Source organism: Dysidea avara, chromosome 4 (genome assembly GCF_963678975.1).
Source record: "Dysidea avara chromosome 4, odDysAvar1.4, whole genome shotgun sequence".
Taxonomy (NCBI): Eukaryota; Metazoa; Porifera; class Demospongiae; order Dictyoceratida; family Dysideidae; genus Dysidea; species Dysidea avara.
In genome coordinates this window covers 9,934,733-9,990,932 of record NC_089275.1, presented here as the reverse complement: position 1 = coordinate 9,990,932, position 56,200 = coordinate 9,934,733, and the positions used below count along the sequence as shown (strand labels likewise).

The 56,200-nt window shown below is 37.1% G+C and overlaps 4 protein-coding genes across 4 annotated transcripts; 2 read left to right on the top strand and 2 right to left on the bottom strand.

Moving 5' to 3' along the window:
• Positions 1 to 1,735: 1,735 nt before the first annotated feature.
• On the bottom strand, positions 1,736 to 23,489 carry LOC136253001 (steroidogenic acute regulatory protein, mitochondrial-like). Its single transcript, XM_066045589.1, has 4 exons — positions 23,261 to 23,489; positions 5,004 to 5,040; positions 3,166 to 3,268; positions 1,736 to 2,180 (listed from the first exon to the last, which is right to left on the bottom strand). Exons 1-4 carry the CDS (start codon positions 23,426 to 23,428, stop codon positions 1,832 to 1,834), a joined length of 657 nt encoding a protein of 218 aa, XP_065901661.1. The 5' UTR covers positions 23,429 to 23,489; the 3' UTR covers positions 1,736 to 1,831.
• LOC136253000 (uncharacterized) lies at positions 6,096 to 10,896 on the top strand. The gene is made up of 2 exons (XM_066045588.1): positions 6,096 to 6,159; positions 7,200 to 10,896. Exons 1-2 carry the CDS (start codon positions 6,119 to 6,121, stop codon positions 10,711 to 10,713), a joined length of 3,555 nt encoding a protein of 1,184 aa, XP_065901660.1. The 5' UTR covers positions 6,096 to 6,118; the 3' UTR covers positions 10,714 to 10,896.
• A 2,169-nt stretch (positions 23,490 to 25,658) lies between the features above and the next one.
• Positions 25,659 to 31,169, bottom strand: LOC136253442 (START domain-containing protein 10-like). The gene is made up of 4 exons (XM_066046116.1): positions 30,957 to 31,169; positions 26,816 to 26,852; positions 26,625 to 26,727; positions 25,659 to 26,128 (listed from the first exon to the last, which is right to left on the bottom strand). Exons 1-4 carry the CDS (start codon positions 31,161 to 31,163, stop codon positions 25,780 to 25,782), a joined length of 696 nt encoding a protein of 231 aa, XP_065902188.1. The 5' UTR covers positions 31,164 to 31,169; the 3' UTR covers positions 25,659 to 25,779.
• A 15,675-nt stretch (positions 31,170 to 46,844) lies between these two features.
• On the top strand, positions 46,845 to 53,843 carry LOC136254406 (uncharacterized). Its single transcript, XM_066047095.1, has 6 exons — positions 46,845 to 47,238; positions 49,449 to 49,722; positions 50,519 to 50,726; positions 51,388 to 51,500; positions 53,236 to 53,433; positions 53,485 to 53,843. The coding sequence occupies exons 1-6, from the start codon at positions 47,101 to 47,103 to the stop codon at positions 53,727 to 53,729; spliced, it is 1,176 nt and encodes a 391-aa protein (XP_065903167.1). The 5' UTR covers positions 46,845 to 47,100; the 3' UTR covers positions 53,730 to 53,843.
• The last annotated feature ends 2,357 nt before the right edge of the window (positions 53,844 to 56,200 follow it).

Here is a 56,200-nt window from a genome sequence, read left to right as displayed (position 1 = left end):
TAATATATTACCTTATACAGTATACGTAGTATCAACATTACTACACTTTGTAAACTGTTGAATGTAAGGATCATCCCTAAGCATTTTTTGAAGGCACATACTGTTGATGTGTAGCGTTTCAAATGTAATCCACATGGTAAAAATATTATCTTTAATTGTATGTTCTACATAATGGACATTAATTTGGGAGCAATTGATTGTGATGAAATTTTACTGTTAATTATTGCAAAGGAGTCCTATTTTACAGGTAAAATCGTATTGGAGACCTGCATGCAGTGATCTTCAAACTAGGAAAGTTAAATGTGAAGAGTCTGTTCCACTTTCTTATGCATTCTCACAGCATTACCAGTTAAATGCATGTTTCATTATTTTATTAATGATTGAAGCAATTATAATGCATGTATACTAACTACACTTTCAGTCTGCTAAGAATACATACTTTCTTGGTGGGGTATGTAATTCTATTCATGATACTTAAGCTATATACCTGACGACTTTTTGACTGGTTTTTGTAGTACATGAAATCAAGTATCAGATTCTGTTGTACTTTCTCACCCACACATATCACACATAGAAACACAAGTAATGTGCAGTTAGTCTGAGCTGATAAGACCTTCAGTGCTGGTCACTGTAAAGCACTAATAATAAATACTTTAGGTTTAAGGAAGAATATCCATCCCTCCTGGAGGAAGACTGAGTGTGGCCCCAACTAGACATTGGGTGACCTGCAGTTCGAATCCTAGGGTTGGAGGGATTTTTTCCTTACTTTGGCCCCTTTTCTGTTACACCGTATTCAGTCAGTAAGTGAAGTCACTAGGTTTTAAGTCCTTGTAGGTTAGGTAATCCAAAGGCTGCAGCACATGTTGCTGTCAGACCTTCAGTGCTGGTCACTGTAAAGCACTAATAATAAATAACAATAACAGTTTATAAACATTAAACATTATACATCAGCAAACAAAAAAAAATTAATGCATTTCTATATTGTTTAGAGTCAAACAACATATCCACACAATCACGCACACTGTAATAGCTTATCATTATGTCATGAAAATCACCTTTACAGAATAGCCTTAGTGCATCTAGCATCAAATCATGCAAAAGGCAACATATTTAATTTTTTTAAAATCACTAAAGCATGCACAATATTTGGTCTACCTTCCAGTCTACTTGCCTGACCACAGTCGCAAGGTGAGAGTCAAATAAAGTAGCACATGGCCACCATTTCATACCACTATAGCAAACGCATGGGTGGCATGGTTCCAATGAGTGTCTGCCTTCTGCACATGCACATTTTACATGATGTCTTCTTTATGCAAGGAAGGCATTCAATGTCTGTATTGACACTTTCCTTAGAGGATTGTATTTAGATGCCACAAAACTATTTGAAGTGCTTATGCTACTCTACGATGGAGTAGATACCTGTAGCTGCACCTATATCTTGGCAACCACACCCTTAAACGACCAGAACATGTCACCATGCTCTCAATGATCAGAGTGTAGCAACGATTTAACTGCAACCAGCCACTATACCGTTTTGCTGTAGAAAACAAGAAATGACAACCACTTCATTTTGTAGCTAAGCAGCAAGACACTCTAATAATGCAGTCACACCCATGTATGCAATATAACAAAAGAGTTAACAAGCTAACATAGCCATTAAGGGAACGTCCCTATTTTGGCATTAAAATGATGATGGCAACATGTCAATGTGGGAATTTTCTCACATGTAAGCAGCTATGTTGTATGTCATATCTCATTTCACTATTTTTAATTGCACTAGTATACATTAGAAGCCTAGAAGTACTAATTGTTCGTGGCTGCAAGGGAGACTCTATTGTTTCTCTTTCACATAGACATCATGGTAAAATGTCACCATTGCATTTCTCCAATCATCCCCACTTTTTATCAGTGCATAGTTAATCACAAATTCAGGAATTAGTCCTTTCATGTCTGTCTGTGCTATTGTAGTGAGAATACAAGAATTAGAATCATCCTCATCTGGTCGTAGGATGGACATGGACATCTTAGTCTCAGCCCGTACAACTTTGGGCCTTTCTGGAGCACTAGGGTGCGTGGCAGGTAGAGCTACAACAAAAGATGTCCTCGTTGTCTCATCATCGAGGACCTTAATGTGCTGGACTAGGTCTCTGTCTGAACATGGAGTTGGCAGAGGAACGTACCTATGATTGTGTGTAAGATAGATATATATTAACAGTGAAGCTTCTGTTAAACAGATGATAATTATAAGTGCAATTACATACTGTATAAATTCTATTATGCAGGTTTGGGAAGCAATTATTGAAATTGTGGGATTGCTTAATGACTAGATCTACAAGAATTCAACACAATTGAACAATTTTTCAAGCACCTTTAACTTTGTTTATTGAAAATTTTAAGATACTACAACAGTCAAATAAACAATAATTAATATACTGTGATAAACACTCTCATATTCAATCTCAGTAGGTCTCATTCAAAAGGTTCCTGGGTAGCATGCCCCCAAACTCCCCTAGATGGCTAAGGGTACCAAGAAATATCAGTTATAGCAAGAGTAAATAATGGAAGAGAGAGTATCCAACTGCCATATACTGCATCAAAAATGAGCATGTCAAGTAGAGCAGCTGTCCTGTAGTGCTGTCAAAGTGAGTGTTAAGTGAAGTAATAAACACCTGCTAGCTCATGATCAGACCATTTGAAGTGCCCAGACATGATTTACAGACTCCGATTTCAAACAGTCTGAGCTTGCAGGTGTTTATTACTTCATTTAATATGTACTTTGACAGGGCTCCAGGACAGTTTCTCTATTTGACATGCTCATTTTTGATGCAGTATATGGCAGCTGAATAACTCTCTCTTCCACTATTTACTCTTGATTATAGGGCCCCACATTCTTGGTTTTCCCCAGGCTCCCTCAAATTCTCTTGGTGGCTCTGGGTATAATAACAAGATAAAAACTGGTTTAAACACATACATGGAAGGGAATATATTTATTTCAATAAGTGATAATATGAATATAATATAATATATTACATGGAACTAGGACTTACTTTATCGTTTTTGCCACACATGCTTTAGGACAAGTAACTGGAATACATTAAAGTTTTTTGCTACATATTTCTAACAGTGATCTATAGCTAGAATGGAGAGAGTGTTGCTCACACTAACCAGTATACAGTCTTGTAGTCTTTGTGATCATCCAAGACTTTGATCTCTGTAAATGCTTTGTCATAGCGTGACCTCAATGGAATATCCGTCACCAACTTCACACCTAATAAAACACCATACTTGATACTTACACTATTTCATTATCAGTGAGCATACATACACAAAATGTAAAACTGTAATACTGAATTAATTACTTTACTTATTTATGTATGATGTGGTATTATTATTATGTGGGAAAACCTACTTTGGAATTGAATGAACTATGAAAGCTGTAGGTACCATCTTTCATTTTCACTGTTTTCCTACTCAAAACTTAAACCTAGTTACTGTTTGTATTATGCTCATAATTATACGTGTAAGGAAAAATGAGAAATTTTACATTTGAGTAGGATTGTGGAAATATAACAAGCAACAAAATAAGCGAGGTCATCTACAAACACATGATTGAAGTAGAGATTAAGTATTGACTACCTGCAGTTGTAGATGACCTCCCTTGTTTCATTGCTTTTGTATTTCTACGATCTCTACGCAAATGTAAATTTCAAATTTGGTTATGCCTAACCAATACTGCCAAACTGTTATGAAGAAGCAGTGAGTGAGGCTGGTTTTTGGGTAATATTTTTGAGCAAGAAAGCCCAACTCTACACGTTGCTCTTTATGCCTAGTTCTCCATGTTTTGCTATTTAACATGCACTTACTGAATAATTTTATAAATAATAGTTACTTTTACCATGTGAACAGCACATGCAAATGTTAGCATTAATGAATAGGTTATTTGTTTAATGGCAGCTTTCAATTCGTTTGCTCTAGCTACCTGACTTGCTATCATAATAATATAGTCAATGGCAGCTTTCAATTTGTTTGCTCTAGCTACCTGACTTGCTATCATAATAATCAATCATTTACATAGCATGAAAATTTTCACAGATAAGAGTATATGTACTCTGGCTATTATTTTCCACTAGACATTAGACACTAGACAGACAGCTACCTATTGTGTCTCATTGGTAGTTATGCTACTGTCTTCCTTCAACAAAATACTACTGTTTACTGGGTTTAAAGTTGCACTATAGCATTTCTTTCATAATGTTCAAAGGGGCATGCCTTTGGTTACTGATTCACTTTAGTATGCACCCCCAATTCTTCAGTGCTTCTTCCACCACTACATGGGATGCCTATTTATTTTATAGTTAAAGCTGTTGACACCAACTAATACAAATGTAGACAAAAAGTAGAAGGAAAAAAAACAAAAAACAAAAAAAATGGTGATTAAAGGGAGTCCTTGACTGATAGTCACTGTGTACCCAGTCCAGGATCCTTACCATTCAACTACTAGTTCCAGCTACCCATGGATTCCCCATTCTTTCTACCTTACAAATATGAGTAAAAAAGGATAAAAGGACCCAATGCTGAACTGACCCTAATTCTAACTGAGGTTTGGCTGTTAAGCATAATGACGTTTTTTTAATTGGGTGAATGAACTACTACGTACGTAACTTTTTGGTGAGTTTGAAGCAAGCTAGGTTTGGCTTGTGACCTCCAATCCTAGCATGCCTTGGACTCACCAAACAATTACTTCCATATATATAGCTGTGTGCTTGATATTTAAGCTGTCCTGGTTGCTTTTAGTGGCAAATTGACACCAAAGGTTGGTGTCAATAGCTATTACATTATTAATAATATTTTGCAACAGAATACTATATAATTATATACATATATAGTCTATTTTTGGATGGACATCATTTATAATAATGCAATAAAAAATTAATTTAGGACTCACAATTGATGTAGCATGCACGGATGCATTAATACTGTATTGCAGATATGCTACAACGTACCATCTTCCACGGGTACTCCAACTAGTTTGCTTACAAACTGTAAACATAAGAAGAACAATAATTATTACGTGTAACCAGCATATACACACATTATGCTATAATGAAAAAGGGTGTGTCACCAGGGGGGAATAAGATGTAAAATCAAAAGTGGTGGCAAAGAAATGGCTGCAATAAATACGCCAAAGTTGGAACTCTGGTCAGCTTTGAAGCTTCCTTTATACTTTTTCTTTACTACAGAAGAAGATAAAGAGTTTATGTGCATTTGATGATGTGTGTATTACTTTATAAATCTTTTTGTATGTATGTATGTGTGTACATATTGTTTTGCAACTCTCTGCAGGGTGGTGTAACTGAACTCTTTACAGGGCAACTCATTTTGTGGCTAAACTCTCTACACAGCGACTCAGGGTGTAGCTGAACTCACTACATGGTAGACTTGCTAGTTGATCTCTCTACGAGGTGACTTAATTGAATTGCATAGCTGAAATTATAGAATTCTGACTTGTGGCTACTAAACTGTCTACATGGTGACTTGCTGTTAGCTGAGTTCTTTAGATTGGTGTAGTACAGGGTGACCTTTTTGAGGCTCAATTCTCTACACGGATGCCTTGTTTTATAGCTAAACTTTTTATGGGTGACTTGTTTGTACTGTAACATGTAGACATGTAATGTAGATGCACCACATATTATGACCCAGTTCTGGTATTATACAGCAATAGATATGTGACGTACTATGTGTACTGTGACTACTGTCCCTTACAGCAAAACACCCAGCAACAATAATAAGATAATAATGACATACAATTTTCACTATCAATAAAAACATTGTCACCTAAGATAAACAGAACATGTAGAGAATATTGAGTCATTCAATGTTCAGTGTGGCAGTATATAAGAATATGTTGTTAAACAATTCAAACTGAAACTATGTAACTTGTTCTTGAAGTATGTTTTTTCGCTGTACTGCTGATGGTAAACATATTATGTCATAGCTACACTGTACTAAAATACCATGTGTTATTTAAATACTTTCCATTTACAAATGTTTTTTGATGTTTTCAAATTGATAAACTCTCCTCATACACAATTATACAAACATAATAGCTTGATTCAACATGCATATGATAACAGATGACATGATGATGGATGGTAAAAAGTAAGTGTCTATATGATGCATTGTGGTGTGTGTGACCAGAGTTGGGGTCGTTACACTAAAAATGTCACTAGTTACATATTACTCGTTAGTTCTACGCAATGTAGCTCGCTACAGTTACATACTACCTACTGAAAAAAGTAACAAGTTACATATTACTCGCTACTCTGAGGGCTGTAACTAGTAATAATATTACATATTACATTTGTTCGTTACAAACTATAAAGTAAGTCCAACCTTCTAAATACAAGCTACCAGCCTACAACTACAAATGACACGAACAAGAAACGTGTTTCTCTGCTGTAGTTAAGCCACAAATACATACTTTGTTGTTTTATCTTGGCCTCATTGGCGCTCCCCATATACTATCATTCTTTGTCCATGCCTATAACGCTATCTTCAGTCTTGTCTGGACCGAAAATGCAATCAATCACGTGCCTGGATACAATGCGCCTTAAAAGGAAGTAACGCGTTACATTAGTTACAATTTCCAGATGTAATATCTGTTACATATTACTCGCTACTTTGCCATGTAACGCGTTATATTACTCGTTACTGTAAAAGTAATATTATTATGTAACGCGTTACCCCCAACTCTGTGTGTGACACTGTTTATGTGTGTTTGTGTGTGTGTGTGTGTTTGTGTGTGTGTGTGTGTGTGTGTGTGTGTGTGTGTGTGTGTGTGTGTGTGTGTGTGTGTGTGTGTGTGTGTGTGTGTGTGTGTGTGTGTGTGTGTGTGTGTGTGTGTGTGCAAAGTGTACAACATAGAAGTTTGGCTGTATATGTATGTAAGGATTTTGATAATACTGAGAATGCACTATGTTTGCATGTCACTCAATGGATCAATCAGCCTTGAACATAGTCAATATTGAATGCAGTAATAATGTGTACAGTAGTCATTGTTTACTATTAGATGAATATATCCACATTTTAATCAACTTAGACTGCAGCCCTCATGCTTGTGCGTATATATCAGGCAAAGCATTCATGCCTGTGGTATAACTATTACATCATGTATGTACAAAATATAAATAATTTTTCAGTCATACTGATTTCAGACAAAAACTCACCAATCCTGGTAGTTACTTGTACATAAGCAAGTGTTCACTTTTGCTTATGCTATTGTGGACAAAGACTTCAACTGGTTTAGTCTACAATGTGACACCTGATGATCACTACTATCCTAACACTACATGTCACCATTGTCATAACGTACATCACTACCTGCTCAATACCACCAAATACTTCACTTCTAATACTCAACTACTCTTCCTACCAGGACTAAATCACCTTCACACTGATCTCATCATACAAAATGTTCACAACATTTCACTCATTGGTAGTACAACTGATGGCACAACACCAGACACAATCATCCAGTGTAACTCATCAGTTGGTATTGTAATGACTAATATTACTAACTTGATAGTAACTAATATAACAGTTAGGAGCTGCTTGGGTAATGAATATAACAATGCTGCAGTCTTGATGAAGCAATGTACAAATGTTCAACTGAGACATGTAGTGATAGAAGAGAGCCATAACTCATATGGTATAGTTAGCATCAACATTTTGGGTGACTCACATTTCTCATTTATTAGTAATCATAGGATGGAGATAATTTACAATGATACTACAGTGAATAAGGAGAATCACAGCCTTACAATTGATCACTACCACAATAGCAAGTCTGAGAACAGTGGAGTAGAATTTAAATTCCAACAGAGTACTTACAGAGTGAAGTTTACTTTAATCAATTGTATATTTCAGATGACACATAGTTGGCAATTAATATATATTAACTTTGATAATCAAGGCATAGGGCAAAGTATGGTTTCTATCAAGTCTTGTCAATTCACAAACAATCAGATTCATGGAAGTCTTATTTTAATTGGGGTTGAACTCTTTAATGTGATACATAGTAATATTGTTGAAATAGTGCATTGCACATTTTACAACAATACACCTAGCACACCTGCTTGTTGCACCTGGAAATTCATTATCATACTAGACGGTCCAGATGTCAATGTCAAAGACTGCATATTTTATAACAGCAGCAAGAATGGTCAAGTTCTTAGAAGGGTATCAAAGGGTGATTGTCTAATAGAATTAAAAACAAGTTCACTTTATGTCACAAACACAAGCTTTTTATGGATAAGTGGCACAATGCAAGAATGTGTAATATCTATTGAAGCAGGAGATCTGTATTTGATAGGACCAATAATATTTGGCAACATTGCTGGTAATGATAGTGTCATAAAACTACGAAAATCTGCAAACGTAACACTTTCAGGTTATGTTGAGTTTTCTAACATTAGTGAAAAAGCGATTATTTCACATGATACGAGTGAATACTTCATGATGTTTGTTAACGAAAATGCCACAATTAACGTTAGCCAAAATAGCTTTAAATACTTTGCTGTATATGAGTTTCTGACATACAAGTACTCTTATTGTTATTTTCAGTACTTGAGTGGTGAAAGTTTAGATGTAAAGTGGAATTACAGAAATTATTCCATAGTGTTTCAAACAAATATTGAGAAATTGATGAACTCAACTTACAATAACCTCCCTATTACTCACTGCAAATGGTTACCACAGTCAGTATTCAACACTGAAATACCACTGGAAGTCAATAAAAGATACATCAAGTACATTAGTAAAGCTGGTACAAGCGATCTCTTACCACAAAATAATCGAAAAAAGAATTTGTGTTACTGTGACAAAAGCATCCGTTATGATTGCTACAAAGATATACTTGATCCTGTATACCCCGGTCAAACAATGACACTTCCTATTTATGAAGACAATGACATTGCCCAAGGCTTTAAATATTCAGATACAGTGATCTCAGTTGCGAATGATATAGATTGGTTGCCTCCAACAACTTGTGTTATAACTAATTCGTCTGAATTGGTACAAATTGCCAAAAGCTACACCTGCAATACCTTGGAGTATACTATTTCGTCTCACAATGAAAAATGGTGTGAACTTTTCCTCAAAGTGTCAAGTAATGGTGATGAAAATATAGACATATATTACATAAAGTTAAAACCATGCCCTGAAGGTTTTGTTAAACTTGATGGAACATGCCAATGCTACCCATTCCTCAAAAAACTTGGCATAAATTGTGAAATCAATGAACAAACTCTAATACGGCCTGCTAATGTTTGGATTTTACCTGTGCTTCACAGCAATTCTTATGTCTACATCTTTTCACAGCATTGTCCGTTCCACTATTGTCTACCTCACTCGTCACATCTTAACATCTCTACCCCTAACTCACAGTGTCAGTTTAACAGATCTGGTATATTGTGTGGACATTGTCAACAAGGTCTCAGTACTGCATTTGGTTCCTCTCATTGTCAACAATGTTCGAATACCTACATATTTCTAATTGTACCCATTGCAATAGCAGGTCTTGTGTTGGTCCTACTACTCTTTATTCTCAACCTCACAGTAACTGACGGAACTATCAATGCATTCATATTATATGCTAACATTATCAGTATTAACACTCCAGTGTTCTTTCTGCAAACAAGTAAATTTGCACCAGCTTACACATTTGTTTCACTAGCTAATCTTGATTTGGGTATTCAAACATGTTTCTACAATGGTATGGATGACTATGCTAAGATGTGGTTACAATTAGCATTTCCCTTCTACCTCATCTTCATTGCTATATCACTCATCATAACAAGTCGTTACTCCACTACAATACAGAGGCTGACTGCACGTAGAGCACTACCAGTACTTGCTACACTCTTCCTATTGTCCTATACTAAAATACTGCTAGTAGTATCCAGAGCCTTGTTCTCTTATTCCAAAGTAACTTACCTACCAAGTGGACACACTACAATTGTGTGGTCAGTTGATGCAAATTTACCTCTCAATGGAGGAAAAGTTATTGTACTTTTGCTAGCATGTTCAATTCTGTTTCTTACATTAATACCATTTAACATCATTTTGTTGTTTACAAGAACATTGTCAAGATTCAAATTCATTACAAAATTCAAACCATTACTGGATGCTTATCAAGGACCATATAAAATAAAATACTATTATTGGACTGGTTTACAATTGGTGATTAGAACTGCCTTTTTTGGAATATCATCACTGGACAGAAATGTTAACCTTGCAATTGGTATGATGCTGCTCAGCATCCTAGGAGGAATTCATGGTATCATGCATCCATTTAAAAATGATATCAAAACATATCAGGAACTGGTACTCATCCTCAACCTTCAAGCAATATACACTAGTTCACTTTATGGTGAAGAAGCTACCACAAAAATTATCCTTAACATAATGATTGCAATGGCTGCAGTCCACCTCGCGCTCATTGTGTTCTATCACATCATCACTTATCTGTGTGGTGATGTAATTAAAAGCAAGATAAAGCTAAAATTTAATAGGTTAGCTGGAAAGATCAGAAGTTTATGCAACTACCCACCAGTACAGGAATATAAACTTGAAGGTACAACATGTGATAAAATACCTGAAGTTACATATTGTTACAATGAATATCAAGAACCACTAGTGGGTTATAGTCACTAGTGTACATTCATTTTATTAAAATGTTCAGTGTTATCATTTGAAAATAAATAGTCTTGACATACACACTTATATCATAAAGAGTACTGCACATGCATAGTAAAGTACATAGATAGCAAACATGAAATTCTTTTATGATGAGCGAAGAGATGTATCTTACTTGTAAATATACACACTGTACTGTAATTTGCCTTTTTCGTTTATAATTTTTGTATGCAAAAATTATACAAAAATTTATTAAACAAAATTTTTACAAAAATTGAAGTACAGTATGTGCATGTACTGTATGTATGCATGTCTAACTTTTACACTGCAGTATAGCATAACTATCCTTTGGTGGACATGATTTTGAAACAATCTTCTTTCTATCTACGTATTCTATTGATGTTTTGGAGTTTTGGCTAGGTGCTAAGCAGCAAGCTATGCCATCAGTTTCTGTCAAGCTTAGCTCTTGCCTATCCCTTCACCCAAGTCACAACATTCTGTCAGTGAGAAAGGTTCATCTAGCTAGTGTACTACACTTCCTCTTTCAGATCATGGCTATACACCTTACATAAAGGAGACTTTTGTGATGCCCTTTGTCTTTGCTATGGTTGGCAGCCCTCTTCCCTGCCTTCTAGTTGTAGAAGCCAATGACCGTTGAATGTGCTTTTAGCTGTTCTTTTGGTGGCTTTCCTACAATTAGGCATAATGAATTGCAGGATATTACTGCTGCCTTGCTGTCAGAAGTCTGCCACAATGTTCATACTGAACCACCTTTACAGCCTTTTTCAGGAGAAAAATTCCACTACAGATCTGCTAATGTTGAGGATGGTGCCCGGTTTGATGTGAGTGCTGAGAGTTTTTGGGGATGAGACAAGAAGATGATGTATAACTATTACTCTTTGGCCACCTTATGCCCCTCCCTTTTGGCCCAATGCTATCACTGAGCTGAACTGGATTAGAAGAGAACATATGATGAGTGAGTATGTGAGGTAGAGAGTAGCACTTTCTTTCCGTTGGTGTTTTCCTACTGTTCTGGTGGGATTTGTCCAGCTGCAACTGTTGTCTACAAAAGACTCACAACACTGATCTCTGACAAACGTGGTCATCCTTAGAATCAGACACTGTTTAGGATCAGATGTAAACTTTCTTATTTGTTACTTTGTTCTGCAGTGATGTGTATAAGAGGATTCAGATCAAGCTATCATAGGTGTAATTTACAAGATCCAGCTATTGACTTGGCCTGTTCTAACAGTTTGGAATTGAAGTAATTTTATGATGTTATTCTTTTTATGTGTAGTAGTTAAAAACTTAAGTCTCTCATTACGAAAAAAATATATCTATTATAAAGCTGAAAAACAGTCTGTCGATCATGCCGTTTACTCTCCAAACTTGGCACGAATTGACACAACCTGTGCTGATAACCATCTGCATGGCTACTCGATTATTACATGTGCTTCCATTCATTTTCTACAGTGCGTAGAAGGCCAAGGTGTAGTGAAAACTTCAGCTAAATTCTTTTCAAAACCACAGTACAAACTGTTCAAGTGGTAGGTTGCCTGACCAATGTGTATGAGGTAGTGGGTTCGAATCCCTGTGTTGGCAATGCATTTTTCTTTCTAAACAGTACTTTTTTTGTGCACACATTTTTAAAACTCACTCATAGTATCTTGGCATGCAAAGCACTGCAGTTGTTTGTCTATGGTTTTGACAGGAATGTAGCAACGTTTCTCTACATCAGTGCTTTGAAGAACAAACAAAGCACATATTGATTTGCTACAAGTTGCCAGATGATGTATGGGGATTTAATTTCGCTAAAATCCCACATCAATACGTGATTTGCACACCTCCCTTAACCCCAAGTGATTATATAAATAGGTTTGATCCCAACCTGTGTTTTTTCTTCTTTTTTTTACTTTTAGGAGCTTTTTGATACATTTTTGTCCTATCTGTTCCATGCAATTTTTAATCCACAAACTCTTATATGCTCACAGTTTTTCAGCACTGGCACATATACTGCCTTACACAATAGGGACTCTTATAGCACTTTTGTGGCAGGGTAGGCAAATTGCCAACATATTTGTTGCATCTGTGTGTTTGTCCAGTGTGTAGGTAAAAGCTTCTTTCACACTTAATCTGTATGATATTTTGTTCAAATTTACTTCATTACTGCTTTAGATAATAAGCGACTTTAAAATTGTGCATCTGAAAAATGATATTACTGGCAGCACGCGGATGATGTAGTTTAAGGAAGATGTGCAGCAGACAAAATAATTACTATAGCAGGAGTGGTATATGTATTGAGCACTTACTGAAGATTTGGGAATAAGTGTAACAATACCAAGGCAATACCTGCAAAGTTAAATAACAAAAAGTGTTTATCACTGAAACTTTTAAATGCTACAAGTACAGGAATTTTTAAGTTTGATTAGGAATCAAAGCAAAAAAATTTGTGAGACTGGGGAGGTTGCCTACATTTGTAAATCGGTTAGTGAACATTTATAGACAAAATGTGACCGAATCTGCTAAAACCCAACATAATGGTGCATTTTTAAATTTCTTTATTATCGAATATTTATAATCTACTTAGCAGAGTATATGCTCTGGCCAAGTTTCAGCCTTGTATGCCAACAATTCTTGGAGTTACAACCCTACAAAGTAACAGCAACAGAAAGATCAATTTGTATAGAAAGTAGTGGGAAAATAAATTACGGGTGCTTACAAAAATGACTGTAACTTACAAATGCAATGAAGTACCAAGTTAAAACTTGCGCCATCGTGTTCGTCATGAATAGGAGAGTCCATTACTTGGTGAGTTTTTTCTCCTACCACCTTTCTTCGCTACATACAGAGACAAAATCAATGAAGAAAAATTGATCGCATATGATTGCTTCGACATGATGTAAACAAATGCCTATATAACTCATGTATCCTTTAGGCTACTGCTACGAAACAAAGAGTTTCGAACTCCTCTTGAGTAAGCAAATAAGATGGTACTCATGTTTTTATCATTGTACCCTTTCTTCATAAAGAACAAAGCGTTTAAAAAATTTAAGAATGTTTTTTCATTTATGCAAATATTTTACGCATTGCAATCAATAGCCTATGCTGAAAATTTAGGCTTGTGCCATTATGTCAGGTTTTCACAGAACTGGTCACAAACTAATATAATATTATAGGGATTGAATGTCCACTAGTATTATGTGCAGGTGTAAGCGACTTTCCTTTTCACTACCTTTTTCTTTGATGCCTAATCAAACTTAAAATCCTAATTTTCCTTGTACTTGTACATTAACATCACTGGTGAATTTGTGCATACCACATCAAAGAAAAAAAAAGAATGGAGCCGGATTTAATGTTATCGTGCAAACATGTGCCCCCCACTAACAATTATCATGCAGCTGAAAAGTGAAGTGCTCATTACGCTTCATTTTCTAGCTATGTTCAGCCTGTTATATAGTATAACAAATGAAGAACACTTTAGAAGTGCCTCTGCAATCAATCTAGCTACTACGAATGATTTCCATTACAAACATCATGAGCAAACTACCACGAATCTGCACTTTACACTGAAAGCAAAGTTAAATGGGACACAAAGGAATACACAGGTAAGTACATGATGTGTGCATTGTATGTGGCAGTATGCCAAAGGCACCTATTGGGCTGAAGCGATGTTGAACAGTGAAAAAATCAAGCCTGTAGCCTTCTGAGCCATTATCTATGTGGTTACACTTGTCTGAATGAATGATAATGTCATAACATTTAGATGATACATGAATTGCAGGAGTACCTAGACGAACAGTACCAAGCAGGGGTGGAGAACAGTACTCAAAAGTGAGGGGGCAAGTCATGTAGAGTGGCTGTAAGTTACAAAGTACTTTAAAATCATTTACTGTACTTTAGTGTGCAAAGCTGCTGAAGCATACCAACATGCAAAGCTTGCCAATACTAGGGGGATCTGGGGGCATACCCCCCACAGTTTTTCAGTGGTACATGCACTTACTCCTATAATATTATAACAATGACCATCATTAAGATACTGTAGATACAGTAGTAAATGAAGGAATTTCAGACAGACTCATGCTCTTGATTACATAGATATAATGTGTTAATGGAGACAGATTGAATTAATTGCATAGCAGAACCAAGGCATATGATTCCACTGAAAGTTCCAGTTGAGTAGTTAGGCGACTGCTCTATTAGAGTATGTCGATCTTGCACGATCCCAGCACTGATTCATGCAGTATTCCATTCTTGCACAACCTTTAGAGTAAATCAAGGCAACGTAAGTTGGCTAATGACTGTAACATTTGTTTACTTTAGCAACTGGGTTTGGAAAAGTGAGGGGGCACTGCCCCTCCACTTGTAAACCCTCTATTTCTCCGTCCCTGATACTCAATTGGAGCCTTGGCAAGGATAAATCGATGTACATACATACATACAACACAAGGAGAAAGATGCAATACAATACAAAGATTAGCCTGACATTCTGGCATTGAAAATCCTGTAAGTCAACAGGAGACTGCAACGTTTACTGCTTATTGAAAGATTGAGTGGATAGATCTATTTGGTAGATGGTAAATTCACTTAACTCTGATAATTAGGCCTGCGCCTAATATGCCGGCATAATTTTGAGAATAATAGGTTCCCAATTTTGTGAGAATAATTCCGGAATAATAGAATTGTTACAGGAATAATTTTAGAACTATCAGACGTCCACAGGAATAATCGGTGGAATTAAGGGGCATGTCTCTTCTTGAGTAACTAGAAGGAAAGTTAAGCTACTAAGAATGATGTATTGCTGACATTATTATAGGAGTGCTGTAAAGTGTTGGCTGAAAAAGGCTGAAATTTTAAAAGATAGATATACTCTAATAGAACGCTCAAATACTCTAATAGAGCAGTCAGGTCATTTTAAGTCAACAGTTTGCAGTCGGATTTAACTGCATGATTATCTACAATTCTGAAGCTTGTGCATCTTATACTAGTGTATCATCCTCAAGTCTTTGAGTACATTGATTGATATCATTATCTTAGTATGTAGCTATAGCTACAGTTTAAATACTGACACTAGCAGCCAATAATTGACAGCACTTGAATTATTACTACCAGTTATATTATTATGAACTCTTGTTACTGCACATAGCTTTTCTGAGTTTGTTGTAACTACTTATATAGTTGTGTAATATGGAATGCTTCATATAATGGTTATTGATTAAATCTCGGCAAAACTCCTTAATTATGAACATCTTGAAAACTAAGCGACTAGCCACAGAAACTGAGAATTATTATGGAATAATAGGCTAGATACAAGAATAAAAAAAGAATAATAGGAGAAAATTTTGAGAAATTCTGGAAAGAATAATAGGTAAAACTTCGAGCACATTAGGCTCAGGCCTACTGATAATGTTGCTTGCATAAAACATCAATTTGGCATTAGTAAGTAAGTGAGTAAGTAAGTAAGTAAGTAAGTAAGTACTGTATTGCCTCGAATTATGGCCGGTCTCGTTTAGTTGCCAGGTTGATAACAACGTAACCACCATGAATACTAGTTTTTAGTATTCATAGCTTTAATAGACATCACTTAATATCAACTGAAACCTCTGTTGTGTCAACAGAAACCTTTTATAGCGATTAACCTCAGATCTAGTGCTCGAGTGAGGTGCTTTAAAGAAATAAATTCCTGGGCCATAATTCGAGGCAATACGGTAAGTAAGTTAGTTAGTCAGACAAAACCCAACAGTTAGACACTTTGAGCCAAGATTCTAACTTCTCTTTACTACTATGTCACAACACTGTAGCTACCCACCTCCCTTAGTGCACAGTTTCTACCTTACAAATATGAAACCAAAGCAACCTCTCTCTATATATAATACATTTACATACACATAGGCTAACAAACAAGAGGAAGAAATCAAAGCTGAGCCTGACCATAACACTAATCATACCAGTTTAGCATACTGGTAAATGTCTCTGTCTGTATAGATGGGTTTAACAAGAAGGCGTGGCACTATATTACATCATTTTTGCATAACATAATCCAGATTTGTGTAGGGCAAAAAGATCGGGAAAATCAATGTAGGGCAAACATTTCTGACCACTGCAATACTGCATCAAGTAATGACTACCAGAAATACAAACCTTGTAGTCATACTTAATCAATACTTGGGATTTGCTGAAATAGAATAACGCGGAGACTTTTCTATACAGCTGGTTTGCGAATGCAAAATTTAAATTACCTCCTAAAAACTTACTTTAACATATGAAAGAAACTTATTTTACCATGCTTGAGTTTACTAATGGTTTTAATCTTCACACCATCCGTTTTTATCGTTGTTTGATGGATAAGTTCCAGTTGACATCACTTTTTTTTGTTCTACAAAAATGGCTAGCAATTTGTGCATGCAGTGCATTTGTATGACCATGCCTCTTCGTTAAACGCGTCTATATTTTAAAAAAAATTGTTAATTTAAAAATGAAGTAGGGATCTATGCAATAAAAAGTAGCGAAACAAGAGATGAATGATGGTATTACAGCATAGCTCGATGGGAAAGTCCCTACTTTGGAATTATAGCTAATGTGCCAAAGTAGGGACTTTCCCATCGAGCTATGCTGTAATACCATCATTCATCTCTTGTTTCGCTACTTTTTATTGCATAGAGGTGGGGACTATTCTACGGAACGGAACGGAATGATGGACTAAACCACGGAACGGAACGCTTTCTCAAACTGAAGCTTGCAACTTACCATTGCTGAAACTTCCCTTATAAGTTAGCAGTGGCATCTCCAGTGGGTGGTTAAACATAAGATAAAAAGAATTAACGGATCGATTGTGGGTTTTTGTTGGTTGTCATTAGTAACGAAGTATTATTGTGGGATGAGTTGTATCAGTGATGTTCATCCATACGGAAGGGAACTTTATGTGAGCTGTTTTTCTTATTTAGACTTTACAAAACAGTCTGGGCCGGTCTTTCAAGTCATAAGTCAGTGTATAAATAAAGCAAGCAGGAAGATACTGGTAACAGGAAAGAGCCAGCTGAATTAAAACTTGAAGAATTTTGTGCAGTGTGTGAGGAGCAAATATTTTGGCAGACCGCAAGGAGGGTATATTCTGCAAATATCACTGAAGTGTATGCATGGAGTTATTTATATATTAACAGCTGGTGCAGTGGACTAATGCCGTATTCAATAGTGAGCTGATTTTATCTGTTGCACAATTCAAGGATGTATCTGACTGCTAGCCTTGAATCAGGCTAAATGTCAAAACTCCAAGATCAGCCAAATCTCTATTATAAGCCGCATGTGAAACCATGCCCGTAGCCACCAGGCAAACGTGATTTGGACCAGGATGTGTGTGTAATTTCAATGTATCTAGTCAGACCTGAAATGGAACACTTACATTAATTACATACCACCTAAGAATCCTAGGATTTCATAAGTGTAACATTTCACATGCTTCACTTCAAACAAAACAGGTTAAATTTGTTTGTCTATTTTCAAGTGATTCCCAGTCCAGCTGGTCCATGAAATTACAATGGGATCACATGTATTTGTTACAGTGCGGGCTGTCCTGTGTTGGATCTACTCTAGAGTTGAGATTTCAAGGTAGACTCACTGCCAATTTACTGACACTAGTACTGTTGTAGCATGTTTAAGTGGAGGACAAATGAAATAGTAATGCTAGATTATTTATATATACAAATTTTTCATAATGAAATTGATATCCCATTTTGATTTGTACTTCCACTTTGCAACATATTCAAGAGCAAGAAGCTACCACACTTAATCTCCAACCACTGTCATTAATTAACCAAGATCTCACTAGTCTGTAATTCACCTTACTGTAGTGATTTTATTGATTCATCTGTATGCTTTCGTCATTTCCTTTGAAGTTGTACCAAGAGTTCATACAGGTTTTTGCAATTGAATTCGTCGCCATTGCGATCGAATTCGTCCCGTTTGCAATTGAATTCGTCGGTATTGCAATTGAATTCGTCCCGTTTGCAATTGAATTCGTCGCTTTTGCAATTGAATTCGTCGCTTTTGCAGTTGAATTAGTCGGTTTTGCAATAGAATTCGTCGCGTTTGCATTACAATTCGTCATAAACAAAACGGCTCCAAGAAACCAACCCGTTCATTAAGAGATGAACTATTTATGTCTTGGAGAGTTACACTTGAGACACTAGAAAGTAATAATAAATTGAAGCTGGTGGTACGCGAAGTTGATAGCTGTCTGACAAGTTAATTAACTTGCTCGCGAGTGACCACACCCATCGCGAATGGCGTAGTAGAGTTTGGAATGTTGCTGGATAGGCCGTAGAGGAAGAATTATTGCCTTATAAAGAGTTGTTTACTACTGTTGTACTTGAACAAGTTCTTGTAGCAGCTGCTACATCATGTTTTCGTGTTTCCTCCAGCTGCCATTCTTGTTACGGACGAATTTAACTGCAAAAGCGACGAATTCAATTGCAAAAGCGACGAATTCAATTGCAAACGGGACGAATTCAATTGCAAAAGCGACGAATTCAATTGCAAACGGGACGAATTCAATTGCAAAAGCGACGAACTCAATTGCAAACGGGACGAATTCAATTGCAAAGTCGCCGAATTCAATTGCAAAAACCTGTAATAAGGTGGGGAGTGTCTAACTTGAATGCATTCACCAAACACCCTGCTTAAAGTAACACCTCGGCCTTATTTCAGAACAAAGGCTTTACCTTCTTCAGCAACTCTAATCAACAGTTTTCTATCCCCCAGTAAAGGTGTTGATTTGATGAAAGGTGAACTTTACACAGGGTGTTTGTACAGGCCATACTGAGAGTTAGACACTCTCCCCCATACAAATCAGTATTACGAACTCTTGGTTGTACAGTATAGGTAAACAAAGATAAGTTTCTCTCCCATCTTATTCTAGGATTTCTATTGATAAGGAAAATTCAATTATTTGTATACAGGCTCAAAATTGAGAAAATATAAAGAAAGTGAATTAATATTATACAGTCAGTTTGCTTTTGGATAATAATTTTAATGTCTCCAACCACAACAAAAATTCGATGAATCCATGCATCTCATCACTGGTCGTCTGAACATTCTGAAAGTGATACCTCACTCAATCAACCATATATTCTGTTTATTAGACTGAATAAAGTCATGATTACCTAAACAACCACTTAATTAATGTTTTATAATTATCCTATTCCATTTTCCTGGAGGTTCCACTGATAAAATGCAATTTCAGCAATGATAGCAGCTAGCCAAGCTGTAAGTTCATTCAGAAAGCACTCCATTCTGTAAAATAGACCCCATCCAGAATTCAACTCAGTACTCAGGCTGAGATATCTGACAATAGTCCACTACTCTGTTAATGAATCATTGATGTTCACACAATATAGCCTCCTTGAGGTATCTGAATGTTTGCTCCTCACACACTGCACAAAATTCCTTTAGATTCTACTTAGACTGAGTTGATTCAGCTTGTCACCATACTTGTTTCCTTTGTAGTGTAGCTATACACATACTGATTTATGCCGATTAGAAAGGCTGGGCCTCAGACTGTACATTCTAAAGTCAAGTAAGTAAAAATAACTCACATACTAGTAAAAAAAAGTCATGCATTAAGTTCCTTACTTGATATATCCGAAGATGAAATTACTGAGTCAGCTATTCCCACAATTAGTACTTCGTTACTAATGACAACCAACAAGAACCCACAATCGATCCTTAAATTCGTTTTATCTTTCTTGGGGTACGTTTGATTACCTGCTGGAAGTGCCACTGATAACTTGTACAGCAATAGTAAGCTGCAAGCTTCAATCTGAGAAAGCATTCCGTTACGCAGTTTAGTCCATCATTCCGTTCCGTTCCGTTCCGTTCCATAGAATAGTCCCCACCTTGCATAGATCCCTACTTCATTTTTAAATTAATTTTTTTTTAAATACTAGTCTGTTTAGTTTTTTGTTGTAGCACAGCTAGCTAGTTACAGCTTATTAAAGTATGTACTGTGCTAAAATTGGAAGCACATAAGCCTGTAGTAGCATGCATAGCTTACATTACCTTTGATCGTAATAGCAGTGGCGCTCAGATTTATGACCTGTCTCAGTACGATGTTCTGCATTCTATTCACTCCAGCCGGAAGTTGTTCGAACGAACAGGCCCTTTCAGTTGTCTGGAGCTTAGTCTCAACTAACAGGACGAAGTAATACAATTTTCACTCGAGTACTATCCAATCACACGAATCACTTGCTGATCTCGCTGTCCGGCACTGAGTGGCTGAGTCAGTGTGTTCAGAAGAACAAGCCGTTGAGTATCAGTCCATCTCAAATCTTTTCATTGATTGCAATCCAGGAATTGTCAAAAGTATACTGACAACTCAGCAGCCTTAATGTTTCACCATAGCTTTCACGTGCAACACTTGAAATTATAAGCACCTCACTCTTTCAGCAGCATATTAAGTGCTTTCTGAAATAATTTTGTGGTGTCTACAGAAAAGTGTTGATACGGAAAATTAACGCCTCGGTATGGTTTAGATTCTTGAAGAAGAAGACAACCAATGTGATTGAAGATAAAAGGAAAGACAAGGCGCACAGGGAGTACACTTGTTGTAATCCCAAAAGGCACATTTTCACCAGTGAGTTTGTTGTTGTGGCGTAAAATGGTGACCATTCGCTGCTTTGTTTGGGCTCTAGGCTTGCAACTATGATCAGGCAGTGAGTGAAACAGTGAGACTAAAATTGGAGTTTTTGGTGATTTTTAAAATTTTTATATCCAGCTACCTGTAAGTGTTTTGTTGTATTTAATGTTGTTTTATGCATTATATGGACTAGTACTATCCCGTAAAGGTGATTTTCACTAAGTAAAACGTCTGTAGGATGATTTTTAAAAGCAGAATTTTGGGTGGTGCATGAAACATTCACCACGATCCCTACTTAAACGGTATGACCGTACTGTTCGATAAGCTCTGTAACAAAAAATTGTCTGGGGCAAAAATTGGTTGGGCCAGACTGCTTTTGGTTGGCAAAATTGGTGTGGCTGGACTTTCTGGCATTCAACATTAGTCCAGCCTGATCAAAATCGATCCCGTCACTGCATGGCCATACCGATTTTGGTGTACCTAATTTGGTCCGGCTTCTCATTCATAATATCCTGACCCAGCCGCTCACTGTATACTGTAGGTAACAGTATACAGTGGAACCTCAGCTATCTGTATCCCACTTATCTGGATTCTCGGTTAGCCATACTATCGAAATGACTATTGTGTGGTAGTAATTAGTAGAGCTATCCTTGAACTATCCCGTGATATAAGCAGATTAGATATTTATCAACCAGATGTGGTAACTTTATATTATACCAAATTGCAATTATAATTCCAAACACAGCAACTTCTTATGATTATTTTGGCATTTTTTGAGTTTAAGTATAGCACTGGGTTAGAAACATTTGAAAGCAGCTATTTAGGCTCCTGTATAGTGTCAATTTGAGATGGGAATAGTAGTTATTTCATATAGTTACAATAGATTAGGTCTAGAATAGCTACATAAAATTGCTCAGATCTATTAATTGTACATGTTTGAACTTATTTTGAGATCTGTGAGGTCAACTATAAAACGAAACAGTATATAGAAGGTCACCACTGCTTTATAATCTCAGTGACTGTTCTATTAGAGTATATTATTTTATATTGCATTTTACTGATTTTCGTACCGAGGCACCCTTAGATAGTCTGTAATAAAAGGGTGTAATTAATAATGTTTAATAAAATAAAGTATAGCATTTAATATACTCTAATAGAAGAGTCACTGAGGCGATTAAGCAGTGGCAACCTTCTCGTACATTGTTTCGGTTTATTTCTGACCTCCCACTTCTCAAATAAGTTCAAAATATATATTATAAGGTTATTAAATTTGAGATAGTTTATGCAGCTAATATAAACCTGGTGTATTGTAGCTACATGAAGTAACTACAATATCCATCTCAAATTGACGAATATCACTGTGCCTAAACAGCTGTTTTCAAATGTTTCTAATCTAGTGCTATACTTAAAACCAAAATAATCATAAGAAGTCGCTGTGTCCGGAATTCTAATTGCAATTTGGTGTCATACGTTTCATCAAGTTACCACATCTGGGAAACAGGCAATATCTGCAATTTTAAGACTAGTTGATAAAAATCTAATCTGCTTATATCATGGGATAGCTCTACCAATCATTACCACACAATAACTTATAAGTTGCATGGGAAGGATAGAGATGGAGGCGTCCGAACAAACATCACTTTAATTTGTCAAAGCATCGATGTTTTTGGACAGTGGCTTTTGAAGGTCACTAGCAGCCACACAATATAACCAATTCCCTCGCCAAATCCTTTCACATTTTACACATGGAAGTTATAGTTTTAGGTTGCCATAAATGATGTGCTTTCAATTGCCGGCCGCTCTCTAGTATAGGAAATATCGCGTCCGAAAACTCTGAAATACCTGTGAGCTGCTCAGCTAAAATTATTATGTAAATCCCAAATGTGACTACAGTTTATCATGTAATGTATTGCAAGGTAACGACTGATAGCTACTCACTTTAAAGATAGAATCGCGGTTATCTGTATCAGTCCGCCGGTATACTGTTGTGTGTTCAAACGACTTAGCGAGCTTCCAGTCTGCCCCAATTTCGTCTTTGATTACCTGTTCCCGTATCTTCTCAAATTCATTGACGTCTACAATCCTCTTGTCTTTCCCTGCTGCCATATTTCGCCAACCGCAAGATTGTTCCTTGTGGTTACTGGTGTATAATAGTACACCTGCCAACACACTAAATTGAGTAATCGTTAAAAATGAGTTCGCAAAATTAAAGTTTTAATACTGTAGCTACACATCCCAGTAGAATCTGGTGGCACACGCCCGTATTTTAATAATTACACTAGCTAGCAAAACATTATATAAAGCTAAATTAACTCTGCTACTATAACTATACAACTATATACAGTACCATGATAGGTAGGAGTGTGCCAAGTGTCATCATCAGTCTGATCCCTTGCAGAGCCCAAGATCTTAGAATCATCCTATTATTACCCTCTCCATGCAGTAGTCCATAAAAGAACAGACAGTTGCTGGAACATCTTTCTTGCCAACTTGGGAGAACCACCATTACATGGGTAGGGGGCGAGGTAGGGGGTTTGGTCAGCAATGAAATTTAAAGATTGAAGAGCAAATGGGGTCCAGACTCCTACACCTAGGCACCAGCCTATTATGCTGGCATCTCGGCTGGCATAATTTTGAGCATATAATAGGTGCCTGAAAGCATCAAGCATAATGCTAGCATAACAGGCAGCATATAATTATGTCATACTGTAAGCTGGCCTACTGTAAGCAAAAATGCATGCCACTGAAAAAGGTGGACAGAACAGTTGATGCCACTGATATGGCAGTGGAGTGTAGTTACTTATTTGACACGACTATTATAATAGTTTACAATGCAGCCAAATTCTTAATGCACAACAAGTACTTTTTACATTTAGCCAGTTGTTACTATGCTAAAGTTTATCATTATCCATAGAAAGTAACAAAACATGGGAACTGTGGCAAAATTTGAGCATAATAGGCAAAATTTTTGAGCACTGCAGCACAGCATAACATATAGGCAAAATTAAAAGCATAATAGGCTGGTGTCTACCTACACCATTAAAATCAACTCCCACCTTCACCACAGCTGCCAATCCTTGGCTACATATATATATATATAATAGTTCTCAGCTGCAGCAGCCACCTCAGCACAGGACCAAGCTGAGTATTCATCGCATATGCCGGATATATCGTGCTGAGTAGAACAAAATAATTATTACCGATATCTTGCAATCGTACATGTAATGTTGTGCCCAGGGAAAGTTATAAGGGGTATATACTTTGTCTGAAGGGTTCCCATTGTCACTGGCAATTTCAAAAGGAAATGGAATTGTAACTTGAAGCTGAAATTATATAGTCATATAAAATGCTACATATATGAGGTACTTCTTTACAAAGACCATCTATAATAAGATCACCTTATTGTGTCTATGTCAAGTATGCAGGCCCCAAAAACCTGTAAGATGTAAGTCAAGATCTCATAAGCTGTATGCATCTTGATCAATAATACTGTACCACACACATCAATACATTAAAGCGACATGTGAGCCAAGAAATGTATCGATAGATGACTTTGTTAACAAGTTTATGAAATATGCATGGCTGTAGGAGAACTAGGAAAAAAGATTTTCAAATTCCATGCTAGTTTTACTCCTAATGAGCAATGGTGGATCCAGGATGGGGCATTTCAAATGTCCCCCCCCCCCCCATCTTGTAGAGGAGCCAGCCATACTGACACTTCTGATTAAATTACTAAACTTTGTCAGGCCAAGATAAGTTTATAAATCTTATGAAACCAAAGTAAAACTAACTGTGAAATTGACACCCGACACCTTCGTGCGTAATAAGCGCCTCTAAAATAATTATCGTGTTGCTGTTATTTAAGACATTCAGAGCCTTTTAAACAGTTACAACTATCTGCAAAGGTCAAAATGACAAAATCAGTTACAACCATCTGCAAAGGTCAAAATGACAAAACAGTTACAACCATCTGCAAAGGTCAAAATGACAAAATCAACAGTGAGACACTACTAAGAGGTGATTATTTGCAATTGCTGCTTTAAAAATGCAGCAACTAACAAGAGAATCTGGCTCTCCCCAACCACCTACAAACTTAGCCTGTTTGTGCTCCTCCCCCTACCAGCTCCTGGAACCGCCCCTGATCATGATTAGTTAGCTTATAATCAGCATCATAGCAGTAGTAGACTCATTCCATTATGTGCATGACGTTCTCATGTAGCTACTACCATAGTTTTCGATTTGAATTTAGCTATATATATCATGTCAGTACATTGATACACCCTTTCCCTTGGTTCATGCTTTTATTGTGCCTGTTTCAATTTTTGCTCTACACATATACAGTTTATCAGTTAGTTATTAAGGTTATAATAAACACACAAGGTCTGCTAAAACAATTATACACTATACTGCTACATATCCCTTGCTAAACTCTAATAAATCTCAATATAGCTAGTTTTCTACTGTTGTTCTTTGGAGTAGGTGTTGTGGTAGAAGTTGACCAATGCATCTCTCCAGTTATCACTTGACTTTACAAATGCCCCATTGACAATAAAGCCAGGTATCATCCCTTTCATGTCGGTCTGCGAAACAGTGGTCAGTATTGATGAATTGGGGTCCTTTTCATCCTGCTTTATAATAATCCCTGATAACTTGGATTCTGCTCGCACCACCTTTGATTTAGCAGGGGCATTGGCATGCTCTCCATTAATGGAAATGACATATGTAGTCTTGGTTGCCTCATCTTGCTTAACCCAACTGTGAAGGATAATTTCCCTGTCTGATGCTGGTGTAGGGAATGGACAGTACCTATAATATAGTATATAGTCTGTAACTGTAATACGTACGTATGTACATCAAAAGCTACTGAGGCTATATTCATATACACTGATATACATCACCTAGCACAATTGAGCACAAATTAATGTACAGTAGCATCACATGTGATCTATATCCAGGTAAGGCTGGAGCAGATAAGAATTCTTGATCTGGATCTAGAGAACAGTAATTCTGACCCTATTTCAACCCCCACAGATGTATTCACAAACACAGTCATGTAAAATGGGGGGGGGGGGGGGGGGGAGAGGCACAGAGTATGAAAATAGAGCCATACACTAATGTGAAATATAGCTAACTGGAGCTCCCAGCAGGCTTGACATTGGGTCTCAGTTTTTCTTTCTTTGGGTAGTTTCGTATTTCAAATACAATGATTTCAGCCCACTTCATTGGGTCATCCCTTTCAAAGTGACAGAAGTATGTAATACCCTTCCCTTTTCTATAAGCATCATAGCTACATTTTGCTCACCAATAAATAGTGCTGTAATGTCCACAGTCCTCCAACACCTTGATTTCAGTGAAGGTTGTATCATAACGTGACCTCAACTGGACGTCAGTAGTCAGCTTAACAGCTACACAATAACACAGTAACAAGCAAAGTATTTATTGTTTGCAGTAATAGAGAATTCCATTACAGTTACTTATGAAACAAAGCCTTACCATCATTGTATGGGACTCCAAATAGGTTGCTGACACACTGTGTAACAAAAATCAATATATACATGGTATGCTGTGGCCAATGACACAACAAGTGCTACTACAAGCTATATATTATTAATTGACACCTACTAGAACACCTCTAGTACAACTTATAGTAGTTGGGTGGCAAGGCAAGCTAGGGTGGCATGTCAGGCCAACCTTATACAGTTGACCTCAAACTCACCAAAAACTTATGCACCTTTATATTATAGACAGTGTAAGATTTTATTATTCTACTTAACAGGAAAATCTCAATTATATATAAAGGGTTTAGCTTTGGTTTTTACCAGTTCCTTCTTTTTGATATCATAGGCATAGGAAGTACCTCATGGTGAGTAAGAATTCCAGAAAATCGGGGAACGGAAAGTGGGAACGGGAATGACCAACGGAAATGCCTGATAAAGGTCATCATGTGAATACACAGGTTGGATTTTGTAGCACAATGCTTCTTTGTAACATTGTTATTAACAATTTAAATACTCTAATAGAGCAGTCACCAGCTTTGAAATACTGTACTTTAAGAATGTTTCACTAACAGGAACCTGCATTGAAAGCCTGGTAATTGATGGACTATAGCTGTCATAGATTAGGTATAATAGACTAGCTAACTCATCAACACTGAAAGATAGCTACATACTCCTTGCAAATCGTAAACATTTTACCACTAAACATGAGTAGGTTTACAAAGTATCTATTCTAATTTACTGACATTGCCTGCATATAGATGTGAGGAGTTGTACCTGCAACATCAGGAAAAATGTCACATGATAGGTATGTAGCAACTGTAGTATGTGTAGGTAAATGGCTCCAATGAGGAGACTAGCTAAGGACAATATGACCAGTCGTGGGGACTCCTCTTGGAGCCACTTCAGCTTGAAAAACACACCAGTGCCGCATGCATACTGCCATCACATGACATCTTATCTAGAAGCACAAGGTGCAGTTTCCAAAGCCTATAATGGACCATGTCAGTTAACTATAGAATTTCTTCATCAGTATTGATTTTAATGTTGAATATTTATATTTATCGTTTCGAAGGAATAGCTAACTTTCAGTATCAATGAGTTAGCTAGTCTAATCTATGATGGCCATAGCCCATCAATTCACAAGCTATCAGTGTGGGTCTGTGGTGGGATAATTAGTGAAACAGCTCCATTAATACAGGCAACTGCTTTATTAGAGTGTTGCGATTATTTTAGCAAGAGGATCCAACAATGCTGCAAAGAACTATTGCACTGTAAAATCCACCTTAACCTTATAATTGCTCCCATTCCTACTTTCCGTTCCCATCCCGTTTTTGTAGACTTCTACTTACCACCTCATAGTTTGGGGGGCAAGGATAAGATGCAAGCTGAGCATGCAAAGTCCATGCAAAGCATGCTAAACTATGAAGCCACCCCAAATATATTTGTGACTGAATTTTGGAAAATCACCCATATGGGGTACGTGAAATAATTAGAATTTTCTGGGTTAACGAAAATGCACAGTAGGGATATAACACTTCTTATTGCTTTACTGTGATTTAATATCATGCACTACTCCAGCTTGTTTCAGTACTTTTATTGATGTGCTATGGTCCCTACTCTAGTTGAAAATTCCAAAAATTTTTGTGTACTTCCACTTATAACCCAAAGGTGACCTAATTTTAGAAAGCTGTCAAAATGTGAGCTGATTTTAGAAAGTTGTCGATATCTGCACATTTTTCGAATAGGTTTTTTGTTGTCTATAAGGATAGAGGAATGGACTGGCTATTGTATGCCTCAGCTTCATAAGTTAAGCAGTGCGGGGAAATACAGCACTCACTAGACAGCTGGATAAGTAAATAAATCAATATAAAGAAGCCACTGAGAAAATAATTTACAGGTGCTTACATAAACCATCTACTGACACAATGGCATATGGAATTGAATCTTGGCTCATTGTGTTCACCATGAATTTGTGAATCTACCATTTTACCCACTGTGTTCATAAAGTAAGGTGAATTTACTGAAGAAAGATTGTTGGCAAACTCTTTTATCACCGCAATGTAAACAAACCTCTGTAACTCAGAAACCCTGCCATGTATGGAAATAAAACAAAGGATTTTTGAACTCCCTGTGAACAGAAGAACATGATGATGCCCATGATTTGTTCATTGTCTGTATGCATAAATCATACACCTTTCCACTGATAATGTCACTGTACTACTAGTGACATCAGCCACACTTGGTACGCATGATCAGTGCCTCTACGGCTTCCCAGTGGTACTACTGCTCTAGGGCACAAAATAGCTGCTTTGTGTGCTATAAAATGTTTTAATAACATCAAGTAAAAGGCAGACCGGAAAAATAGAAGGGCAGATGAGGAAACTGCCCCCCTACTTTTACAAGTGGAGAGGCAGTGCCCCCTCACCTTTTCCAATTCCCAATTGTCAAATTAAAACAACTATTGTAGTCATTAGCCAACTTACACTTTGCATGATTTACTGGGATTGTGCTAAACGTTATGCAAGAATGGAATACGGCATGAATCAGTACTAGGAGTGCATGAGATCAATAATTATACTCTAATAGAGCAGTCACTTAATCTACTCTAATAGAACATTCAGCAGAATCATAAAAGTCGGTCCTGTTATATCAATATGTCTTCATTAACACATAAATCTATACATAATCAAGAGCATGAGTCTATCTGAAATGCCTTCATGTATCTAATTGTACAGTATCTTAATGACTTTCATTGCCATAATATTTATACGAGTATCCTATTGAAGTACACATGTATGTAGCACTGAAAATGCTCTCAGATTCAATATCAAAACATTCAAAATTTTCCTGTGTGCACATGCCCCCAGATCCCTTTAGTATTGGCATGCTCAAGATACAGTTAATGATTTTAAGACACTTGTAACTTACAGCCACCCCACATGACTCCCTCCCACTTTTGAGTACTGTTCTCCGCCCCTGCAAGTTACCGAAAGCCGCTCCTGTAAAATGTGGAGCATTTTTTATGCTTAGAAAGCTAGTAGTCTTAATTGTACCTATATTTATGGTTACAATTTTGGAAAACTGTTGATCTACACACGATAGTACTTTTGTAATAAAAGCAATGGCATAAAATTCAATCTCCAGAAAAAAAATTATGCAAGTTTTTATTGCCTACTGGTCAGTGAATTAACACTCTAATGGATAATCCTGAGCATCGTAGTGTTCGCCTGTTCATATAATTAGCTATAGGGAGCTCAAAATTTTTTGTTTCATCTTCATACATGGAAGGGTTTTTGAGTTACAGACATTTGTTTACGCGAGTTTTGGGATGTAAAAATACGTCGATGGTCTTTCTTCAGTGAATTTCCCTTCTTTCTCAAACAAAACCTTGGTGGATTCACAAATTCATGGCTTACACAATGAACCAACTCCTTACAATGTTGTATCAGTAAGTTATGATGGCTTATGTAAGTGCCTGTAAATTATTTTCTCGATGGCTTCTGTATGTATTGATTTATTTGCATGTCCGGCTGTCTAGTGCTATGGTATTTCCCACACTGCTTAACCTACGAAGCTGAAGCTGAAACTTAGCCATGCAGTCCATTCCTCTTGTTCCTACAAACAACAAAGAATAAATAAAATTTTGAAAAAGTGTGGATATCAATGGTTTTCCAAACTAACTGATGACCTTTGAGACATCATGCATGGCTACAGCTTCTAGGGGACACAGCCCCCCACATCAAATACTTCCTCTGCCACATGAGTTTCTATTCTGCAGACTTTCAGTGCAAGTCCCTAGGGTGATAGCTAGCCACTAGCTAATAATCATAAAAAACATCCCATACTGAGGCAGGCAATGTACAGTAGGATCAGAACAGTATCTCACTGATGAAGGAATGTAGCTGATTGTTGACAATGAACAAGTCCTTGTTTCGAATCAACACCTGCACAATAGAAACCCCATAGAAAATGTGGGCAAAAACGCTTCATGGAGCTACGTAACAAGGTTCTTTATTACTGTGACCACAAATAAAAAAATGTATTATACAATCGCGCCGCCACATTGAAGATAGCTGAAGTGTAAATGACACAAACACGCGACTATGTAAAGGACATGATCAATAGTTTAAACGCACCTTAAAAATGTGGACTGATGAGTCACTGGATGATTTTCGATACACCTCGGTGTGTTCGAACGTCTTCGCGTGCTGCCAACCCGCGTCTTTCTCCTCTTCCTGTACCTTTTTTAGCACCTCTTCGAACGTTTCAGGAGGAATTTTGTCACTTCCTTGTGCCATTACTGCGATTCTCTTGCTTAGCAGACACACCCAGTAGAGTATCATGTGATCGAACACGTGATTTGTAGCCACTACCTATTTCTTAAAAGAAAGGAGCGGGCGGCGCCAAACCACACCTGCTGATGTTATTACATATGGTAGAAATTTAGGATGGTCAATTTGGTGAAATTATCACTATTGTGACAACTGTAGTAGTAGCATAGCTACCATAGATTATGACCTTGTGCGTGCCAAGGCGTGGTCTGGCAAAAAACAGAAAAAAAGTTGCTACGGCTTCAAGTTTCACGATAGTTTACGAGAAAAGTGAGGGAGCGTTCTATTGCTAAAACCTTCCCTAGCGGGCGGAGTAACTCGCTATGCAGCAAGTATGTTTACCCATAGATAGTATACCACAGGTATACTATCTATGGTTTACCCAGTAACTTACTTTAAACCAGCGATACTCTATCTTTCAGCTCGATTCCTTCGTATTAGCCGGCATTAAAAATATTTCGTATGCATACTTAGATATTTGAGTATGATGCATAGAATGCGTACGTTTTTGCCCTCAAAAAATGGCAGATGCGTTATTCAGTTTGATGATGTAAAGTGCCACGCCTTGGCGCCCACATGGTCTATATGAGCATACATAGCCCTAACTTATTGATTGTAACATACCTACGCAATGTAAGGCCACATAAACTTAATTATATATTATTTCTGGGTAGTTTCTCATTCACGCCCGCCTTACCAGCGCTGTTTTTCTTACCTCCGGCATTAGGGATTATTTTTTGCACCACTGGAGGAATTAGCACCTTTTATAGTTGGTACCTTGCTAGAGCAGTCTAAGAATAGCTATATTGCATTTTGAGTCATTTAATTCAGCTATCTAGTCAGTGAAAAATAAAATAAAAATCCACCCTCCCGTACTGTTGTTTTGAGTATAGCTACAGGAGGATGAGCTAATAATTAAGTTTATGTGGCCTAATATTATTGATTTTACATCCTAGACTAATCAGCCATGTTCCCTGTCTAGTAATTAATGATAAAGAATAAAAAACTGAGTGAGTCCAGTCGACTTACAATTTTGCCGACATTAAAACAGATGCCTATACACAAACAGCTTTATCAGGAATCTAATGCCTTACCCCCACATGTTATAGAATCAACATCAACCAATTTTATTATATTATCAATAGATAATTATTATAATTATTTTACACTTATGTACCTTAGTAATTTTTGCTATAATAGATTTTCTAATTTTCTTTGTACTGGTCTGGGACAAAGTTAGTCCCCTAGTGTGTGTTGAAGCTAAATTATTAATAATTATAATACTAAATATAACTACTGACTGTGTAAAATCAAAATTGTTCTAGATTAATGTTTATCTCAGGGGTAATTTTTATGGTCCAGAAAGAAATTCTTTGCACACCATAAATAACCATCAGTTGATCAACCTCCACCCTGTTAGAACCCCTGCAATTGTTTAATGTACAGCATACTTGTGTCATATAATCCACCGTATTGCAGCACCTGTACAGTATCGTGTGTGTAGTAGTGTTGTATCCAGGAGCAGATCTAGGGGGTTTCTGAGGTTTCCAGAAACTGGTCAAGTGTATTCAGGTATATTTTACAGTGATTTGCAATGGTACAAAAGTTCAGATCAAAATACTCTAATAGAGCAGTCAACCACTCTAATAGAACAACCACATTTTGTATTTCTCTTAAGAACTGTAAGTACACCTGTAGCTAGCTAGCTACTTATTTACCTGTGCGAACACAGTAAACAATGGTCCAAAATCTTATAGCATAGTGTTAAAATTTGAAAATTTTCCTGGGGGCATGCCCCAAGACCCCCAGAACAACATCCATGTTTGTTATATGCATCAAATGTCAAATTTGCTGTCCCTTAATTCTTTAGTCTGTACCTGATACTGTACCAGAAGCAAGCACAATTAAGCAGCTTACATTATAACTAACACAATTCTATTTTTAAACTGTTGATATTGTTACCAGATTCAATTTCAAATTACACAATTTTCTGGAAAATCTTGCCCCCATACCCCCTAGATTTAAATTAACGTATAGCAAAAGTTTGGAAACCAGTCACCAAAATTCCTGGGACCACCCTTGGTATCTGTCACAATGAATAGTGAGCATGAATTAGTAGAGCGATACAATCTTGGGATGGATCTCCACCTCAGTGAAGAGTACACTGCCAGCTATATAAGGTGGTTGTTATTATAGCAACATTCATTGTACTACTATATATCCACTATTGTTAAAAGAGCACATGTACTGTATATAACATTTATAGTAATAGGATCACTATATTTGTCATTGTCATTGTCTGCAGTGCTAAAATGAGCGGATGAGCTGCATGTAAACCAATTAGTATACCAAATCTACTATACTCTTTTACAGTCAGTGGATACTCTTCACTGGCACTTTCTACACTGAACATTGTAGTGGAGGTAGCTAGGACCAGGTCTTGTCATTATTTTCAGTGGTAATCCATTCTCATCTTGCATTGACCAGTAAATTACATCCAAGAATTCAGTCTTCTTCATATCAGTCTCCAAATCCTCTTTCATAGTCAGTCCAGTTCTTATTAAAGCTGCCCTTTTTGTTTCTCTGTACCACAATCCATCCTCCACCATCAATAGACATAAGTACTAAATGGTCTAGTACTCATGTTGTACAAACTCATCAAGATCCATTCCATTACAAGTCTTAGAATAGAACAGAATCATGGTCTAAACCATGGAACCACTAAACAGAACACTTCTTAAATCAAAGCTTGCAGCTTACCATTGAATGCTGAAAGTTGTCCTAGCTTGCAATTTATTATCAGCACATCCAGATGATCAAACTTTGTAATTTAAATAATCAATTGTGGGTTTGGTTGTCATTCGTAATGAAATGTTAATTGTGGGATGTGTCTCATTACGTATGTTTTACCTCCTGATATATCAAACAAGAAAGTTTCAGTTCACTTATACAGGTCATTAATTTATTATTCAGTGCAATATTTATTATTTATACTGACCAGGAAATATAAGAAAACCACAATATCTAAGTACCTGGATTAAATAATTGCAAAAGTGATCATGATGTAATAGTCAAGTCAGAGTCATGCAGAGGTTTTGATAATAATATCAATGGCTAGGTATTCCATTCTTGGGTAGTTTTGGACGCTGTGCAAGTGATACTACATACTCTTACTGTAGGTCTTTAGAGTGCTGCCACTTCTGACCATCAATTGTTATCTGGCTTGTGAGCGATAGAATGAAATTTAATACATTAAAATCTTGTATTATGTGGTCTAGTTTAACACCTATTGACAGAAGATTCAGCTTCCCTACCTGATTTTGTGATCAATCACACTACAGACAACCATCTGCCAACAGCTATGATTATTAGTTGTGACAGCTATAGCTGACTTGGAGTGATCAAGTATATCTAACATGTGTAGGAAGATAACATACCATTTTTTTATCTTTTCTCCCTGATAACGTTAATTAATTATCATCCTCTGCCATGCAGTATGGGGCACTTCACTAGCAACAAAATACTTCTAGAACTCAGTGTAGACAGAGTTGTGCAGACAGTCTCTAATATTATCTAAACAACTATTATGACCATCTCATCTATTACAGTCAGTTACAATGGCTATTGAACAATTGGTAAAGGTTTGTATCACCTGTATGATGTTTATGATTTTTCATTATTTTTAGAGAATTCACCATGCATGATTAGCTCATGCAGTAACCACATCACATCATAAGGGCTAAACCACTCTTTGTCAATTTCACCTGATACCATCTCAAATTCTTTTAATACCTGTGATCTGTCCACTTATTGGTGGAATTTGTTACCAAATATTCTGAAGAAACCGGCAAACTAACTTTAACGTTTCATGCACTTTTACTGTTTATTTTTGTATCATATAATATATCATTGTGTTACTATTGTTACTGTACTGATATTATTCTGTTTATTGTTATTTTTGTATCATATAATGTATCATTGTGTTACTATTGTTACTGTACTGATATTATTCTGTTTATTGTTATTTTTGTATCATATAATGTATCATTGTGTTACTATTGTTACTGTACTGATATTATTCTGTTTATTGTTATTTTTGTATCATATAATATATCATTGTGTTACTATTGTTACTGTACTGGTATTATTCTGTTTATTGTTGTTTTTGTATCATATAATGTATCATTGTGTTACTATTGTTACTGTACTGGTATTATTCTGTTTATTGTTATTTTTGTATCATATAATGTATCATTGTGTTACTATTGTTACTGTACTGATATTATTCTGTTTATTGTTATTTTTGTATCATATAATATATCATTGTGTTACTATTGTTACTGTACTGGTATTATTCTGTTTATTGTTATTTTTGTATCATATAATGTATCATTGTGTTACTATTGTTACTGTACTGATATTATTCTGTTTATTGTTATTTTTGTATCATATAATGTATCATTGTGTTACTATTGTTACTGTACTGGTATTATTCTGTTTATTGTTGTTTTTGTATCATATAATGTATCATTGTGTTACTATTGTTACTGTACTGATATTATTTTGTTTATTGTTGTTTTTGTACTCCAACAAGGAGGAATGGCTACAGCTCATTGTTGAGTTTAAATAGTAAATCAATCAATAATAATGGCCACTTTAATATTCATGACCTTGTGGATGAAAACAGTGTTGAAGTGTAATGGGTGATGTGATCTAGTTGTCCTCAACAAATTATTTGTTAGAAAAAAAAAACAAAAACAACAAATAATAAGCCATGGGCCTCTCGCTATGCTCTTCTTGGGATGGAGATTGCAAGTTGATCATACAGTTTTGTGTAGAATCTGTAGCCTGGATATCACATGCATGTCAAGTCTGAAGAAGTGGGAGTTACATTAAAGGTGTGTAGAAAATTCACTAAAGTAATGCACTTGTCAATTTCATGCCCCACCCCCCCCACCCCCGGGGTCCCCCATACCCGAGGTGGGGATTTGACATTGATTTTGTCCCCACCCCTGGGGCAATTGACATTTTGTCCCGGCAATTCATTCACATATACACCTGTATTTCTAAACAATAAAACTGCACTCACCAAAACTAAATGGCCCTTGGCCACGCACGACTATACGGATCGGATCACCAAAAGTGTTTTACTAGGTATACCAAATTACTAGTCGCATGGATTTTAGATGTGCGCTTAGTGCTAGTAATGGACGATAGTAGAGGTGATAGCCATGTGGTCGAAGCGGAAACGGAAAAGAAAGTGCTGGCTATCTACAAGGGCAGGAAGCGGACCCTGTGTTTTACTAGTACAGGACGAAATTGCGATAATGACGAGATACTGAAGGCGTTTATCACAACTTTTCAGGACCAGCTCCATTTTGCAGGAGAGGCAGCAAAACCAGACCACTTCTTCCTACAAATAAAGGATGAAGAATGGGGAGGGGAGTTTGTTGATGTTCACCCCACTGATGAAATCGCTGATCACAGCATTTTGCAAGTTCTAGAGGTAGCTAAAGTTTCATTTCACGGTTATGACTACATATATAGCTAATAGCTATATAACTAGTTTCAGATATTAGTAGATGTTAGTTTCAGATATTGCTAATTTATTATAGTTTGTGGTAATTGTTATTGCTATGACAATTTTGTAGGTAACTCACCGAACTAGTACCTGTAATGCTGATGCTTCTCAGGTAAACACTAATAGTTAGTAGCTAACCTAACTTATTATCCATGCATAAACATATAGTCTGCTGATAAGGAAGATGCTCATTTCTCAAAGTCCCAGGTAAACTTGCAATTTTATATCAAATGTGAATTTATATTGTCATCAACATAGCCTGAAAAGGGAGTTGCATCATTGGTCATTGACAAATCATCACAGATGACCTTATCTTTGTCAAAGGATGGAATTCATTTGGTGAAGCCTAATTCTAATCAGGTAAAATTCTAGTTATGTGTAAAACTATTTACTAAATTATTATATGATATAGGATGATGGTAGTGCCAGGCATTGTAGTGATGTCTCTACTGAGCAATTTTTACGCAGCAAGTCCCATTTCTATGGTCGTAACTCTTCTAAACCCCTGAGTTTGTATCAAGAATCAATTAATTTAGCTTCTGAAGAATTGGTGGTGGCAAATCCTAAGCTGTTGGATGACAGAGACGAGTTGCTGAAGCTTGCACGTGTCAAAGTTAATGATGATGGATACAATTACAAGAAAGGGAAGAGCAGATCAAAACGGTTCCATGAGTCTAGTAGTGCAGTCAAACAGGTAAAGCAAACAACAGCACCAACTTATGTTAGGACTCAGAGGATGCTTCATCTTGAAGACAGTTTGAAAGATATAGACAAACAAATAGGCTTCAAAGAATTACGAAGAGAGCAGGCAATAAATTCACGTCAATACCAAATTTGTGATGAGATAACACATGAAATAACAAAACTCAAAACACAGCGCTATCAAGAGCAAATAGAACTAAAATCATTGCAGCGCAAGGAGCAACAATCGAAGTGGTATAAGAAAAGGAAAGAGACGGATGGGCATGATGAGTCTGACAAAAGTGCTTCTTCATCATTTAGTTCTAGTCATAGTTCTCAACCAACCAAACGCTCTTCCCAGCTTTTTCTTAAACCAGTCAAACGAAAGTGCCCATCAAATTTATCAGAAAGCTCAGAAGATCATACAGAGCAAATGGCATTGCAAGAGTCAGATAATGATAACTCTTCCTCTTTGAGTGTAATAGATTTATCATCTACTGACCGTGAAACAAGTGATGAGAGTGAGGAACATTAGTTATATGTACATACAGCTAAATATAATTTTGTGACTATTGTTATTCCATGCATGTTAAGCTTTTTGCTACAGTACTATTAACGTCACTACTGTATGTGTATGTTGTACAAGATTTGTGTCATGAACTATGACATTTTTACATGCAATGATATAATTGATTCAATTATATACGCACATGATTAATATGTTATATGAGTCACACTTTTATGTCTTGAACCACTGCTACATTTCATACAACATACTGTACAATATAATGTGTTCCATTTTGGCTCCTACATCAAGACACACGGTAGTGTGTCGTGCGGCCCAAGAAGCCGGCGTGCCACCCGTGAGTATATTAACAGGAAGAAAGAAAACGCAATTTTCACACCTATGTAGCTCTGTGATCCCTTATCCGATTGGAACCAAATTTGCTAGAGAGGTGCCGGCCAGTAAGGGGAGTCTACACACCAACTTTGAAGAAAATCGCTCCAGCCATTTCCGAGATACGAGCGAACAAAATTTCGTTTTAATTTCTTCGTTTTTTTTCTTCTTCTTCTTCTACTTCTTCTTCATTTCTCACATTCGCAAAATCCGCCATAAAACACGAATGCGTGCTCGGATCGGGCTGAAATTTGGCACACGTAAGGGCTCATTAAGGCGGATCTGTGTACCAACTTTGGTAGGAATCCGATGAGCATTCACGGAGTTATGACCGATTATTTGCGTAAAATAAGGTCGAAGGTCTGTCACGCCTACAGGGTAAACTCCTTTGAGGAATCAGTTGAAAATTGATATGTAGATGGAGCAACCATCGTAGGAGTGCCTTTTTGTGGTTTGAAAGGAATCGGGATAAAGACCACGGAGATATGACACAAAACCCGACCTGTGTCAAAATTACGCAATCGATTTTTATGAATAAAAAAACTATTAGTTTTTGTATCTACCAGGCAAACCGCTTAGAGCAATGAGCTGAAAATCAGTATGTAGCTGGAATAATCATCATAGAAAGTCCTTGCAGTAGTACAGAAGAATCGGATTACAAACCACTGAGTTATGATTCGAAAGGCAACTACGTGTAGCAAATGCGAGATCGAGATACTCTAATAGAACAGTCACCCTAATAAAGCATTCAGCTGCATTTATAATTTACTCAATTATAATTTATTACATTGCAAATTATTCTGTAGGGAATTCAGTTACAAACAAGTCACCCTGTAGTCAGATCAGCCAGAAGAAGGTACCTAATAGAGAGTTCAGCTACAAAGAAACCATCATGTAGAGAGTTCAGCTCAAACAAATTGCCCTGTAGAGAGATCAGCTAGAAGAAGTTACCTTGTAGAGAGTTCAGTTACAAAGAAACAATCATGCAAAGTGTTCAGCTACAAACAAATCACCCAGTAGAAAGTTCCACTATGAACAGATCACACTGTAGAGAGTTCAGTTAGAAGCAAGTCATGTTGTAGAGAGATCAGCTAGAAGAAGTAACCTTGTAGACAGTTCAGCTACAAAGAAACCACCATGTAAGAGAGTTCAGCTGCAAACAAATCACCTGTAGAGAGTTCAGCAGGAACAAGTCACCCTGTACAGAGATCAGCTAGAAAAAAGTCACCCTGTAGAGAATTCAGCTACAAACAAATCACCCAGTACAAAGATCAGGTAGAAGAAGTTACCTTGTAGAGAGTTCAGCTGCAAACAAATCCACTGTAGAGAGTTCAGCTAGAAACAAGTCACCCTGTAGAGAGATCAGCTAGAAACAAGTCACCCTGTAGAGAGTTCAGCTAGAAGAAGTCGCATTGTAGAGAGTTCAGCTACAAAGAAACTACCATGTAGAGAGTTCAGCTGCAAACAAATCACCCTGTAGAGAACTCAGCTACAAACAAATAGCCCTGTAGAAAGATCAGCTAGAAGAAGTTACCTTGTAGGGAGTTCAGCTACGAACAGATCACCCTGTAGAGAGTTCAGCTACAAACAAATCACACTGTAGAGAGTTCAGTTACAAAGAAACCACAATGTAGAGAGTTCAGCTGCAAAAATACCAATCACTCTGTAGAGAGTTCAGCTGCAAATAAATCACCCTGTAGAGAATTCAGCTACAAACAAATCACCCTGTAGAAAGGTCAGCTAGAAGAAGTTACCTTGTAGAGAGTTCAGCTACAAAGAAACTACCATGTAGAGAGTTCAGCTGCAAACAAATCATCCTGTAGAGAGTTCAGCTATGAAAAGATCACCCTTTAGAGAGTTCAGCTAGAATAAGTCACCTTTTAGAGAGTTCAGCTACAAAGCTACCACCATGTAGAGAGTTCAGCTGCAAAAAAATCAATCACTCTGTAGAGAGTTCAGCTAGAAGAAGTCACCTTGTAGAGAGTTCAGCTGCAAATAAATCACCCTGTAGAGAATTCAGCTACAAACAAATCACCCTGTAGAAAGATCAGCTAGAAGAAGTTACCTTGCAGAGAGTTCAGCTACAAAGAAACCAGAGTTCAGCTGCAAAGAAATCACCTGTAGAGAGTTCAGCTAGAAGAAGTCACATTGTAGAGAGTTCAGTTACAATGAAACTCCCATGTAGAGAGTTCAGCTGCAAACAAATCACCCTGTAGAGAACTCAGCTACAAACAAATATGCCCTGTAAAAAGATCAGCTAGAAAACAAGTCACCTTGTAGAGAGTTCAGCTAGAAGAAGTCACATTGTAGAGAATTCAGCTACAAAGAAATCACCTGTAGAGAGATCAGCTAGAAAACAAGTCACCTTGTAGAGAGTTCAGCTAGAAGAAGTCACATTGTAGAGAATTCAGCTACAAAGAAACTACCATGTATAGAGAGTTCAGCTGCAAACAAATCACCCCGTAGAAAGTTCAGCTATGAACAGATCACCCTGCAGAGAGATCAGCTAGAAACAAGTCACCCTGTAGAAAGATCAGCTATAAGAAGTTACCTTGTAGAGAGTTCAGCTACAAAGAAACCAGAGTTCAGCTGCAAAGAAATCACCTGCAGAGAGTTCAGCTAGAAGAAGTCACATTGTAGAGAGTTCAGTTACAATGAAACTCCCATGTAGAGAGTTCAGCTGCAAACAAATCACCCTGTAGAGAACTCAGCTACAAACAAATATGCCCTGTAAAAAGATCAGCTAGAAGAAGTTACCTTGTAGAGAGTTCAGCTACAACAAAACCATCATGTAGAGAGTTCAGCTACAAAGAAATCACCTGTAGAGAGTTCAGCTAGAAACAAGTCACCCTGTAGAGAGATCAGCTAGAAAACAAGTCACCTTGTAGAGAGTTCAGCTAGAAGAAGTCACATTGTAGAGAATTCAGCTACAAAGAAACTACCATGTATAGAGAGTTCAGCTGCAAACAAATCACCCCGTAGAAAGTTCAGCTATGAACAGATCACCCTGCAGAGAGATCAGCTAGAAACAAGTCACCCTATAGAGAGTTCAGCTAGAAGAAATTACCTTGTAGAGAGTTCAGCTACAAAGAAACCACCATGTAGAGAGTTCAGCTGCAAACAAATCACCCAGTAGAAAGTTCAGCTATGAACAGATCACCCTGTTGAGAGTTCAGTTAGAAACAAGTCATCCTGTAGAGAGATCACCTAGAAGTATCACCTTGTAGAGAGTTCAGCTACAAACAAATCACCTGTAGAAAGTTCAGCTACAAACAAATCACCCTGTAGAGAGATCAGCTAGAAGAAGTCCCCTTGTAGAGAGTTCAGCTATAAAGAAACCACCATGTAGCGAATTCAGCTGCAAACGAACACCCTGTAGAGAACTCAGCTACAAACAAATCGCCCTGTAGAAAGATCAGCTAGAAGAAGTTACCTTGTAGGGATTTCAGCTACAAACAAATCACCCTGTAGAGAGTTCAGCTACAAAGAAATCATCAAGTAGAGAGTTCAGCTGCAAACAAATCATCCTGTAGAGAGTTCAGCTATGAAAAGATCACCCTGTAGAGAGTTCAGCTAGAAGAAGTCACTTATTAGAGAGTTTAGCTACAAAGCAACCACCATGTAGAGAGTTCAGCTGCAAACACATCACCCTGTAGAGAATTCTGCTACAAACAAATCGCCCTGTAGAGAGACCAGCTAGAAACAAGTCACCCTGTAGACAGATCAGCTAGAAGAAGTTACCTTGTAGAGAGTTCATCAGCTGCAAACAAATCACCCTGTAGAGAATTCAACTACAAACAGATAACCCTGCAGAGGGTTCAGCTAGAGTCAAGTCACCCTGTAGAGAGAATCCTGTAAAGAGTTCATCTACATACAAGCAGATCACCCTGTAGAGAGTTCAGCTACATTTCAAGTCACCCAGTAGAGAAATCAGCTGCAAATTATCCTGTGGGGATTAATTGACATGTAATAAATATATTCTCTCTTTTTATATTATGAACTCTTGATATATGCATTATATATATAATTTGTACATTTACTGATAAAATCAGAATGAGTTAAAGTATTTATAAAATCTGATTCATCTTTTTCTTTTTCCTGTGGTAAAGAAAAATATATAGGTTAAAAAGCCCCAAAGCTGGCCATAGGCCGGCTTTGGGGTATACAAATACAAAAAGAAGTGAAATCTAATCAAAAACAGCCAAGCTGTAAAAAAAGGAGTGCGGCCCTTGAAAAGGCTATGGTGAAAAAAGATGTGAAATCCAAGGTGGCGGCCAAGAAATGGCTGTGATGGTAGGTTAATGGTAAAAATTTTAATAACAACAATTCAGGTGAATTTTGTGCCAATTGACCAAGCGGCACCAAATTCACCTGAATTGTCGTTATTAAAATTTTTACCATTAACCTACCATCACAGCCATTTCTTGGCCGCCACCTTGGATTTCACATCTTTTTTCACCATAGCCTTTTCAAGGGCCGCACTCCTTTTTTTACAGCTTGGCTGTTTTTGATTAGATTATATATACACATGTATTATTTATCTTTTATCAAGGTGGAGAACCACTGTCTGCATTAGTTTGTAGTGATCCTTTGCCTGGTCCATCACAAGATTTAGAGAAAGTGGTTTCCACTTATTACGATGAGTCCAAATATATTGGTCAACATATGAAAGATATTTGTGGTGGTGTTTCAGTCTGTTGTTGCTCCAGCCTGTCTCTTGGTGATTATGCTTTAGCAAGATCTGAATTCTGCAGTCGTACGCATCCCCAACTATGTAACAAATGTGCTGAGTTATTGAAGGTTGCAAACATAGTACTAAAAGAGGGATTTATTACACTGCACGAAGCTTACCAATTAGTCTCACCAAACACAAAATATGATACAGCAAAAGCAAAAAGAATGCTTTTACAGCTACCGTTAGCATCCATAAGAGTTGGTCTGCCTAATAGTGGTACAGCATTCACTCTGTTAGTGGAACACCAGCAATCTTTGAATTATGATAAATTGTCAGTAATGATCAATTCATTACTTCAATGTTCACAAGCTACCATGGTGGGTATTGATAAATCAACTGTTCAAAAGTTGCTAGGCATTGCACAGTCTGATCATGAAAGACAGTGCATTCGCTATGCAGTCTTTAAAGCATCTGGAGTTACACCCACTCAGGCTCGCAAACAGTTTGGTTTTGATAATATGACAGAGAAGGCTCGACAAGTAGAAGCATGCATTAATTCTGTTTGTGCTATTAGAGAAGCAATTGATGAGCTTGCCAAAATTCAAGATGAAGCTTTGCTAGCAACATTTGGAATCTCTCCTGATGAGACTACAGTATCGTCAGATTCTGAAAGCTCTCTGTGCTCCCTTTCAGAAAATGAAGAGCTTGAGAGACTACCTCAAGAAGGTATTCTTGAAATGAAAGAGTTTAAGGAAATTGTACACAACTGCCATATTAATTGGTTCAACATTGTGGAGAGCTGTCCCAATGTAAATGAAGGAGCTTTGGCAGCTACTTTAAACAAAGCCTTACTTGATAATACTTCAGTATGTTTTGATAGCTCCAAGGTTTCAATGCTTCTACAGTCCCGGGATGCCTACCATAATGCTACAATGGATGCATATGAAAGTGAAAGAATAGCAAGGGCTGTCAACGGCGAGATTGTGACAGAGTCTGAGGCAGATGTGAGTCCTGAGGAGCTGGTTGGTTTGAATGACATAGCTAGTGAAAAGGGAAAGTTGCTAGTTCAAAAGCAAAGGGCAGCAGTAAAATCACGTGCTCGAAGATTGAAAATGAGGATGATTGCAGAAGAGAGGTTTCTTGCTCGCAAAGTTACAAAGCGTACAAGTAAGGTACAACAGGAATGTCCTGACATAGGTAAAACAATTGAGGATTTTGTGTCAGCAGGCAGTGTAGGAGCAGACCAATGGAGACGGACAGGAGTACTTACATTTGATGGAAATCTTAAAGTTGGAAAGAAAGTTACTTATCAGAAAATTAAACAGCACCTTGAAAACGTGTACAATCGCCATTTTTCATATGGTACTGTTGTCCAGCTTTGCATTCCAAGAAATAAAAGGCAGAGGTCAGCATCCAGGTATCAAGGGTTAGCAATGGTTACAACAAGAAGAGCCCGAAAAGGATTTAATTTAAAGTATAATCCAGATTCACACTGGTCGGCTGCCCTGTATAAAGGTTTTAATGATGTGCAGTATTCTGATGGAAGAAACATTCTGAATCTGAATCGTGACGATGCCTCTGGATTTTGATTGGACACCCTCACCACACACAAGCAGTATGCCACCCCAGTAGTTGCAAATAAAGAAATTCTTACTACACGAACAGATTATGTCAATAAACATCCTTCCACACTTCAAACTACTTCTTACAATTTCAGTGAGACCAAAACTACAATGGAGATGTGTGTAGGGGTAGTTAAGGCACCTGAAATTCACCAAAAGAACCCTTCACAACATGCAGCTGATTTGAACATGTTGTGTACCATGCCAGAGCTTCAATCTGTATTCATCAATATGGAGACAAACAAACCCAAAGAAGTTGACTGTATAAGAGTAGATGGAGCTGGTGATGAAGGTCCCAGTCATGTTGAGGTTCAATTTTATTGGACAAAGCATCATACATCATATAATGCAGAAGAAAGTTGCTACACTGGTAACCACCCGTAGCAGTGGGTCAAGCTACTTGAACAGAGTAGAACTTCAAAATGGTTGTTTGTCATTAGGCCATGCAAATCTCTTCATTCCATCTACATTGAATGGTTCTTGTGTAGATCCAAACACTGGAGAAATTGATACACAGAAGCTTAAGGCAAACTTGAGCAATGCCATTGATGTTTACATTGATAGAGTTGATGGTTGCCCTTGTGGTAGCACAGCCATTAAACTGTACCGTGGTAGTGAAGAATCTCAGGAGCTACAGGATCGAGATAAACTGTTAATTTTTCTCAAGGGATCAAAGAAGCAAAAGGATTAGCTACAAAGAGATGACCCAGAACTGTATTCATTTTTTCAGAAAGTGTGGGATGTGAGAAATGCCCACCTTATACATGATCTACCCTCTCAGTATATTTTTTATTTGGTTTGTTGCTACAAGGAATCCTGCCTTCACCCTTTCTGCCAAGCAGGCAGACCACCAGAACCACTGAGGTGGTACCAAGGTGGTCCTTTGATTACAGAATTACCTTATCCAGTTCCTGATCCTGAGTGTCCTTGGGGCTCTACATCATGTCCAACTTGTGACAGTTCTGCTCAATGTTTTGGGCATTACAAGTCAGTTTTTGTAGATGTAACAGACAATTCTGTGCTCAAGAAATTGCAGCAGCCGCCGTCGACAATGCTGAAAAGATACTTCAGTAATGACAATGGCTATACTGTGGAATGCATATCAGAAAAAGTTCTGTTACCAGTTGAAGAATGCAAGATTTGGTTCGAGCATTTAAAAACTATCGTGGAAAATCGTAAGAGGGGTGCAAAGAAAGCTGTTGCTACAAGAAAATCAAAGAAGATTGAACTAATTTCAGCATCCAAAGCAGCTGCCCCCCAAGCTGACATGAATTTACCCCACACAGGTTTTGAAAGTGACAGTGATGAAGGAGAAGGTAGTGATCAATGGGAAAGTACGTATTGTGCTACATGTGGAGAAGATGAGGGAGAATCAGAGCAGCAAGAATTTTGGATTGCATGTGATCTTTGTGATGCATGGTATCACTTGTCATGTGAAGGCTTACGAGCTGTACCCACTGATGACTCATACATTTGTATTAAATGTCAAAATTGAAGTTTTTTATTGCTGAAACCAAATCATTAGTATAATACAAGATTAAAACTGAAATGTTGTCAAATCCCCTACTAGGGGGGTGGGGACATAGGGGATTTGACGGCTGATTTTTCCCCAGGGGTGGGGAATTTGACACAAAGATTTGTCAAATCCCCTGATTTTTCCCCAGGGGTGGGGCATGAAATTGACAAGTGCATAATGTGTCTGTGTTTTTGAGCTAAAGACACTGAGAAAAGTTAGTTAATGAAAACCACAGGTAGTATTATGTGTGGTGACTATTTGACTGGCTGCTCTATTAAGCATCTCAACAGACCTTGTATATTTTTTTGGACGTGGATCTGCCACTACGTATACACTAGTGCCGTATAAATATTTTCTAACTACGTAATTTCGCGGATTGACAAATTTTAGCGTTTTAAATTTCGCGGAGAGCCAAGGTATCTGTTGCAGGATTTGTAGTAAATGTCTTTTTTTTTACTCCAACAAGGAGAAGAATGGCTTTGCCGATTGTTGAGAGGTTAAAGTAATCGATCAATCAATCAATCAATCAGCAACCGCGAAAATAATATTACATAACCGATTTAACCATAGTACCGTCTACTGATATTCGCTTATGTAGCTAGCAGCTGTATAGACAGCAACCTTACTTTATTTGTACAACACTATATAGGATGAATAGCTATGTGGGGTTTCATGTCTGAACTAATAATACGTACTAGTCCATTAGCTACGTACCCGCCATTCCGCGCCAGTCTCGGAGTTGATCGGAGGACTGGGCTGGTGAAATGCTTTGAGATATGCATTACATAATTCATTTGAACTGATTGGAGCCACCCATGGATTCCGGAAGCGGAAAAACTATTAAGTTTGTAGCTATAGCTAAAGTTGTCACAGAGTGTTTTGTGTTTGGTACTGCCGGGTGTGCCTAATATATAAACCATAGACATAATCCACGACCTAACTGCACTCAGTGCAGTTACCACAGTAGAACTAGAGTATGGCTAAAGCATTTGATAAAGAACAAACCAAGCCGCGTAACGGAGAAGTCCAAACTTTTTGTGACTACGTGAAGCTGCTTAAAGTGTGGTTTGATGATAAAAAGGTGAAGAAATCTAAAGCAGACAGGAAGCTGAAGGTTAGCTGGTAATTTATCAAGCTTATAGCTAGCTATACAGCAGCAGTACGTATATAGTTGTTGGATAGACTACTGTATACTGTAGCTACTGCCAGTGTATTTTTACACGTTAGTATATATGTGCGCACGAATTCCAGTCCATCCACCTCGCCATCCACTGTACAAGTACCCATGCCAAGAGCAAAATTATAGATAGTTTGTTACTTGAAGCTGACAGTAGTTACCTTATCTCCGAAAAGGGTCTTTTGCATGAAGTTTGCCTGGTTGTTACATGGCAGGCATGAGTATGTGCAAGCAATTTTGAGTAAAAATTAGTTTCAAAATGATTCCAAGGAGAGCTAGTTATTGAGATTTTCTTGATAATAGGTAGCTAAAGAAAGGTCACAATCGTATTGTTATTATTGTTATTGTTGGTCTGACAGCAACATGTGCTGCAGCCTTAGGATAACCTAATTTCAAGGACTTAGACTTAGTGACTTATAGCTGAAAAGGTGTAACAGAAAAGGGACCAAAGTAAGGAAAAAAATCCCTCCAACCCCAGGATTTGATCTAGTCGAGGTCACTCTCAGTCTCCTCCAGGAGGGATGGATTTTCTTCCTTAAACCTAAAGTATTAAGAATTTTATTGTTATTAGTGACCAGCACTGAAGGTCTGACAGCAACATGTGCTGCAGCCTTAGGATTACCTAACTTAATTTCAAGGACTTAGACTTATGGTGGGTGCATGGGTATGGTGGTGTATATAGCCGTTATTATATTGTTGGCTTGCTATATGCTGAAGGCATTTCAGTGATCTAATTTCTTTTAGTAGCTAGGTAAGTTTCCACAGAACAGAACAAAGTAATAATTGGGATCTGACAAGTGATAAATAAAGCTGTTTATTGAATTGAATATAGCAGTCTGAAAAAGAATAGGCCTACCTTTATAATTATGCTTTTGAAAGAATGTAGTTGTGGTGTGGCTCCCAGTTTACATCATATTTCCCAAATCTTTACTGGTGGACACTTTGAAGATAACGTTGGATCCTATTAGACCTAGTTATGAGCCATTCAGGGCTCAAAACTGGATAAAATGAAAGAAAATTTACAACACAGCTAGGTCTTTATTTAACACCACGGAACTGTCATGCAGTCATCCCCAGAACTCTGGCAGACTACTGGTACAGCTTGCCTCATGCAGAGTAACTGAGCTTGGGAAAAGCAGCCGGCAAAAGCAGACCAGTGAGACCACTGAAGCCTGGCTGACTTCGAGAGTGAAATTTGATAGTGTATACATGCATGTAGCTTTGTGATCTGGTGAAAAATCAAATCTGCTGTTATGGGCAATAGTTTTCTTGTATGTTTAGCTAGAGATTTGCAGGAGTTGTGCATAATGATTGGTTATTATTTTATGAGGAAGTAGCTACTTGATCTTGCACTGGTTTGGCTACACCAGACTACACTAGTCTCAAACCATCAGCCTCTCCATTTCTTGGAAATGAGGCGTACAGCACAAGATCTAGACTACTTATTAGACCTCAACTAACACTATGTAGTTGACTTACTGCAGTGATCTTCAATACAGCAAAAAGTGTAATCTTCTAAACTAAGTTTCAGCTAAGAATTGCTAGCTATGTATACATATGCATGTATAATAAATTTTATAGATCTAGAGTTGTACCATAATAGACTATCATAATAGCTAGTTATGTACATACGGTAGCTTTGTGCTTTCATCAGTTGGATGTTAGTTGGAATGTTGCAAATTAACATGAAGTATAAATACACCACACAATGTGTTTAAATACAAATACAGTATATAGCTATTACTGTTTTTATTGTTTAATATACAACAATAGAAAATGAAATTTAATTTGTTGTCCTGATTGTCTAAATGATATGCAAATGTTGAGTAGTTACAAACTTAATAAGCAGAATTCTGGTCATGTTGAAATGGTCAGTGTTGCAATATTCTGTCACAAAATAAACGATGCCATGCACCATTTGTGCAAGTTCACTATAAAGTGCCAGTATACAGCTAACCAGCTGCCTCTCCTAACTATAGCTATTTAAATGTATTGTAGCTAGCTTGTAACATCACCACCTCATATTTAGTGACCAGATGTGGTGCTGATGTGCCAGCAATGTTGTATTACAATTCATCATCACATAGCTAATGATTTAAATGTGCTGGGAATGTATATTTAATTTTTGCTGAATGTGGATTTTGTAGAAATGGCAAAAGGGATGGATAGTTGTAACAATTGAAAGTATACCAGAAAATTCTACACTGAAATGCTACAAAACTGAGGAACAATGGCTGACTTCATCAAAGAGCAAAAATGTCATTTGCGAGCCGCTGAATGACATTGTGTATTTAAAGAAAATTCAACTGCCTGGGAAACCATATATCTTAGCTGTGGTATTTTCATCGCATTCTCTTTGGCTATCATTCAAGTCACTCACCAGTTTGACTATGTGGATGGAAAAGTTATCACACATAACAAGTAAGTACATGTGAATCATAGTACAGCATAGGTATATTGCTCCAAGGCACAAGGCAGTGTTGAACACCTGTACACCATTCCTTATAAGAATATCCATTCATTTAATTGTGTTAACACATTATAGTTTGGATGGATTCACTTGTCACAACAACTTTGTGGTCATGTATACAATTATATCAAATGTCATCAAGCCTTAGGACTACAAACACCCTGACTACAAGATCATGTTCAATTTCAAGATGTCTTGGGTGTTAACACATTAGCATTCATGGGTTCACTTGCCACAACAACATTGTAGTCATGTATACAATTATACTATATGTCAGCAAACCTTGGACTATACACACCCTGACCACATGAACCTCACAGTTAGTGGTTGTAGGGTATGAACAGGTGCTCCCTAAATTAGCTGTTTGTGCATGATATAGTGAAGGATCCTAGGCTCATGGTTAACACCTTGTATTCTGAATTCACTAACTGGTAAATAGACAAAATCAACCAAACTCGTACACTTTTATGTATAGTACACCCACCATATGATAAGCATGTATGACCTTGATTGATAAGTAGAGAACAGGTACTACCTACAATTTGAACGTGCTGTAATTATTCACTGACATTTCAGGGCTTCAGAATGTGTAAATGCTAACATGGTCACATTTGTTTGTCAATAAGGAACTATGATACATAACAGAGCTCAGTACTGTTCCAAAATCTTAAGTGCATTATGTAGTTTGTACAGGGTAACAGTACAATACTGTTTATAACGCAGTATCAGCTATTTCTTCATTCCTAGAACGCTATTTAGTCCAGCTGGTGAAGAGCACCAATGAAGCAATTAAACCAGCTACATATTTGTTGCACGTTCACTCGAATAAGATCACTGGATACAGGACAGCTCATGATGATTTAGAAGAATCAGCTTGGAGTTGGGACATCTCAACGTTTTATGCATACCGAGTGCACAAACGAGTTATAACAGAAATTGAGATCATTATTGGAAAGTTAGTTGGGTATATATGTGTAAATGTGACCGAATTTGACAAAACAAGGCTTCCACACACATCCACTTTATTGACTTTGAACCACCATAATTCAGTGTAGGAGTATGCCATTAGTTTCAATTTTTACTTGGTATTTTACAATGCTATAGAGAATTGTGTGAAACGTTTAGGTTAGTAGCGTACTAAATAGTCATGTTACAGTTTGTTAAAGTCAGAAAATTGGATGTGTGTGGAAGCCTTGTTTTGTCAAATTTGGTCACAAATATAGAATGGATTTTATGATATTGTATGCGCACAATTGTAATCATTGTTAGGGCTGCAAATCTTCTAAGCGGCTGTTTCAAATGTGATGATAAATACATACAATACACAAATAGTTAAATTATACATTAACGCATTTCATTGTGCTTAGCTACAGCTATATTAATCCTTGACAGAAATGTTTCTTTGTTTGGCTGACAGATTACCACTCACATGAACAGAATGTTTGACCTCTGTAATAAACTGTCTCACTGCTGAAACCACAAAGGCTGTTGTATGTATCCAACATTTTTGATATCTCTTTCACACTATAGATAACTAACAATTATTTTGCACCCTTTTTTCACAGTTTAAGATTGGATATTAGTAAGGACAGGTTATCAATAACTATTTATCATAGGGATTCTGACCTGGAAGGACATTTCCATTTCATTGGCCCAGAATTGGAGCATCTTTGTAAGTGTATATTGGAAGGCACTGCTAACCAAGGCAGTAAAAATCCATGTCTAAAAGGTTAGATGTACACATGTTTTAAGTTATTCACTTCATACTTAGATAATTTCATGTACAGTGTATCATACTTTTCATTTTTATTCAAAATATTTCATTGTGGCTAGTGTTTGATGAAAATCGAATACAAGAAATACTATGATAATTATAGAGAAATTTGGTTACTGTCAACAGTCATGTCATGTGAATTATCTCTTGAATACAGCCTTAGCTAAAGCCAACTTTGACCTTCCAGATTTTTGGGAGAATTAACACTTGTCATCATACAATTTCATTATTAGTGGCATGAAGCGATAACTAGCTGTTATGCAAGAAGGAATAGTTGCAGTTTTTTTATAGCAAGATGTATATAAAATGAGCTAAAGCGCAATTATTATCACCCTGAACACTGCTTGAATTGTGATGAATGACTGTTTGACTACATAGCCTCAGAGACCTTGATGCTTTCGAATTCACTGCTTGTTTCTCTACAGTAGATCTGGTTAAATGAACTAAATTCAATAGTAGATGATTCAATTAAGAAATATGTAACTGGTTGTTAAAACTTTTTTGTCGCTTAAGCCAGAATTTAACCCCATGCAAACATTTATTCATGAGAATTTCTGTCAGCTTGTATATCTAGAAAAATGCATGGTATATATATATAGTATAACAATGTAGCACCCAAATTAGCTGAATCATGCACTTTTTCATAAAAGGATGAAGTTTTCCACATAAATAGTATTCCTCATGACATGCATTTTTTTGATATAGTGCCATCACAGATTTGACCTTTGGTGACCTTTGTGGCCACTTTTGTTGCACAGAGATTTGGGTATTTCTGTCTTTATCTCCCTGAGGCATTAATTGACGTGTTAAAACATGGTACCAAAGTAAAGGTCTTGTTGAACAAAACAACTTGGTCTTTATTTGAAGTTAATAGGTAATTCCATTGTGAAGTTATGTTTGCTTTTATTTGCTGCAAATATCTTTGAATTTACCTGCCCTTGGGGCGTAAATTACCCATGGGGAGGTAAATTATCTCAAAATTCATGGGTAATATAAATGATTATAACTTTGGAATAAAATTACCAAATAAAAACTAAGTTGCTTCATTTAACAAGATAGCTATTTATTAATTGAACAAGATAATTAATGCCTCAAGGAGATAAAGACAGAAATGATCAAATTTCTGGACAAAAATGGCCACAAAAGTCATCAAAGGTCAAATATGCAATGGAAGTAGTTGTCATGAGGTGTACTACTTATGTGGAAATTTTCATGCTGTTATGAAAAAGTGCACAATTTTTGCATTGTGCCGCTATACTACTATGCAGTGCTGTACTGGGGGTCTAGCTTGGTGATGCCATGCTGGCCTAGTTGTAAGTTAAAAACTAAAGAAAAGGTTACTACCTGCTGACAATGGCTGCCCACCCTGAACTATATCTCCTTCTTTATAACTACATACATAGCTTGCTACATTGCTCCTCTGAAGAGTGCTGTGACTGCTCTATTAGAGTATTTTGAGTTATTGATGCTATTGAGCTAGGCTCTCAATGACAGTTATAGGGGGCTAAGCCCCTCCATAATCTTTTTGACAGGAGCTAAGCCTCCCTTGCCCCCCCCCTCCTTCTCTGCTGCCTCTTATTGTACATACATTGTGAATATACTGTACATGTATGTCAGGTAACAGTTAGTGTGCATAGCTATACAAAATGGTTAACATAACACATTTTTATGTTTGATTCATTTTATACAGATACATTGCATGTGGAAAAAATGGCTACTATAGGCAGCAACCTTACAGTAGGCTCCAATCCAAGTTATATGACCATATCACGCTCACCTAGTCTATTCATCTGTGACAGTGACTCAGAATCTGATGATGATGGGTATGTAAATGATGATACTATGTTCAACTTGAGGAAATTGATGCCATCTCCCCTTGAGAATGCAGGTAATATTTAGTACACATGTGTACAATTTTTTGATATAATTTATTTGATAGATACAACAACTACTATAGGAAGCAACCTTACAATAGACTCCAACCCGGGATATCTTTCACTATCACACTCACCAAGTCTGTTCATCTGTGAAAGTGATTCAGAATCTGATGATGGATATGTAAATGATGATACAGTACAAAACTTGAAGAAATTGATGCTGTCGCCTGAAGAGAACGAGTATATTGAATTGGCATCATTGTATGTAGAGAATGACTATGAAAGAGAAAGAAACCAACATGTTTAACATGCTTAAGATAATTACATGGCATACAATAATAAATTCACACATTGTGAAAGTACCTATTTTTGAACTATGAACTATGTATATCTGATTTACCATATTACTTGAAAGATACAATTGTGAATGTGCACATTTGTACCACCAATAATTTTAAAACTAGTTTAATAATGGTATTGTTTATAAACAATGTCTCCTCGTTGTTTTTCATAGCCATATTTATTGTCTACATCAATTACAAAAATACTCTTACACTTGTTGTAACAATTCCTTATTAGAAAACTTTGTCCAAAGCCAGAGTCCTGTAAACACACATTCATTGTGACATTTACATAGCATAAATTGGGATACTGTTAATGACACGTTCACTCTGTATAGTGTCTGGTTAAACTCAAAGGTGGTTACTGAAATCAAGCCTAGGACAAGCCATTTTTTTTGCTTTTTCCCACCTATTTCTCTTTCCAGCATTTCTTGTTTTTCACCTATTATGCTCCATATTCAGTGTTCCTTTTACAAAAATTGATCGTATTATGCCAACACTTTGCTGATTGCTTTTACCCAACTATTTTGCCAAAAATTTTGCTGGTAGAATCAACTCGTCCCCAATGAAAAGCACTATTCAACACAATGTAATGATCAATCAAAAGGAAGTGTCTCTTGATATTACATTCACTGATGTGTCAATATGTATTTACCATTAAGTATTGTGCTAGCAACAAACATGAGAGACACCAAAAATATTTGTACTATGAACTTTGACCTTGTACTATCTACTGCATCCACAATTGCTGGTGGATATAGGTATATATTATATAATATTGTATAGAAATTAAAAGAAAAAAGTTGTGAAACAGGAAATAGCTAAAAAGTGGTGAAACAAGGAATGTTGCCTATACCTGCAGATATACTAGTGGACATTAAATCCCTGAACTTCAGTCCATAACCATGATTGAATTGGGGATTAAATGTCCACTAGTACATCTGCAGCTATAGGCAACCTTCCTTGTTTCACCACCTTCCTTGTTTCACTACTTCTTTGCTCCCTTTCCCTTCTAGCTACCTGTTTGTTTACTTTTTAATAACATAATTATGCCAAATGAACCAGCAAATACCATATTAAAAGAATGGCGCCAGGAATGCCTTTAAGTAATTTTGCTTCAGACTTTGTGCCCCAACAACCAATTACATAAAGGAGATGGCCATTACGCTTTGTTTTCAGCTATATACTTTGCCCATTACGCAACGTTACAAAGAACAGTAAGAGAAGCATCTCTGCAATCAGTCCAATCGCTACAGAAATTGAGGATGATAAGCATAATAGCCAACAAAGCCACAAAGAAGCTGAATCATGCTATTGCAAATCGACACCTTGTATTGTCAGAAAAACGAACTGGAACACAAAGGAGGGCAAAGGCAAGTCCATGATGCATGGGTTGTACATACTGCGTTTGGCAATTGCAAATAGGCACATCTTGAGATGAGCGACATTAAATCAAGCCTGTAGCCTTATCATACATGTTTTATTTAGGCTTGGCTGGAGGCATCAGTTAGTAAGTCAGTCAGAGTAAAATTGTCAAATATATTTTTTTAAATTTCACAGAAACTTTTTGGAAGTGTTTGGGTTGATTTGAAGACATTCAGGGGCCTGCCAAGCTGTCATGAATGGAAAATGAGGCTTTAGCTGGTATGGTATGGGTGCTTAATAAAGGTGCCATTTGCTCTCATAATGCCTGGGCAATATCATGGGAATGCGGTTGCTCAGGCTTTGATACCCAAAGATGTGATATGCTTTGGCTTGTTATATTGAGTGACATGGAACATTTCATTGTGGGTTTGAGTTTACAGCTTAGGCTAGGCTCAGTGTATATGCTAAGTTTTAACTAGTTGACAGTTACTAAACCGTGAATGATCAGTAAAACAATTGTTTGGGCAATGCATGGATGCATATTTCTACCCACCACATGTTAGTAGGCTTACGTTGATTATACCGGCATAATTTTTGGCATAATAGGGGATGAAGAACATAAAGCATCAGGGGTAGATCTAGGATTTATAAAAGGGGGGGGGGGGGCTAACTCAAGGTACAAGGTACTAATCTCTTGGGTAGAGGTGTGCAATGCATGCTGGAACTAGGGGGGTCTGGGGGCATGCCCCCCCCCCCCCCCCCCCCCCCCAGGAATATTTTGAAAAATAGATGCTAAAATACTGCAATTTGGAGACATTTCCACATAAAATTCATACCTGTAGATATTTTATATACTGCCTTTAGATTATAGGTATGGTTCTCTGAAGCATTTTGCTAATGGAAAAGTTTGGGTAGGTACAGACAACCAAGTACATGATGCACCCCTCTCACAATTGCACAACACTGAATAGATGCATGTTAGAATAAGAATGTTGAAAGTGTGGAAAATTTTGAAATTGAACAATACAAGATTGAATCTGAGAGCATTTTCAATGGAAATTGTGTACCTGAA

What these genes read in the sequence shown, in the direction of transcription:
- LOC136253442 (XM_066046116.1), bottom strand. Translation starts at nt 31,163, where the DNA reads ATGATACTCTACTGGGTGTGTCTGCTAAGCAAGAGAATCGCAGTAATG. An exon ending in CATCAGTCCACATTTTTAAG is followed by an intron (nt 26,853 to 30,956) that starts GTGCGTTTAAAC and finishes TTTGTTACACAG; the next exon opens with TGTGTCAGCAACCTATTTGG. An exon ending in TGGAGTCCCATACAATGATG is followed by an intron (nt 26,728 to 26,815) that starts GTAAGGCTTTGT and finishes GTTATTGTGTAG; the next exon opens with CTGTTAAGCTGACTACTGAC.
- LOC136254406 (XM_066047095.1), top strand. Translation starts at nt 47,101, where the DNA reads ATGGCTAAAGCATTTGATAAAGAACAAACCAAGCCGCGTAACGGAGAA. An exon ending in AAGCAGACAGGAAGCTGAAG is followed by an intron (nt 47,239 to 49,448) that starts GTTAGCTGGTAA and finishes TGGATTTTGTAG; the next exon opens with AAATGGCAAAAGGGATGGAT. An exon ending in TAAAAATCCATGTCTAAAAG is followed by an intron (nt 51,501 to 53,235) that starts GTTAGATGTACA and finishes CATTTTATACAG; the next exon opens with ATACATTGCATGTGGAAAAA.
- LOC136253001 (XM_066045589.1), bottom strand. Translation starts at nt 23,428, where the DNA reads ATGGCAGCAGGGAAAGACAAGAGGATTGTAGACGTCAATGAATTTGAG. An exon ending in ACCGCGATTCTATCTTTAAA is followed by an intron (nt 5,041 to 23,260) that starts GTGAGTAGCTAT and finishes TTATGTTTACAG; the next exon opens with TTTGTAAGCAAACTAGTTGG. An exon ending in TGGAGTACCCGTGGAAGATG is followed by an intron (nt 3,269 to 5,003) that starts GTACGTTGTAGC and finishes GTGTTTTATTAG; the next exon opens with GTGTGAAGTTGGTGACGGAT.
- LOC136253000 (XM_066045588.1), top strand. Translation starts at nt 6,119, where the DNA reads ATGCATATGATAACAGATGACATGATGATGGATGGTAAAAA. An exon ending in ATGATGATGGATGGTAAAAA is followed by an intron (nt 6,160 to 7,199) that starts GTAAGTGTCTAT and finishes ATAATTTTTCAG; the next exon opens with TCATACTGATTTCAGACAAA.